The sequence below is a fragment of the Accipiter gentilis genome, chromosome 5 (assembly GCF_929443795.1).
Source record: "Accipiter gentilis chromosome 5, bAccGen1.1, whole genome shotgun sequence".
Taxonomy (NCBI): Eukaryota; Metazoa; Chordata; class Aves; order Accipitriformes; family Accipitridae; genus Astur; species Astur gentilis.
Window position 1 is genome coordinate 35,578,651 of NC_064884.1, and position 57,655 is coordinate 35,636,305.

At 40.6% G+C, this 57,655-nt stretch overlaps 1 protein-coding gene across 2 annotated transcripts; it reads left to right on the plus strand.

The window, feature by feature from the left end:
* The first annotated feature begins 22,181 nt into the window (after positions 1-22,181).
* Positions 22,182-39,985, plus strand: FBXO30 (F-box protein 30). 2 transcript variants are annotated; one of them, XM_049800547.1, is made up of 4 exons: positions 22,182-22,309; positions 26,973-27,077; positions 34,107-36,198; positions 37,052-39,985. In XM_049800547.1, exons 3-4 carry the CDS (start codon positions 34,123-34,125, stop codon positions 37,253-37,255), a joined length of 2,280 nt encoding a protein of 759 aa, XP_049656504.1. In that variant the 5' UTR covers positions 22,182-22,309; positions 26,973-27,077; positions 34,107-34,122; the 3' UTR covers positions 37,256-39,985. The 2 variants fall into 2 exon arrangements, with proteins under 2 accessions (XP_049656504.1, XP_049656505.1); XM_049800548.1 differs by lacking the exon at positions 22,182-22,309 and adding an exon at positions 25,463-25,602.
* The last annotated feature ends 17,670 nt before the right edge of the window (positions 39,986-57,655 follow it).

Sequence of the window (57,655 nt, forward strand, 5' to 3'; positions counted from 1 at the left end):
GCGAGCTGCCTTGCTGCCAGTTCACCTGTAAAACAGGGCAAGCTGTGCATAGGAAGAGGGTATTTCAGGGCTCTTGCGTACTGATGTGGAGTGGTGCCAAGCTATCATTTGGTGTCAGAGTAGATCCTTCTGGTTCCAGCAGCTTTATGGGGCCGTTCATCAAAATTTAGTGTTTCCTACTGAGTAGGAATGCCTGTTCAGTACTACAGCCTGTGATAAACAGTCGCACTCTTCCCTATCCCATCCAAAGATGTGGTTCTTACAAGCTTTCTGGGTCTCTTGGTATCTATGCACGTACCCAGGTCAGACTTTGCACTGAAAATGGCTGTGTAAGTGGTGTGCGCTACCTTCAGCACCAAGAGGGTCATTACAAGGAAGAACCTGAGAAACGAGCTACGCTTTCCCTGATACAAACTCCACATCAGGATTTGTTCCTTGCACCGTTTGCTAAGATCTGAGAAGAAGGGTCCTGCATCTGACAGGAAAGACAAAGGATGTTCCTCTCCATTCCTGTCCCCTTTCCAGGGACACTGTATCCCTGTGCTAGGCACGGATGTGAGGGAAGACGTACTCCAACTCTTGCGCACAAGACATAAACATTCTGGGTCTCCACAAGCCTATTTCCCCAGAATCTATATTCAGCAGCACTAACGAAACTGAAAATGAACACCTTGGGTTACATTTAAGGGATGATAATTTTTTTTCTTTATCCTTTAACCGTTTCTCAGGTTGCTGCACTTGTTCCCTCATTTGAATTCCAGGGCCACATGACAGCTGAACCATTCCTTGGTCGGCTGCTTGTCTCAACCTTAACTTAATTCTGGGCTGTGGCTGTGAGGCCCCTTGGTAAGCTCAAAGAGAAGAACCTGTGGCATTACCAATACTGGAGCATAGGGCAGGCTTGGTTTCTTGCTCAGTCTTCGCTCCGACTGTTGTTCTTCTCAAGAAGTGATTGGCATCAGAGAGGTTTGCATTGTTGCTATTTAACATGGTATCATTTATTAAGGAACTTGCTGGTGGATGGCTTGGGTAAAGAAAAAGAAGACATCAGGCCCTAGAAGTTGCTTAAATTATTTCTCAAAGAAAGTTTTTCAAACTTGCAGTGTATTTCACAACTTAAAAACTGACCTATGTTAAAGAAAAAAGATAAATTGTTTTAACAATGGAAGTCATTTGGCAGCACATATAAAAGGTTTATTGTATCTCTGTTGCTACTAGTGGAGAAGGTACTGGGCTGGTTCTGAATTTTGGTGATCATTAACCGCCCTGGCGTGATAAGGTGTGAGGCAGTCATTACTGTTTTTCTGGCACATCATTTCAGTGATCTCTGAGTTGGGAACTCGCTAAATTAGGTTAGAGCATGATAAGATTTCATGAAGACGGTCTGAGTCACCCACTCAAGCAACCAGGGATGAAAGCTTCCAAACTCAGCTTTGTCCCCCCCCACCCCGAGACGTCCATCCCCACTGAGTTCCCTTGAATGACAAGGACTGCCAAGAGGCTGGCAAAACAGACCCAAGGAAACATCACTATGAACTGCTGACGGCTGTCCTCGAGGGGTGCGTGTTAACGTTACACTAGCGCTGAGGGCCAGGCATGTACAGATTTTAAATACCTTTTACCTATACAGAACAATACAAAACACTTCATGAAAGTCCACACCTGGGGTAAGAGATTGATCCAAACGTTATCTAAAGAGAAGAAATCTTCTAAAAATAAAACCTGTATGTAAGCTGGACTTGTTCTGTACTATATACAGCATCACACATAATTAGGGGCTCATAAGGCATACCCAGTGAGTTGAGAGCAGAGTTGCTACTCTACTCCTGTTTCTATAGCAGATCTGGGATTTCTAGGCAAAATATACTTTAAATACAATATCCAGTTTCTGTAAAATTTTTTCTCAAGTCATTTTCCTTTGAGAGTGCTAATCTAAATGCCTCATATATCCCACAGGCCAAGTTCTTTACTTCACAGTACGTCACGGGATTTATGGGAAAGCTGCAGTGAGTGGCAGGAGGTATATCACAGGGAAGAAAATACAGCTTACAGAATAGAATGGAAGCATGAAGGGTCTGAAGGAAAATGTTCCTGAGGCACTCTGGCCACTTACTTGAGTAAAATTCTATGTCAAACTGGCTTGAAATTAAAAAAAAATAAATTCATTCTTAAATGTCAAAATACTTTTTTTTTTTTACATATTTGAATCAGCATTGAATCAGAATTACAAAAAAAAATGTATTCTGACTCTTTTTTTCCTTAGTTGTACTTACTTCATTGTACTTTTTGTGACAGAGCCTCAGACTAGTTGTCTTTCCACATAAATTTCAATCCAGCAATCATCTGTTGATCTTTAGGTAGAAGGGTTTTTTGTTAAATCTGAACTAGGATTTAATATGATGAAGAATCAAACTGCACTAGGCTGTATAAACTCAAATGCTTAATTTTAATGTTTACACAGAAATCAATGAAACCCTTATCTGTACCAAGGATCTGACTGAGGTGGAGATTCCAAGTACCTTTTTTTCTGAAAAAGAATCCTCCAATTCTAGTAAGTACTCATCCACATTAAACAAATAAGGTATTTTTATGCCTTCAACTGTGGGTTTTTTCCTTGTAATCAGCATAATTTCATTTGATCTCAGTGACAGTTACATATTCCTGTAGTCAGGCTCACTGTAATAGTGTAAAACTTACTGAATTTGGACAGACAGATAATGCTAGACTGTGGATGTCATGGGGGAGCTGCCCCTGCAGTACAGTGGGCTTTCTAGAATTTAATCTGAATTCAGAAGTCTCACTGGACATCTTCATGTCAAAGGAAAGAGCATAAAAGATAAACCATTTTCTCTTTAATTCTTTCTAATTTTCCCCCCTTTTCAGTAGTAAAGAAAATAGAAATTGGTGGTGGTAGCGCAAAGAGACAACTCCAGGCTATCAACGTGGTGACAGACCAGAACATGTTAGAACAAAAATGACAAAACAGCATCCATCTCTCCACTTTCCTGAGTTCAGCTGCAAACCTCTTCAGCTTAATGTTGTTTGATCGTCTCAAGGACTTTACATATATTTGATGGACAGCATGTTAAAAAACCCAACCACAAGTCTGTAAATACAATAGAGCCTGCAATGAAACCTTGGACCCATCGGAGTTCTATTAATATTTCTAAAAGAGTAAAATTTGCATTGCAATTTCTGCACTTGAATATTTCATCTGTCTCTTTTCTCTTACTTTCACAGAAACAGATAGAATCTTTACATCCTATATCACAAGTGATACAAAATTATATACAGCTCAGTTTATCATGTGAAAATCTTTTTTTTGTCCTGTCTACTTGAGACAAATGAAAATGTGATAGTGCATGAAAGGCTTCTATTTTCCCACTTTACTACGTAATTTGCTGAATTGTGAGAGACTTGCATTCCTATTTGTTGTCTGCCTACAGTCAACAGTGTACAGTGACTTGCATTTCAGGATGCAAGAAGATCTAATGTGGAAAAGAACATGAATGTGGCAAAATCTGACTGTTCTTTGCATGCATTTTGCTGGAGCTGGATAGTAAACACCTGTATGGTGTTTACTGTCTCTACATCGTGTTTACTATTGTACTTTGACCTCTTACCTAGTGCTGGGCAATTTATTATTATTCTCTCAGCCCATTAACCAAACGTAGTTGGAAAATGAAATTTTGTGTGGTAAGAAGAGGGGAAGAAATACACAACTTTAGGTGGAATTTTGCAATGTGCTCCAGCCAAAACCAATGAAAACAGAATGATGGAAATACCAAAATATTTTGCTTTGACATTTTAATGATTTGTTTTGTGTCAGAAAAGTAGAAAAATTATTCCAATGTCTTCAGAAAGAGAGACATTATTTGGCTTTAAAATCACATTTCTCATTTTGCGATTAACCTAAGGGAAAAAGTGAACATTTGAGTTTATTCAAAATGTTCTTGTTTGTTGGTCTCCTTGTTTTTTCAGAGATAAAAATCCATTTAATTTCTATGCAGATAATTTTTTTTAGTTGTTTTCATTCTTAAGTTTGGCAATTAATTCAAAAAAGTCTTTATTCATCCAAACACACTGACAACATTTAAGTTATCGGAAACGTCATCTGCTATGTAAGAAAACTGTGTTTTGCAGCATAAATCAAACAGTAAAAGAGGAGCAAGGTTTATACTGGAGCTCCCTAAATCAAGCTCAGAAGACTTTATTCTGCCTGCCTTCCAGCTCAGATGATCCAGGCAAATGATTAGACATGAGAGATTCACCTCTCACAATTCGACAGCAAAACTCTGCAAGAAAACAATCTCTGCTTCTGCCTGCATTACTCCAGAGCTATGTACAGACCCTAAATGGGAGTTCTACTCAGCTATCAAAGAAATTCTGGTTAAATGGGGCTATCAATCTCCTGCTACTTAGCATTCTCTATCAATGCAGCTCCTAGCCATCAACTGTGCATCCTGTGGGTCTGCAAGCCAGCGTTCTCCATGCCGTGGTTGAGAGTTTGATTCTAAGAGGAGACCCAAGTCCACAGTTTGAGATTTTGGACCTATGTTCTTTCTGCTGTAGTACACAGCTAAAATTAATAGCTCCTTGTTTCTTTTATTCTTTAGAAATGAAATGTTCTGTTTCAGAGCCTGGAATATAGCTAGAGCACCTAGATATAAAATGAGCTGATGCTAACACATAACAAGCTGCTAAAAATGATCATTTCATTCCAGATCTCTGATTCACACCTGAACAGCCCTGAATGCCATGGTACTGAAAAAGGAAACGTTTATGTGTTCAGCATTAAAACCAATTTGACAGGCTCCAGAAGTACAGCAGTAATACGTGCAATGGCCTGCTGCTGAAAAGGAACCTTTTTTCCCTAAATGCCATGCTTATTTCTTCTGGTGCTACAACTGGGGCAGCTTAAACTACAGAACAGGGTGCGTGTTTGACGATGAAGCACGTGGTTCTGTATTTTCTGTCTTCTATTGCTGCTGCTGCCCTGTACTAGTTTCTCATTACTCACTCAAACATCCATGAAGACTGCTGATGTTTCCAGAAAATTTTATGACCATGAAAAGTCTGCATAAACTTAATGCAGCATTTGAATAACTAATATCATTAATAAGATATTAGAAGCATTAGGCAATGAAAGCAAGTATGGCTATTCTGCAAAACTGTAAATTTTCTTTAAAAGACTGACAGACACTAAAAAAAAAGCTGACGTTGCTCAAACTATATGGGAATAGATCTTTGTATAGACAACAACAAAAACTTGCTATATGTGCAGTTTCAGAATATACATTAAAGAAAGAAGCTCGCAGCTACCAAAAGGCCAAATTCAGAAGATTTACCATAGGTGTAACTTAAAAGAAAAAAATCAAACCAGGCACAGCAGCTTTCTCCTCTTACATTCCTTGGATTAACAGCCATAATTATAATTTGCAGTGTGAATTAATGAAATACGCAAAAACCTGGGATAAACAGATGTGTGTGTTGGAGAAAAGAGGACAAAAACACTTTCCCAGAAGTCAGGGCATTCTGCATGTGGAAGGACGGGGCATGTGAGACCGGCTGAGTTTTAGGTTTTAAACACCTATCACCAAAAAGTTGGTGTGTACTTTTGGCTCCAATACCTTACAGAGTGTGAGTTTAATCATGTCTGCCACCAACTATTACTTTGTAATTGCTCTAATGAGCGTTCATTCTCTCCTCTTAAACTGCTTCGCTTTGAGAGCTAGCAAAGCCTGGCTCCTTACGGATCTGCGTGTCGCCTCCTGCCTCCACTCCGCTGCCGTAGCACCAGCCTCTGTCAGTGCCTCCACCACAAAGTTTTCTTTCCTTTCAGGTTTTCTGGAGTGTCTACCTTCTGCCAAGCGTTCGGAGAATCTGCCCCAGAGCCCCCGGGCTGGAAGGGACCCTGGAGCCCACCTGGGCCCAGCTTCTGTCGAAAGCTGGTGCTTATCCAGGAACTCCCCGGTGACACTTCCCGTGACACTTCCCATGACTCCCCCGTTCCGTTCCCTCCCCGTGACACTTCTACAGTGCTGACACTCCTCGCTCTCCCTTACGTCCCTTTTGGTCCTTCACCAGCCCCTCCGAGCACTCACCACCCACCCCGCCGCGGTCTGGGGCCGGGTGGGAGGCAGCCTGGGGCCGGTGAACCACGCGTTTGTTGGGCCAACGTGCCGACGGGGCTGCCAGCAGTCTGCTTCCAGGGAGGAAAAGGGAAGGGAGAGATGCGGCCCTTCTCCCTCTCAGCACCCGCAAGGCTTCCCTTCTCCATCTGGGTGGTGTTTGACGCATGACGTGTGTGAAACCCTGCCGTCCCTGGGAGCTACACCTCTGTCAAAGGCGGCTGGGCCCGTGCCGGCAGACAGATGGTGTGGCGTTCTACGCTCTAACTCTCTTCGGCTCCTGTCTGTGCCTCTGGGTGCCCCCTCAGATGTAAGCCTGGAGCCCGTGCCTGAGGCCCCCCTCACACGACCCCATTCCCGAAGCCGGTCTCTGTCGGCAGAGCCGCGGCTAGGCCGCGCGGTAGGGCTGGCAGCCCTCCGGAGCCGCGCAGGCCAGCGGCAGTGCCTGCTCCGGGGAGGAGAGGTCTCTCTTCTCCTCTCAGCGCTAACAAAATAAACACGGTTGTTATTAACCATGATTGCTTTTAATAGAGCTGTGCGGTGCACAATGATAGAAATGTTCCCGTTATGAAGGGTTGTACAAACAGCAACTGCTGGCAAGTGTCCTTGTCTCCTAACATTTGTTAACTCTCAGACTTCTGATGATGCATGTATTGTCTTCAGAAACACAATACGGAGTAAATTCTCCAATATAGTTGCAAGAACCTTTATCAATATTATGTTTTCTTACCAAGACCCTATTAGTTATGTGGCACAACAGCCTGATGGGGACAATAAAATCGGTGTTGACGTAAGGTAATTTTATTTTTCCTCCTAACTGAAGCTAATAAACAGTTCTGTTTAAAGATCTGCGAAGAGAACCAGCAAAATGAAGTTTAGGGATGTTCCTTGCCTTAAAAGAGTGCCTTTCCACTTGACCCCTGTAATAAAGAATGAGGCTAGCGGAATTTGCTTTGGTCTGCTTCAAACTGTAAGATTTTATGATTGATTTACATACGTATGATGCTTACTGCAGTGGGGCTTTTAGCTTCAGCTGTGACCTCTTTCCGGGCCATGCAGCCCTACAAATTCTCAGTGTATTTACTGGGATCCTGTAGATCAAAGCCTCACAGCCAGAAAGCTTTTGAGCTAATGCCGTAGTTTCCTGCAGGGATTGTGACAAACACCTACAAGCAGCTGGTCAGACGTGTCCCCCCGGGGAAAGGACAGGCAAGCCCCACAGCCAAAAGCCTCCCTCACATCCTCAGCGTGGCTTCTGTTGAATGCACACACCCGCTGCCCGCTGCGGAGCCACAGATGCTAGTTGGCCTGCGTTAGGCATTTCAGCCATGAACACTGACTCAAGGACTCACAGGACCAGCCGCTCCTCCTTTTTGTGGTAACCCAGTGCCCTGTGGTTTTGAGCGGGGAATTTTTAGGTCAAGCGGGGAATTTCTGGGTCACGTGCTGGACAAACAGCCACTGAATGGGCACGAAGCTGGCAGGACTTGTGACCTCGAGGGGGACCCACGCTGGAGCAGTGTGCTCCTGAAGGACTGCACACCGTGGAAGGGACCCATGCCGGAGCAGTTGGTGGAGGACTGTCTCCCATGGGAGGGACCCCATGCAGGAGCAGGCGATGAGTGAGGAGTCCTCCCCCAGAGGAGGAAGGAGCAAGCAGAGACAACATGTGAGGAACCTACCCCAACCCCCATTCCCCATCCCCCTGTGCTGCTGGGGGGGAAGAGGTAGAGAAAAGTGGGAGTAAAGTTAAGCCTGGGAAGAAGGGAGGGGTGGGGGGGAAGGTGTTTGTAAGATTCAGGTTTATTTCTCATTACCTTACTCTGGTTGATTGGCAATAAATTAATTTAATTTCCCCCAAGTTGAGTCTGTTTTGCCTGTGATGGTAACTGGTGAGTGCTCTCTCCCTGTTCTTATCTCAACCCACGAGCTCTTTGTTATATTTTTTTCTCCCCTGTCCAGCTGAGGGGGTGAGTGATAGAGCGGCTTTGGGCACCTAGTGTCCAGCCAGGGTTGACCCACCACAGTGATTAATTTTTTTTTCAAATCCTTCTGAGGTGAAGTCTGGAAGATAGGCACTGATGCCAAACAGCTATCCCCAGCATTGTGCTTCACAATTATAGAGTCATAGAATAATTTATGTTGGAAAAGACCTCTAGGATCATCAAGTCAAACCATGAACATAAAAGAGCTCTCACTGATATTTAGTGAACATCAACATTTAATCAAAGGAAGAGAATTAATGATGTAACAAAGGAATAATTTCAGTTGTTAGGCACAGTATTATTATTATTATTTTTCATAAAAATGCTCATTAGGAGGGAATTAAAGAAAAAACTTTGGGAGGACAATGGCAACCATGTGTCCTGTGAGGCCAGAGTGCTGAGATGGCAACAATCCGGCAGAGAAGATTACGACTGACAAAGCTATGTCACGGGGTCCTGTGCTCTTTCTGTTTCAGTGATGACCACCACTATGATAACCCTGAGCTGTCAGTCCCAGGTCCTTCTCTTGACTCCTGTTCATGTTTCCCTCTTTATGCATTGTTCTGGTTCCTATGGTTTTCTCTTTTCATAGCAAGGAAACATTACGAAGTTAGACCACACCTTAGATGAGCATAATGAGTGATGGAGCGATGTGGCTTGCATCAGATTTGGACCCTATGACTTTCCTAGCCTGATGGACCATGTGCCTCCATGGGTAGGTCAGTGGAAGGCACCCTTTGTTGTGTCTCCGTAATGATGGAGGTAGTCAGCTGGAGATCAAGATGAGGAGTAAACTACTCACAAGAGAAATACATTTAAGAGGTATTACACATAAAGGATACTGCCAGAGAGCTTATATCCTGACCTAGCTGGTAAATAATGCATGGCTTTCGGTAAAGGGAGGAGATCATAGAGAATGGGTAGCTTGAGAAACACAAGAGCCGCATTTGACAAACCTGCCATGGCTGACCAATGGAGCAGGCATCCTCGCTCAATGAGTCAGTAGTGGACTGAGGTCAAATGGCGTCTTCACTTTTATGGTCCATTTTCTCCTGGGTTATCTTTTCTCTTGCCTCTGGAGCTCTCTGTCTGGCTCTCCTGCTTGCTGAGCGAGAGATGTTCCTGCACAGAAGACCTCAGTTTTGCTCTCCTGTGTCCATACCTGGTACTTTCCCACTGTGTATTTTCTCGGGCCTACTCCTCTACCCTCCCTGGACATGCACTGCCAACATTGCCCCTGTGCTCCCACTGCTTCTCTGTCCCCAGCAGCCTGTTTCCAGCCACAGCCCCTGTGGCATCTGACTTTCAAAGGCTGATCCATTTCAGTGGTGGATTTCTTATTCTTAAAGTGAGATGAAGCCATTGGGAAAAAAACCCAAAAAATTGTTTTAAATGAAAACATTTTAGTTAGCTTCAGGTTATTAAACAATTTCAAATTTTCAGTGAAATATAGATTTTAAAAAAAAAGTATTATTTTAAATGTGAGGGTTGGCACATTTCATTTTAAAACTGTCGGAAAAATTGTTGGAAAAAAAGATTTCAGCAAAGTCCCTTCTCTCTTTTTGTCAAAACTAGTTGCTTAACTGAACTGAGTTAGGTTCAGCCTCCTTCCAAACTGAATTTGAAGGGGATTTATTATAAAGAACTGTCATATTTAAAAATGTATAAACTCAAGTGAAAGTCTGAATCAGTTAATACTACAAGAATTTTTACCTAACAATACCTATGTTCTCTTCTTTTGAGTTTGTCATAAGCACCAATTAGGTGAAGGCACAAACAATATGCCTTTAGCTTTGGAACGAAAGATTTATAATAATCACAAAATTATATCTGTCCCCTTGCAGGTTTCAGGACATTTAAAATTCGAGTTGAAAACTGCTGGTCTACACCAACAAAAGACCCTTCCCATACTGTCCAGTACTGCTTTATAGAAGAAAAGTTTGTATTCCTATATCATACATTAAACGTTATTCTGAAACTAGGGTTGACTGAAATTTTTCTGAACAGCATATTTTTTGTTAGAGAAAATATGCCATGAAATTGAGTATTTTTCCACAGGAATATATCAACTTTTAGAAAACAATAATGGAAAGAATTATTGCTTTGATGAAATTCACTGTGCTTCATTTGGACTTAATAGGTTATGAATAATATTCCACTATTCCAAACAAAGGTCCTTACTTTATGAGATTATATAGCTTCAAAAAGAGCTGTTTGAAACTTTCAAATCATATTTTCTTGAATTCTTACTTCGTGGGAAACGTTGAAAATTTAACTTTTCCTTTCAGTTCATGACAAAAGGAAAAGTCCAAGAAGAAATGTTCCATAGAAGAGAAATTCTATATATTGACCAACTCTATTATAAGATCATTAGCTGAACTATATGTACACAGTCTGACCATGCAGCCATACATGTTTTCATACTACTACAAGTTCCTGTGTAATTTTATTCCAGAATTCAGGAATGCATGAAAATAGTCACTAGCTAATGCAGGTGGGAAAGAAAACTTTTTAAAATGTTAAGTAAATGTAAGACTTGCATTGTGATACCTCTAAACCTGCACAAAACACATACTTCTGCAAGGAGCTTGCAGTTCATATCTATGAATTAGTAAAATGAAGATTGATAATAATTTAAATATATTACCTTTTCCCTGATGATAATTTGAGCAGAAATGCCAAGCTAATGTGTTTATCTGCTGGTAACGAATGGCATGACAGGCCAGGGATGAGCAATAGCTGGTGCTGCAGACTGTGGGGACGGGGACGTGGGCTGCCATCTGACAAACTATCAGCTGCTCTTGATCCAGGTTAAGATATTGCTGAATTGCTATCTCCCAGCTGCTCATCACGTCTTCCTCTCCAAATCCTCATTTCTGCTGGTTTACCAGCTCAGCTGAGAGCTCTGGGTTACAAAGGGAAACCAGTATTTTACATAGCAGTGGGTCTTAATTTGGACCACTGTGCAGAAGCAGGTTACTGACTGATGAGCCAAATAAGCAAGGTAGCAGAAGTCATCCCCCCCAACAGGTTTCTTTACAATGTAAGCCTTTTCCCTTAGGGCTTGCAGCTGGATGCATGTAACCCTTCAGGAAATTTTTGGTGGGAGCACTCAAATACTTTCTGGAATGAATCCAGAAACATGCATGCCAGTAATTTTAGGGTGGCCTGTCTTGCAATTTTATTGTTAAATCTTTCAATAAAATGATCATCACAGCTTTCACTTTAAGGGACAATTTTAAATTTTACAGTGTGCAGAAAAGCTAGCACCTGTACAGGTTTGAAACAAACAAATAAAAAGAAATAAGAGAAATTGAACATTTCAGCTAGTGAAACACTTGTTCCCTGAGGCAAATTTATTTACAATAGGCAGAGTCACTCTTCCCTGCCCCTCTCCAACTATACTACCTGTTTCCTTATTTCATTAGAAATGTGAAAACACAAAACCTCAAATCCAAAACATTTTGATTCAGGATGGATCCATGTTCCCTGGAGTTACAGTGTTCTTATTTTGTGATACAGTTCTCCTCTATAGACAAGATTTTCTGGCTAAGCTGCATTTTTTTTGAATACAGAAGGCATCATTAAATCTGCAATGTGGCCAGAGAATCCAGAATATAGGGTACTGGATCTACATCTCCCATTAAGAATCAGTACTGTCAGTAGTCCAGCTTCTGATAGTACGCCAAATAACAAAATGTAAAAAATATTTTGGCAATATTTTTCCATGAAATAGTTTTTTTTCCTTTTGTGACCATCAAATTGCCCCAACAATAAAACTCCCCCTTTTTTCATTGATACTGAGAGCTTACAATATTGGATTCTCCTCTGAAGTACAATAAATGTATGCAACGATGTCAAACATGCCTTACCGTAAAGTCAAATATTTGCAACATCACGCACAAAGACTGATTGCAGATTAAATGAACTCAGCATTTCACTTGAACGCTTTTTTTTAACAAGCATTAAACCACTTCTGATGCCTTTGTTCACTCCTAGAGTTAAATCCCATCAATCTCAGCAGTGCAGCCTCAGGAATGACACCAGAGAGAGGACCTGCTCCAGCCCCTGCTGCAGCCCCCTTGGCCGCCGAGCCCCAGAGTGAGGGCTGGGTGCCTGGGAAGGATCTCTGAGCACCAGGCAAACAACAGGCAAGGGGAGGGAAGGCAAGAAATCTTGTAATAACACACCTGAGACAAGTTATTGTATGACATCCAACGGCCAGCACTGTTAGAAGGATGTTGTACCACAGAGGCTACCTCCCCTAACCATCTTTTATCTAGCTATCCCCCCATCTCAAAGTCTGACACCCCACTACTTAATTTACCTTAGGCTAGCCTTTTTGCAGGCAGGCGCTAGAACTTGATTCCTTTTGCATTTTTCACCTGAAAGGTCAGACTTAAAAGGTACATCTGCCTCCATCTGAGGCTGAGCTGGCGTATATTTAGAAGCCCCCCTGTTCTTAAAACAAGATTTTGTGCCCCTGCCCTGGGAATTTTCTGGTTTTGTTTTTTCCATTTTATTCTAATGCTCGTAGAAGAAAGAGCAGACAAAAGAATGAGAAAAAAGTTTTTCCCTGCAGTCCTTTGCTTTTTCTATCCTCTGGCAAGTCTGGAAAAATTAAAAATGTTTAAAAAGGGATGTGAAAATTTAAAATTATTATTTTAAAATGAAGTGGAAATTGGGACTTTTCATAGTGAAATGGTGTTAGTATCTTTTTCTAAATAGTCTTCTGAATAAGAAACCACTTTATTACTAAAATTTAGCAAATTCCCACTCACCTCTGCTCTTCTCAATCTGATTTTGATTCCTTTAGTTATAATTTTGATTATTTTGTGGGATGCATGAATATAAACTCTAGCCACTGGGTCCTGCTGTTTAGTTAAATCTCTTCAACATCTGATACAATCGGTTCCACAGTCTAAAAGTTTCGTGATCTTTGTATCTAACTGCAACATATCTTTTATTTTATACAGGTGGCCACAAGTTGCCAAGGATGAAACCCTGTCTATACTGATGAATGGAGAAGGAGCAGAAGCAATGTTTAAGACCCAGATGTTCAGATTTGTTGGTGTCTCCTACGATTACATTTTCCTGCACTGCAAAATTCTGATTTGTGACAACACTGCAGCTGTTTGCAAGCCCATAAGTTCTGTGTGTGTGATGCGAGGATAAAGATGAAGTTATGTTACTGCTGGGCCAACCTAAAACGTTGAGAGCCGGTTCCTTACATGGGAGTTTCTGAATCCCAACTGCTGTCATTTAGCTGGTGCTTAGCCCTGAGAAAACCATTCAAGCATGGGGCTTTAGCATCCCCATTTACAAGAACAGTAATTCTTACTGCAAGCCTGTGCAATGACTCAGCAGAAATAAAACCGAGGAGCAACCAGCAAAGGTTTTTATTTTAGCCTTACACTTACAGCTAGATAGCAAACTATTTAACCATGATTAAAGAGGCAAAAGTCCCATCAAAATCAATCTGAGTTTTGCCTACAGTATTTGGGCTGATACGTTATATTACTTCTAGAGCAGCCTGTCCAGTGCTGTGCATAGACAAAAAGATCTGTACTGATGGTAGTTTACAGCTTAAATTACACACTTGTAGTCCCAAAGGAAAACAAGCAGCAAAGAATTTGTCTCTCTCTGATCAGACAATGTAATGTGGTACCAGAAAGCATGCGATATTATTTGTTCCTAGAGGAGTTATAACTAGGTGACATTTACAGGCATTCAGCTAATGAATTATGGGCTCTTGAAATAGAAGAGGAGTTTTCTAATGGTAGCACTGTAATGCTGTGCAATCCTACAGCATTATGATAACAGCGAGAAGATTTATTATTCAAAGCCCAAAGAGGAAATAATTTTGTAGATCAAAAGAGAAAATATTCTATCATATTCTCAGTGCTTATGAGATACTATGACACAAAATACAGTATCTACTTGATAGTTTTCAGGTGGTAGAGGTTTAGACATCAATGGCAGCTGCCGTGTGACAAGGTTTTATGAACCAGTTTGTTTCTTTAAAGATATATCTCAAATGCCACCACTCTGATATTAAACACGGGAAGATATCAAAACAGAAGGCAGTATGACATTTTGGAAATGGACTCAAACCCAGATGCTAGATCTGAAAGTCACAAGACTGTAAATGTACTCAACGAACGGAGTCTGACAAAAACAATACTAGGGTTTGCTGCTTCTTCTGGATATAAATGTAATTTATTGCTTCAGACCTTGTTATGTAAGTTGTCCACACAACAGCATGGACTTCCTTTAAAAAGACAAAACCCAAAAACTTTAGCAACATGTGATCCTATTAAATCACTGCTTAGTTTATCTTGTGATTCAAAGCCACGGCAGTCCAATGTCATCATATTAATAAAATACTTCTGAAGGGCATAAATAAGTCATTTAATTCCTGATTTATTTTATTTTTCCTAATAGGACCTAACCTAGCCTCATCTAGTGCTGGGAAAAAGGAGGAGATTATGACACCATAAGGAGCAGAGCATATTCCATACTGACCATTGCTAATGTGAGAAACAAAGACACCTCAGGATACACCTGCAGAGTTGGCCTTGATTTGATCTTAGGGGGTTAGCCACTAATGGATTTGAATCTCCTTTTGTGTGTATTAGTATAAATGATAGCTGTGTTGCATTTACTTATCCATATGAATAAAACCGATGGGGAAGGGTAAGAAAGCCTTAAAAATGCATGGCCGACCTTAGGTCTTCTTCAAAATGTGCAGCCTAATATTGTCAGCATCTATTCGCTGTAGTTGAGTCCATTTTCTCTTTGTGGAGTAAGGTAGATTTTTGCCATGCAGATTTTTTAGGTTTTGGAACAAAGCGACATTGAGTTCTTAGTCTAACATATGGGCAGAGGCCTTCCTCAGCCTTATGCAGCTGGTAGTGCTTAAGATCTCTAAGGTCCATAGACTTGAGAGGATTCAGCCCCCTGCTTCCAGGCAAGAAATTGGCCTGCCATAAGAAAATCTTACGGCTACAAATGAACTCCTGCCTATTGACTCCTTCTGCAGACTTCTTTCTTTAGTATTGCACAATATCTTTAACTGAGACATTCCCAAACCTCCAGCACACGTGTTTATAAAGGAGAAGAGATAGCTACAGCCCTAGTAACTTCCCTACACAGCTGTGACTGGAGGGAATTATGGGCTGAGAGCCCAATCAGTGAAGCAAGGTTTTATTTTTGTCTCTGCAGCTGACCTGGATGTTCAGTTCTGGGTATGTCGCAAGGGTGTGAAAGGGGTAGAATTTCTGAATCCTGATCTGCTTTATTATGGATGGTGAAAGTTCTTCCTTAATCCTCAGTCTTGTTTTTGAAATTCACTCTTTTTGGAGAATTGGATGAGGACAACGCCATGCGTATCAAGATCTTTCCCCGTATGACTGAGCACTTCGGGAATTCCCTTCACCGTTCCAACCAAGATGCTGAGAGATTCACTAGCATTGCTCAGTGGAGTTCACCAGCATCATTCGCAAGAACTTGATCACTATATATAGGGCTTGGAGAGAGGGAAGGCTTTGTCCTTGGGAAAAGGGAGTGTGCAGGATGCCAGGTTTGACCTGTAATTGCAGGCAGAAGCATTTAATATGAAGGAGTGGAGTCCTGGTTGAATCAGCCTGCTTGGAAAGAAAGAAAGAACAGAAACAGGGAAATCACTATAAAGGGCCAATTTTACAAATAGCTTAAAAATACACTGTTACTGTACATCATTTTGCCCGTATACTTCTAAATCTGAGCATTCACTGTAATACTGCTCTCCTGGTTACACTCTCTTTCTACTAGGATTTTTCTCTTCAGTATCACATTGACAGCCCTGTGCCTTTCATAGCCTTTCAAAACTGCCTCTGATTTACCGGCTTATGGTACATGTGTCAATCAAAATTGAAGAGCCAACATTGTACTAGCCATTCTTTGCAACAGCCACAGTAGTTGTCCTTGCATCTGCCAGTCACCAAAACTTAATCCATAACTCAGAATTTCAGGGAAGCAACTCCAAGTAAGTGCTTCATAAAGTGGTTCATTAGAAAACAAAAAAGTTTTACATAGCCTGGTATGTTTTTAAAGTAAAAAATGTTTTTTAAAGTAAAAATTGTGACACTGCTTTGAAGTTGGATTCTTATCACTGTTTGAGGAGATTAAAACTGAAATCTACTGTAATCCAAAAAACTTAAATGTCCTCATGCACACATGTCATGAAGGGGCTTGATTTCCTTGCCAGTGTACTCTTTTGGTTTAGTACATATGTGCACAACTCAACCAGATGTTCCTGTATGACTAATGAATACACTGCCTCCTGATCAGTCCTAATGACTGGGAGCTACCATGCCTTCCTGTCAGTAAGCTGTGATAAAAACTAAAGCTAGGAGTTTTAAGGCACATGTGGCTGACAGTTTACTGGGGGACCAACCAGCTCTAATTGCATTCCAGTTAGTCCCAACTCTCCTTCTCCCCTATCACGATGCTGCCAAAGCCAGAAATAAGTTACGGGTTGCACAGCAGGCAGTAGTGTGTACATGATATTTTGACCCTTGCTTCCCCTTGCAGCCCTCCATGGCACTCCCAAGTTCAATCATCTGATGTAGTTCTATCACTTGAGCTTCAGCTCCTTCCCCCCTCAGATAAAACACTGAAGTGGCATTTATCACACTACCAATTCCGTTTTGTAAGGGAAAAATGAAATGAAAAGCACCAGTGGCTGACTGAATCTCGCTAAGTCTTCTGAATCAATCGCCCGAGTCGATGCCAGCTAACGTTTTACTTGAAAAATACAATAGCTCTCAAATAGCATCTTTAATTCTAAAACAAATGATGTAGTTAGGAATCACTAAAACCAGAAAGGTCACACAGTATGGCAAGGCTATCTAGTAAGAATATCCCCAAACACATGGAATAAATAAAAATAATAATAGATAAAAATTGCTGAAGTGCACCTACAAGAAGAAATTGTTAGTGCAAAAGAGAATGAAATCCAATAAAGTTGTTACATCATTGTTATTTTTATTTGTTTAATGTGGAACTCCATCTCCACTGAAAACCAGTTTTGTGCTACTAAGCCCAGGAAGTACAATGACCCTCCTGAGTGCTGCAGCTTCCAAGCCAAACCTGCTGTGAGCTCAGAGAGGTCTCCTTGATGCTGCCATGTAAAACTCAGCCATTCACGCGGCTCCTCGCACACGTGGAGTCAGAGGGCCCAGCTCTTCCCTCTTCCACTACTCCAAATCAGACACAGCTCCATCAGGTTCCCTGTGATTACACTGTTACAAAACTTAAGCAACTTGAAGAATTCAGTCCTAAAGGGCTGTCTAGCCCAGCTGCTGCTCATAATGGAAGATGCAACACCCCACGGTGGAGACTCTTCCCTTCCGACTGGAGACTGATTCATCCTCTCAGCTGGATCATGGAGGATGAAGCCTCTGTCAAACAACGGGAGAGACCCACAGGGCTGAAACCAGCCTCCTTCCCACAAAGGCAACCCCTGAGTTGAAGAGGCGGTATCATAGCCCAGACAATCATATCCTGCACGTGCATATGGCACAGAAGCGTTCTGGGTATCTTTTATTTAGAAGACCACCACTGTCCCTTGCTTAGCTCCTTTAACAATCCCACTCCATTCCTCCTGCATGAATGACAACTGGGAGTAAAAATGAAAAGTGAAGAGAACGCAGTAAGTCACAAAGAAATCATTTTTGCACCAATTCACGCTCCGTCCTAGATTATTAACTGCTTCCCTTCAGTTTCAGGTGCAGTACTCCTTCTCCAAGTTAAATAAACAGGTACACATTGTTTCTGTACTGCCATTTTGCTTCAGAAATGCTCTTTTATAAATGCTTTTGAATTGGGGAAACTGATCTATACTACACCAGTTTGATCTCATTGGAGGAGGCTCCTCTGTAAACAAACACTGCCTATTGTTTTCTCTCCAGATAAAAGCAAACTTCTGCCAGTTGAAAGCTTACTCTTTGGGGGAGCACTGATGGCAGTTTCAATCATAACTGGAATCTTTGGAGAACTTTTATTTCAACAAAGAAGCACAAACACTTCTATGCCAGCGCAGCTGGCTATGACGTATTTTTACAACTCGGAAATAGCCTCATGATCTCTCTGTAATTTCTTAGAGTCTTTGGTCTAAATTATCACAGGAGATCAGAGGGTGCCACCTCTAATTAACCATTAAGTTTATGGTTTTCATTTCAAGATAGTTGCACATGTCAGAGAACTGATATTTCAATATTTTATTTCCTTCCAGACCAGTGTAGATTACCAAACCCAGCTGAAATATAAACACTGTAATTGATTACAGGTATATTGTAGTGTGGGGGGTTTACCTATGAAAAAGTACTCCAAACATAATCATCATCTGAGAACTTTCACTTTTGTCTTAAAAAAAGGTGGGTTTGTGTGAAGTCAATGCTGAATGACTGCTGAAGTCCTGGGACAGTGATTCAAACCATTAATGGGATTATGTTTCAAGATTATAACGACATATTGAAGTATTCATTAATACCTCCACTCATGAGACTTATAGACAAGTTTCTGTGCAATAGCACATTCTTTTTTTCCACTCTGAGACAGCATTGATCCTTTCTGTCTTGCTATTACATAGGTCTATAACCAACCAAGGGAGTCCAATCTGGCAGGATTAAAGCTTTATTAGACTTGAAGGTATTTATATCCCAGTACCTGGGTCGGAGCACCAAGAATTCCCACAAAACATGCATGGCAGGCACCCACCCACCACAGCTTTCAATGGTTGTAACCAGGGAGGTGGGCAATTATGCTGACATTGAGACATCTGATCTGATGTTAAGGTAGATTTTCCTACCAAAAAACCCTTCTCACGTTAAAGATGGAATATGACAAAACAACACCAAACCCCAAATTTCCATGAGCTTCTCTGGAGGCTTCTTTTATAATCAGTGTTCCAGATGTCCTAAAAGATCAAATGTTACTACTATCAAAAAGATTCACAAAAGAGAATTTGATTACGATGCTATTTCAGGTCTCTAGGCTGTTTACAGGCTTTTTTAATGACAGAAGAGGTACCTTGTTAGAGAAGAGAGGCTTTGCTTGGAAAGGTATAAAGGCATTATAGTAAGTATCAGATCTCCTGATGGGCCTAGGTTGAAAACACAAACCCAGGAGGTGCAAAAAACTTCTTCTGAGGTCTCTGTTGTTTGGAAACATCCGGCTCTCAAAGCGGTGCAGCGCAAATTGCATATGCGGCTTTGTGGGCAGATCTCAGCTGTTTATTTTTACACACTGCTAAATACGAACGCTCACGCATTAGTAAGTCTACTTGCAAATGCATTTCGGAAACATTTGTAATTTTTTTCCCTCTATATCTCCATGTAGAAAGAATTTCCGGACACAAATACCTGTCAGTGAAAAACAACTGTGATTGGTAGAATTTGAAACTAGAAAGTGCTTAAATAATTCACATTTATTAGAAAGTGACAGAAAACAAAATGCACCTTCTACAACCTTAGGAACAAATGTGTTTTATTTCACATAGCTACCAGCTTACAGGACATTGTCTGCACACCTCAGCAACTGCCTTGGCATTTGATACAGGCTTTGCCTCAGACGAGGGGAAAGACCTGAATTACACTGCCTCAAGCATCAATTTACACTTCACTCTTCCATTGACTTCGGTGACAGTGTCAAGTACAGAACAATACTGGACCAGACACGGATACTCATTTTCTGTTTATGAGTAAGCAGAATGAAGTTTCATTCACTTTGGATTTAAGCCAGTAGAAAATAGCCTCTCCAGTTGTTCACCCACTGAATCCTCAAAGACCTTCTGGCTTGTAGGTCAATGGTACTAAGCCAAATTGTATGATTACAACTTGCCTGATTACCTTAAATAGCAGTTCATGAGAATGATGATGATTGTCAGGTGGGGTAGAGGGGGATAGTTCTGGGACTGTGAGCAAGTATATGCACTAAAGCATTAGAGAAGCAGCAGATTTTTCCCTGAATAACCAGAGGAGTCTCAGCTGAGGTATGAGAAAAGAAGTCTAAGCCACAGAAATTCATTTTTCTCAGTCAAAAGTAACAATTAAAAGAAAAAGCCCCACTTCTGTCATGGATGCCCAGTCCCAGCAAACAGTCAGTCAGAGACAAAAGCACTGCAACACCCCATGTAATTAATAGCTTGGCAGCAGGTTGATCTCAGTCAGCCACAGAGTATACTCCACTGTGGTGAGAATAAGCAGCACAGCAAACTTCACCTCTCCCACAGAAGACATTTGCAGTAAGAGGCAGTTGCGAAAACCAGTGACTGTCTACAGGGATTCTGCCCAGCAATTTGTATAATTGCCTGCTGAGCAGATGAAACGATTTTGCTTCTCTGAGTCACGGAGCCAATCCCCACCATCTTCTGGACCTCAGTTGGCTAGATGATTATGTCCTGATCCTATAATCAAACCCAGGAAGGAAAAAAGGGCCTGTCCTCAGGATCAGGGCAGATCAAGGCTGTAGCATAAGGGTGGGGCAAACCTGAGAGTGCTTGTTATAGGAAGAGCTGGCAACGATGCCTCATATTAAGGTCATCTTATGCTTTGTCTTACATACCTAACATGAAAATGATGGCTTACGTCTTTATTTCATGCTCTCTTAGAGTAAGAAAAGGTAAGAATCTTCTAAGACACTAAATGTCCAAACTTGCAACAGTCACATCTTTTACTTACTCCCCACCAAACTTTGGTTAAGTGCTAAGAGATTTGGAGAATCTATTTGGCTTTCTCTTAAACATCTACAACATCTCTCAAACAGACATCTACGCAGGTGGCAGGGAAAGACGGTCTTCGGAAACTGGGTGCAGACAAGGTTTTCAGCTGGAAGTTTAAAGAAAGAATACTATTTCTAGTGAATTAACTAACTAATCTTCCCAGTCTGTATCTTCTGCAGCCACAAAATATGTTTACATTAGTATGTTCCTTCTGAAAGAAGGGTATGGTCAAAATGAAATTGCTTTTCTCTCAGGACGACAAGACACACTGTATCCCCTCGAAACACGACACATGCGTGAGGAATAAGGACCCCTACCGCTGTAACACCGTAATTCCTACCTAGCTACAGCTCCCTGAACAGTTGGCTTCCACAGCCTGACACACAGACCCTGCAAAGGCAGGCTCAGCTCTCTGCACCTCTGGGAGCAAGTTCAAGTTTCTGGGAAAAACCCAACACATTTTGCCCAGCGTTCTAGAAGCCTGCGGGGTGACCCTAAGCCGAACACGGAGCAAGAAAGGTGTTAGATAGGTTATTGCCAGTAACACCAAGAGGTGTATTTTGAGGTGGCTGGCAGGAAACGGTTCGCTCAGGTGATGGCTTTAGCAAGGCCCAGCGCCACCGGGGCGAGCCGAGGGGGGCGTTCGGACACGAAGCAGCAGCTGTTCTCGCGGAGCCCTCCGCCCAGGCCTTGCCCTGCAGACGCCACCGCCCGCAGCGGCGGCCCGTTCGGCCTCGGGAAAGCTTCACAAGCGGTCACCCCGCTGTCAGGCGACGCTGGCCCCCAGGCGAGGGCAGCTCCCCCCCTCAGGCCGGGGCCGGGCAGCGGTCCGCTCCCTCCCGCCCCGCCCCACAGCACTGGCCCGGCCCAACGGCCGACAGGCCACGCGCACCAGGCGCTCGACCGCCCGCCCGCAGTCACGCGGGCCCGCAGCCCCCTCCGTGGCCAGACCCCGGCCGCACGCGCCCCCCACCGCGCACGCGCGCGGGCGAGAACGGGAAAGCGGCGCACACACACACAGACATACAGAGAGAGGCAAGCCCGCGACATCCGGGCATTCCGCCCGTGACCCCGCCCCTCCCGCCCAGGCGGACCCATAGCGGCCCCCAGGGAAGAAAGGCCGTGCCGGCGCCGCGCGCCCACTCAACCCGTTGCCCCGCCCCTTCGGCAGCGCCAGGGGGGAGTGGGGGGGGGAAGTGAGAGAGCGCTCCGCCCCGCCCCGCCCCACGCACTCGCTTGCCCTGGTGCGCGCGGCCGTTGGGGGCGCGGCCGGTAGCGGGACCGCGCGGACGGTGAGGCGAGGCCGGGCCGGGCCGGGCCGGGCCGCGAGAGGCGAAGCCAGCGCCGCGGCGGCGAGAGCCCGGCGGGGTGAAAGGGTGAGGCGCAGCGCAGCCTCCCGCGCCTTCCTGCCTGCCGAGCGACGGGGACGGGTGAGCCGCAGCTGTCCGCGACCGGCGGGGGGAGCCGGGGCCTTGCGTCCCCGCCGGGGCTGCGTCCCGGTCCCGGTCCCGGCTGGCGGCGGCTGCCTGGCAGCCGGCTGGTAAACTAATGGCGGCCCGGCGGGGGCGAGCGCCCGCGGTCGCGGCGGGGCGGCCGGGGCCCAGCGCCGGCTCGGCCGCGGGTCCCTGCTGTCCCTGACAGGTCCCGGCCGGGAAGCGGGGGAGGCCGCGGGGGCTTCGGTGTGCGTGCTTCGCCCGCGTCCCCTCCTCCCTGCCCGCCCGCCCCCCCCCCCCCCCGGCTCCCGCAGGGCCCGAAGTGCTGAGCGTGTGTGCCGGTGGTACCGTGCCAGGTAGGGTGGCCGCCGGCCGCCCGGCCCCAGCGCCTGGCCCCTCTGCGGGGCCGCGGCCGCCGGGAGCGGGTGGCGGCGGAGCGAGCCCTGCCGCTGCCGCTTCCTCTTACCCGCGGGGCTGCCTGCGCTATCTCGGCTGTCGCGATAGCACGTGGGAAGGGGTAGGGCCGGGGTCTGCCCGGTGCTGTCGGGACTGCAGTCGGAGAGTCTCCTTTCTGCATGGCAGGAGAGGGGAGGAGAGCAAGTCATCCAGAGGTATCGCTGAAATCCTTCTCTGGTCCCCCGTGTTGGTGTATTTCGAGTAGCTGTGCTGAGAGCATACAAGAGGTGGTGTTTTGCCTCTTCTCTCCGTTCCTTTTTTGACGGCTATTACTGACGTGCATTGGAACCTTTATTTTCCTTCTTTATGAAGGTGAAGAAGGTTATGTAGCTGTACTGTAACCCTACGGGTCGGCAATCAGAAGTGTATAGGGGAATGACGACAGCTTGTTGAAACAGTCGTGTGGCCTCCTCGCTTCCAAAAGTTCAAGTGCCGCTGTTGTTTGCAGCAGGTCGTCTGAATTCTCCAGGGAAAAAACCCGTGGGCTGGAGAGACGGCTTTCTTTTGTTCTGTAAAGTTCTACTCGGATTTGGCTGAGGAGCTTTTCATAATCCTTGTTTCCCTTCTGCTGATTATGTTGTTAATATGCCAAAATAAGTGTGTGTAAGCATACTAATCCAAAACTGGGCCTGTGCTGCTGTAGCAACAGCATCACCTTGCTTGTGCTAGCACTTGGGCAAGAGATCTCCCTCTGCTTTCTCTAGAATCGGTGTGTAGCACTTGATGGTTAAGTCCTTTCCCTGGGCGGCTGCAGCCTTCTGCTGCATGTTAATGTCACACACCTTAACCTGTGCTGTGATCTGGAGAGTTAAGGTTCATGCAGGGAATGACGAGGATCTTACGCTTATTTATGATCTTCCCCTCTCCACTCCTCTCCCAAAAGCACAAAAACATTACTAAAAGAACTTTGGTTGGTAAGCAAGTTAAATACCTGGAAGACTGAAAAATGCACTGGCAACTTTAGTCCATCTTCCACTCTATATGCATGTAAATGTCTGTGCATAATTTCTCCATAGTGGTCAAGTTTCATCCAGAGAAGGAATAGATTCAAAGGGTGAATTGGGATTGTATTGCAAGCTGAGACTTTTTGTGGTGTTTCTGTCTCATTCTTTTCCAAAGTTAGAAGGTGTTAGAGAACAGGAGAGTCCCAGCAGAACGGGCAAAGGCTATGTAAAAGCAGTGTTTTTACTTTGCTTCTTGAATGTTTTTTCTTTTGCATTAAATTCTTCTTTTACTCAATTAACTTCTTAAATTTGGATTATATTTCCCTTGCCTCCTACTTTGATGTTGGAAGCCTAATGGGCAAAATAACTGCTGAGTTTAACTAGCGATATCTGGTTGGAAACTTTGTGGGCAAGATTTCTGCATGTTTTTGGACAACCAAGTTTTTGACTTAGGTCCTAAAGAGTGTCTTGTAGTACCTTTGTGAAGAAGAAAGCATATGGCTATTAGTCTTAAAGTCAGCTCCTCTAGCTACTGTGGATTTCAGCTTTGTAACAAACCTGTGCTGTGTATTTAGTCCGATTGAACTAAAAATAACAACATTTCCTTTATATTGATAGACATATTTCTGTGGTGAGCTCTGTCTCAAATGAGACAAATGCTGTTTGCCTCTGGCAATGAGGTCCAGTGGTATAGATGGGAGTAGGGAATAATTTATGTAGTGATCATTGTACTGGTGACAATTCTCTTTCAGTTTCCTTATCTGCAAAATAAGAATAAAGATAACTCGAGTATTTGTTGGTGGGATGGTTAGATTGTATAAGGAGTAAGTTCCTGAACAGACCACAAATAAACAAGGAGTTACGTTATTGAGGGTTACAGAGAAATGGTATGTAAGCTGTCCTAATTGTCTGGGCACTATCTAGTCTCAATACTGAATGAAGGAAAAAGACTGAAAAATCTTGTAATATAAGCTGGTCTAAAACAGGCCAAAAGAGTTAAAATTGCAGGGGAGCTCTAGATTCTGACTTACTTTGCAAGCTACTGTTTTTAATAGTTGCTGAGGTGACACCTGATGTCTTGTTTTAATTTTATTGTAATCTGTTATTACTACTTGAATCTACAATACCCTGCAAACCCTTACAGTCTGTAGAACATCTCATTGAGTAGAGTGTGCTGCTGTTTGTTTACCAAATGCCAAACATTGATCTAAGCTCTTAATGTGAAATCATGATGAAAACCTGATAGGTTTAAACTTAAGGCATGAGAATGAGAGGCACAGTGAGGCAAAATGCTGATTGGGATAGTTACAGCTCTTCATATAAAACTTAAGGTAATGGTTCAGGCTGATGGTTGAATAGTGATATCTGGTTCAGGCTTGATTACATAGGTGCCGGAAGGTGGGTGGTGTTTCATTTGTTTGTTGAAGTTTAAGCTTTGTATTTGTCTATTTAGAAGCATCTCTAGTAGGAACTGTAGTTTTCTGAAAGTCCTGTGTGAGAGAGAAATTTGTTGGAGTGACAGATTCATTGCAAATAGAATCTTTTTTGGAGTGTGCTTTATTGACATAGCTGGAATGCTCTTATAAAACCTTGTTTTAGCTGAGTCACTATTGTCATTGGTTTCAGAATGTGTTTGGATAGGAATGTTCATCTGCAGTCTTTGGGGAAAAAGTAATAGCATCAAGCCTATTGACATTTGGAAGAGGCAGTCTAAATGATACTAGAGCTCAGAAACTGATGACTCATTGTACGTCCTAAAACCCTGCACAAACTCGTAGTGCAGATCTTTGTGTTTTCCAGTTCTTCGTGCAAGTTAAAAACATACTGAAAGAGCTGGTATAACATGCTTATTATGAGATATATTCCCATTACTGTTATCAACTATTTGAGGTAGGTGAGGTTTTGTTTAGAAAATAGTTTTTTTAAAACTGAATATTTGTTACTATTTCCATTGGTTTTAAAACCAAGCAGCTTGGAAGGGGAAAAAGCCTAATAGATGCTGCAAAAAATATCTTTCATATGATAAGAAAGACATACCTGAAAATAGAATAGATTAAAATCGTTAATGCTGTCTCTGTTCTTATTCTCCTATTCTTTTTGTTCTGCTTTTAATTTTTCAAAATATTTTAGGACAAACTCCATCTTTTCTACTTTAGTATTATCTGGTGCAGTATGTGGGGGGTGTCTGTTAAATTTTTTGTGTGTACTATCTACTTTTGCTGTACAGTGGTCAGGCCATTGTCTGCTAACAAGGATGTATTTTTAATAGAAGAAATAACCTTATATGTACAGAGTACCTGACATCCACATTTCAGTCTGGGATCTTGGAGAGAAGTTGTGTTCACGTTCCATTTACTTTAAAGTTGTTTTTTATTTTGCTGTGGGAACTGGTTAAACTTGTGTAGTAAGACCTGAAACAGTATATTAACAAGTTTTTTGGCCTGATCTCTGTAAATATACAGAGGTCAGGAATTCTGCGGCAACATGTATGAATTAAAATTTTATGTAAGAAGAAGGATTTATTTTTTGTTTCTTTTGGGTGGCTGAAATTACCTACTGTAATATAGAATGCATTATTTTTTCCAGTAGTTCTGTTTCTGATTTCTGAGAAATAGCTTATTTTCTTTTCTGTTTTTCTGAAGGATTTGTGAGATGATATCTGGGGATAAGGATATAATTTTTCCTTTGGGTATATCACCTCGGTTCCATCTCTGTTACGTTTTAGTGATAATCCATGAGTATGAATACATTGAAGAAGCAGCTTGTTACACTAAAAAGCTTTTAAATGTTAAGCAACTGCTTAATAAGTTCTAGTGTCTGAAGACTGAAGCTGGACAAATGTTAACTAGACTAAAATGCAGTTTGTGAAAGAATCAAACTTATTTTTTTTTAGTTCTTCAGCTGTTGCAATCTTTAATTCAAGTTTGGGGTTTTTTTTCTTAAGTGGTTCCTGGTGGGCCAAACCGAAAAGTGAAGTAGGTCAGAGTAATAACTTTCAATAATCTCTTCTAGCCTTAAATATAAATAGGTAACCATCTAGTGTGACTAAGTGCTAGCAATAAGCTAAAATGACAGAATTTAGGTTGCTCTTGCAAAGTCTATTAAAAACTTGTTTATTTTTTCTGTAAAATCTGCAAAATATTTCAACGTTTGTAGCTCCGGATAGCATGAGCACATGACCTTGTCAGAGGGGATTATACATATGGAAAGCAATCTGTACACCTGGAATGAAACCTTACTTCTGATCTCATTTCTTGCAGAGTCTGCAGCAATCAAGGAGTCGCACTGAGTTCAAGTTCAGAAGTGCTTTACACATGAAATCTACTGGCTCTGTAGCTGATTCTGCCCTGTCACCATCTCAACAGGTAGAGTGCTTTTGTGCCTGAGCCATGCAGCAAGTGTAGCTGTTCCTGGTGTGGTTGTCCTGTGTCAGTGTGTGGCCAAAGGCACATTGAGGCCTTTGGGTTTCTTCTTTGGGGAATGTGTCAAGGAGACAAGAATGCATGGCAGATCTGTCACAAAAGTACTCTAAGGAAAAGCTTAATAGTTTTGGTTTTCATTTTTAACACTCATGGAGTTTAACAGTGATAGAAGAAAGTGTTCTGTCATTCCATCAGAGCTTCTATTCTAAAATGGAACAAAGCCAGACACAGGGGGCATCAGTGGAAGGTACACTTCAGTCAAAGCAGTGTTTTGCTTTGGGTTATTTTCCCCTTGAATTCTATTTTTTTTTTGGCTGCAGTGATTTGGGAGGAAATACCTTACTGAATTCTCTGAATGGGAGGAAGATGGTTTGTCACTAGGGAGAAGGGAACTCCTAAAGTGTTACTCAAAAGAATGCAAAATACAGGTCAGCTCTTGTAATAGGGTGTTTGGGGCAGGAGTAGACATGGAAAAGCTTTTCTTTATAAGGTTGACATAAAAAAGTTGCACATCCTTATAATTCTACTGCTCAATTTTCTGTAGTTAGAAGTTTCTTTCTGTTTTGGTCTGGTTTGTTTTTGAGGCAGATGGATAACTTTAATTTATGCTTCAAAAAGCAGTTAGTACATATTCCTTCGATGCTAGATCACTGATAAAACTAGAATCTTTCCAGAACTATGCATCCCCCTAAGGTTTGTTTTGGGTTGGGTTTTTTTTTTTTTTGGTTTTTGTTTTTTGGTTTTTTTTTTCAGTAAGAAGCCATGGTCTGAGCCTGACCTTTTTCTGCCTCTTTTGTGTAATAATACAAATTGCTGTGGACTATGATGATAATGGTGGAAGTAGGATACTACTTGTATAGTAGTTTGGACTTTAGTAATTGAAGCTCCTTCTCACATGTTCAGTGATTAACAAAAAAAAATAATGTAGGCTCATTCTAGTATGTCCAATATGTGCAGTCAGTACCAGTCAGGGAAGATGCACTCTTCATTGTTGTGGATGAATTTATGTTTGAGAATGCAGTGAAAACTCATCTATCCAAATGTTTTGAATATCGTTTTAACTTCTCTGATGTGCCTAGTTGTAACAGGATCCAGGGTTGTCCTGATGAACTCGGTGGGGCAGGGTGGTAATTTATATCCCGTAGGGTTGAGATTTTAAGTGTGGCATCTGAAAGGATTCTACTTCCTAAAGTATGTCTGATGTAAACTAGTTTGAAGAAATAAAAGGCTTCACAAAGTTCCTGTCAGAAACTTCTCTTTCAAATCAGAAAAACAGTATAAAAAAGAACAGTTGCCTAGTATATAAGATATTAAAATATGGCCACATGTACTAGTCTATTACCAGTGCAACTGAAGCACATCCCTTTAAATTTGTCACCTCTTAGTCATGTTGTTTCATGTTAATAACTAGCAGTTTGTAATGTTGTTTGTTGTTCTTTTGAATTTACCACTTTAAAAAGTAGTTGGAAATTAGTGTAGCATTAGATTAACTTTGCTTTATATCCCCGTTTCCTGCCTTCCCAATGCTATGGAGACACATTTGAGCAGGAGTTGAGGCACCCAGCTCCCAAATATGAGGCCAGTGGCTGCGCTGACTTTAGAGAAGCCTCAGGATGGGGCTATTTAACCTTAGACTTTGTGGAGTCTTGAGGAGTAGAGTTAGAGCACCCTCAAGCAGGGATGGCAACTAGTGGTAGCACTTGCCATTCTCCAGTTGCAGTGGTGACAAAGACATCTTGCTCAACCTCCAGTTCCTGTTTTTCATCGGTTATTTGAAAACTGAATGAAAAAGGACCTCAAACCAACCCCCCAAACCCAGAAAGGGAGTATAACATACATAACATAGAAGGTTAATGCGGCCATGCTATTGTAGTAGTAGACTGAGGTGTTGGTTTTTAGATACAAAAATTGTTATACTTTTTGTGCAGGATAAGGATAAAAAGACAAGAAAAGCTTACCTTCTAGAAGACTGCAAAGCTTGTTTAAAGCATTTGATAGTTAGACCTGTTAGTCAAGGTGAATGATATTCTTCCATGCATGGTAGGATATAGAAAAACAAAATAGCTTGTTCAATAATTATCTATAGTGATGCCAATTCTATTTTGGCAGAATATTCTAAAGCTTTTTTTTAAAAAAATATTTTTTATTTTTATATTGCTCTCTACCTCTTCCCGCATTTTTCCTTACCCCTTTTTCTTAACTGCCTGTAACTTAAATCTCTCTCACTTGGCCATTTTTTCTCTGAAAGTTTCTGCATCTTACCAGACTTGTTAGACACTCTTTTAGCTGGAGACTTGGGTAAAAGATGGAAGATTCAGAAATATGGCAGTCTCTTCTACAATCTCCAAAACAAAAGGGAATTTTTTTGAATGGTTTGCATATATTTGGCTGCTTGTGGGTGGATTTGGATGCTCCTGGGAGTTTAAACCTGTAGTACTGTTTGTGTCTCTCTATTCTTCTACTTCCTTGAATAAGTAATTTAAGAACCTGTTGGCCCATTTAGTCGAATTTGGTAGAGGGAAAAGTCTCAAAGATAGTTGAGCTGTATAGGTTTGCTGAATGAAAGGTGGCTGAGTAATGGAGGGTTCCAAGAGCAGTAATAGTTGCTGTGATTTCCTATCTTATCAGCACCAAAGTAGGGGAGAGTAAGGAAGCAGACTTCGAGTTTGATAATACTAAGTACTGCTCCTTATACTTTGTGGCGTAGAAAAAAGTGAGAGCTGAAGTATTGTGTGGTGACTGAAATCCTTATTATGCTATTTCAATGTTTGTGTTAAAACAGCAACTGAAAATCATGTGGCTGTAGCAGCTGGAATTTTAATCCTTTTAATTATGACAGATTTTCAAAGCATGTTCTGGCTGATTTGGTCAGCTGACTGTATAGTATGTACAATAACATCAAGTGATTGCACAAATTCTGAGAGCAGTGGTCACCTCGCTGGAACAGCATGTATTTTTAGGTTTCTCTACTAGTAACAGTCAAGTGTATGTACTTAAGCATCTCATATGAACTGAAGCTAGTTGCTGACACTACACTATCAGAAAAGGACAGCTGTTTGTTCTTGCTACAGTCATTGATCTGACACTCTATCTTCTCACCAAATTGTGGCAAGGAACACAATGGGGTATAAACACTGTAAATATTATTGGTACATATTTTAATGACGGGTATTTTTTCTTCAGGTCAGCAATGACACTCTTTGCTAGCTGTTTCAATTTTCTGTATGAGAGGAAATGAAAGCACTTTGTTACCTCCAGCAAGAATTTTCTTTCTCTCTCCTTTACCCAACAGTCTTTTCCTTTACAAGGCAATGTTTGGGAAGAGGGTGGTTCTTGCTCTCAGTGTAGTACTAGTGATATACTAGTTATGGTTCTTCAGAAGAAAATGATTCATATGTGGATGCTCTTAATCAATGAATCAAAGAAGTGTTAAGTTCTGTGGTTCACAAAGTTAGCTTACAAAATGGAATGAGTGGTGACCATTTGTTGATTAATGAATGTGCTAATTCTTGAGGTCTTACACATTTATTCTACCAGTTTGATAGGGGTCATTTGTTTTTTTGCCTTTGGACTCAATTTGTAGTTTGATAATTGAATTATATCAAAAGCCTTAACTAGTTCAAGCAGTCCAGGAACTCAGGACTGCCCAAAACAGCTGTTGAGTTTGAAGCCCAGGTATTAAAATTAAAAATGCAGAAAAGGACATTTAATATATATAAAAGGACTTTGTAGTAAGCTATAAATAAAATGTGACATTCTGACTAAATTGAAGTTCTGCAGCAGGTGCTGTGAAATTAAGGTTTGTAAGCAAGACACAGCATTTTAGTGAACATCCTGCTGACGTCCAAAGAGATTCTAAACGATATATTTAGCGAAGGAGCCAAGGGATTTGAATTTTAAGAGAAATGGCAACTGATATCAAACTTCTTGGTGACCAATAAAATTCTTATTTATGGAAACTGAGAGGTAACTTCAGCTGTTTAATTGATGGAATGCATAACTGCTTCTTTATAAAAGCAATTGCAAGCATCTGTTGTAGAACTAAATTAGCATCTACCTATTGGTAAAACATGATATTTTTGTGTTTGCTCTGGCTTTCATATACTGTCTGTTAGTGATACTTGTTTTCACCAGGTTTTGTCTGCTTCTTACACACATCAAGATTTCATTGGCTCGTATGAAATCATTAAGTTTTGATGAATATTAGCTGATGTGTGAAAAGGAGTCCACAAGCCTGAGAAAAGCCAGTATCATCGTGCAACTCGGGTTTCACAATCTGACTTGTAAAGTCCAAGATAGTGTGCTAGGGAGGAGGATGGTTTACTGTCTTAATAGAATGTTCTTCTGTATAAGCTCACATAGGCTATTTAAAGATAGTATTTAATGATGGTTGACTAATTTAGGGTATGTCTACATAAATGGCCCAGGCAAACACGAGCTCAGTTTGACTGTGTTCTGAGCTGTCTGCACGTGGGCCTGCTTTGGCCTAGAAGCAATAGAACAGTGCTAGCATAGCGGTGTGCGCTAGCTATCACACCTGCCTTCTGCTCTAGAAGTGGCTCACTTCTGGCTATCTTAAAGTGAGCAGGGTGCATAGCATTTTGCAAAGTAGGTAAACAATTTTTATTTTTTTTAATTCTTTATTTTAAAACATAATTGTGGGTAGCTGATTCAGTTAAGCCTTGCTGCTACCAGACTGCTTGTTTTATAGGAGCAGGACTGTGTTTAGACACATAAAGCAAGGGCTGGGCTCTATGAGTGCTCTTGCATTATAAACTAGCAATTGTCTTTTTCAGGGCTATTTCTGTTTTGTGTTAAGTGCTTTAAAATACACACATAACCTGAGAGCTTCCTTTTGATCTCTGCTCACCTGTTGCCTTGAGGAAAACAAGAGTTTGGCTTCAGTATTGATGCAAAACTCTGAAATTTTCTTTGGTCTAGCAACAGGTAGGCTGCTGTATTTGGCAGGAATTACTTAGAGAGGGCTTTGACAGAAGAACTAAAAATATGTTGGAGAAGTAAACTAATTTTCTCTTTTTTCATTCTTTACTGAACATGTTTCAGCTCTTTGCAGTATATGCTATCTGATGTAATACGCAGGTTGAAAGCAGGTTGTGTGCCAGAAAGGTTTGCTAAAATGTTCAGCGACTCAGTCACTGAGGTCAGTGACGGATGCACTTGACAATTTATTTGAAACTTACGTGTTACTCAGTATATAAATACTAAGGTATGGTGAGGAAAATTCAGCTGGTTTTTGCCTGCCAAGTGTAGCACATATGCTTCTTTGTTAGAAGTGTTCAGGAGAGTGGGTGGCTAAAATATTTGAGTTATCCGAATTACGACGGATGGGGGGATAAGGACTGATTGCTGCCTAAAGTTGGCATGAATTTCAAAGCATTAAAAGAATACAAGTGAGTGAAGTGTCACATAGATTTCTATTTAAATGCTTTAAATTATTAAAAGTGGAGTGTCTAAAAGGCAGTTTTCTTTCCTCTTACCTTCAGTTTGAACAAAAGGAATAATACTAAGTTCTATTTTTTCAGTTTAGGGTATTAATTTAAGGAGTTTTAAAGCATTAAAACTGAAGTGTTTAGTCTGAAGAAAATGCATGAGAGCACTTGTTACCTAGTAGAATAAGGTAAGGAACCGTTTCTATTAATCTTGAATGCTGTAGGCATTTTATTTTTCAAGAAAATTGCTGGAGGGTGGGGAGTGAGGAAAAGATGGAACTGAGCAATGTATTTTTGACACAGTATTTTGAGATTTGGCTCTGTGTAAGTAATTTTCTGATATTTCTGAACTATAATCCCTAGTTGTATCACTTCTGAGAGGAAGTTTGTTAGAGCATAGGGGAGAGCTTGGTCACTTGCATGGTCCTGCACTCCAGCTAGTGAGCTATTCCAGAACTTCTCAAAGTATGGTACAAAGATGCAAAGTTTACTCTCTCTCTTCCCCCCCCCCCCCCCCCCCCCCCTCCATACCACAATAATTGATTTTTTTTGTGTGTGTGTCAAGGTGTTATAATAGATTATGCAATTAATTTTATTTGGATTTTTCTGGCTGTTTGGCCTTGTTATATAAAGTTGTTGTGTTACCTTTACACTTCGAACTGCTGGTATTGTAATCAGGATGGCCATAGGATGCATTAAAAAAACTTACCTTTTGTGGCTTGAACTGGAGGTATAGATAGGACCATGTTGGGTAGTAAAGTTTTATATAAAAGTTTTCAATGAAATATTTATTGTGTAGTATAATTGCTACCTTTGTACAACAACTACTATAAAAATACGGGAGGAGCTATAGGCTATAGGTGAAGAAAAAAAGAGTGAAGAGCTGTTGTAAAGGACTACTGTCTGTCAGAAGGATGGAGGAGGAGAGAATGGGACACAACAAGGGACTGAGATACATGCAGAAGGCTGCAGATTGCCTTAAACAGAACTGCATGAAAAGGGTGTCAGAAGCTTAGGTGGTAGCAAGCAGCCCCCGGAATAGACTGCCTCTGTCTAATTTAGAGAACTGGAGGTGAGGATGAATCTGGCTTCCTTTATTTCGTCTCCCTACTCTGCAGAGTTGTATGGCTTATGATTTTGGGTAGTAGCCATAGTTGACAGTCATGCTTTTTCATTGAATCATTTGCAATGGGCAGGGGAAAAGAGCTATTCCAGAGGGAAGGATTATACAACATTTTTACCTAAGTTGCATATATTATACCTGGTGAATAAATCTGTAGACTATGTCTTGAACTCTGATACAAATGTGTACCATTAATTTTCAGGTGAACTTTTAAACACCATTTCTTTGAGATAAAATGCCACATACTTGTTCTCTTAAAACAGCTACTGATCAGTTCACGTTGTGTTAACATACATCTTTCTGTACAGGTAGAGGATGCAAAACTGCAAATAATAGTTAGTAAATATTAACAATATTGAGTTCATATTCTATGCTTTTGTCTCCTTTCTCTTCACTCAGAATTGGATTTACAGTCATGGAGGAACATCAACATTTACACTGTGTGAACTGTGTCAGCCGTCGTTGTATGACCAGACCAGAGCCTGGCATTTCCTGTGATTTGATTGGCTGCCCATTGGTTTGTGGAGCAGTTTTTCACTCATGTAAAGCTGAGGAACATCGCATGTTATGTCCACTTGAAAGAGTGCCTTGTTTGAATAGTGGCTTTGGATGTCCCTTCATAGTAGCCCGAAATAAAATTGCTGATCATCTAGAAGTTTGTCCTGCAAGTGTGGTATGTTGTACCATGGAGTGGAATAGATGGCCAGTCAGTTACGCAGACCGAAAATCTTATGAAAATCTGAGTAAAGATGTTGATGAAGTGGAGCAGCTAGATATGGCTTTAGCCCTTCAAGACCAGCGCATGTTATTAGAATCACTTAAAGTAGCAACTATGGTGTCAAAAGCAGGTGATCAAATACCAGAATCCAGAGAGCAAACCTCTGTCAAATCAAGTGCCCCAGATACAGTGCATTCAAATGGTTTGATGCCTGTAGATGAAGAGTCCTATGGTGCACTTTATCAAGCTACTGTAGAAACAACGAGGAGTTTAGCTGCTGCTCTGGATATCCTGAACACTGCTACAAGGGACATTAATATGTTAAGTTCAAGGCTCTGCACTTCACCACATGAAATGAAAGAAGATACTGAGATTAAAGAACAAGCTTCTAATGGCATTAGTCAGGATAAAAAGTCTGACCATGAATATCCAGATGAAGATAACATAGGAGCAGTTGGGGGAATTAACTTCGATAGCCTGAGTCAAAATTCACAAATGGAACAAAATGGTTCTAGTGATATTTGTTATGATGTAGTGCAAAAACATGACTTAAATCTAAACCTCAGTAACTCCTCGCTTTTGTGTAATGGCTTTCATGTAGAAAATGAATGTTCAAAGGTGTTGGACCAGAATGAAGATCTTGGTGTATCTAATTCAAAATCATCCAGTGTAGCAAATGGTGAATGTCCTGCATCTCATGATGGTGAAGCATTACAGTCTTGCAGCTCCTTCCCTGTAACAGCACAACTTAAAGAAGTAATATCAGCTGATCACTTAGTTAATGGCAATGTTAATCATGTACTACTTCCCCATAATGCTAACGAAGAAGAAATGTTAGAGAGACAAGTAGAGCAAGAAAGATTGAGAAACATAGATGCATTTTCACTTTTACGGCATCGATCATACAAATTCCTTGTTAACCACTATTGGTCTACACCAAAAGAAGACAAAGCTGTTGATACATCAGATTTGGAGATAACAGAAGATCCTATGGGTCTTCAGGGGATTGATCTAATCACTGCAGCTCTGTTGTTTTGCCTAGGAGACTCTCCCGGAGGTAGGGGGATATCAGAAAGTCGCACTGTCGATGTGTATCACGTTGACTTTGGGACCCAAACATTTTCTCTCCCATCTGCTATATTGGCCACAAATACAATGGTGGGGGAAATAGCTTCGGCTTCTGCATGTGATCATGCCAACCCGCAGCTCTCAAATCCAAGTCCATTCCAGACCCTTGGGCTGGATTTGGTATTGGAATATGTGGCTAGATACCAAACAAAACAGCGTTCAATGTTTACATTTGTTTGTGGACAGTTGTTTAGGAGGAATGAATTTTCATCGCATTTTAAGAACGTGCATGGTGACATTCATGCTGGCCTTAATGGCTGGATGGAGCAGAGGTGTCCTTTGGCATATTATGGGTGTACATATTCTCAACGAAGGTTTTGTCCTTCGACACAAGGGGCAAAAATTATTCATGACCGCCACTTACGGTCATTTGGAGTTCAGCCTTGTATATCCACAGTATTAGTAGAACCAGCAAAAAGCTGCTTAATTGGACTACACAATGACCATCTGAGTAGTCTACCTTTTGAGGTTCTGCAGCACATTGCTAGTTTTCTAGATGGCTTTAGTTTATGTCAGCTTTCAAGAGTGTCACGTTTAATGAGAGATGTGTGTGGAAGCTTGCTTCAAGCACGTGGAATGGTGATACTGCTTTGGGAGAAGAGAAAGTACCCAGATGGACGTTCTTCTTGGCAGATAAAAGAAAAGGTAGGTTATTTTTCATTTTGAAGGTGAAAGGGAAGGCATTAAATTGGTCATGTCTCTGCTTTTTCCCTTAATATTTTCCCTCATCACTATTGTTATTACTGTTTTTTGATGTAATATCCTTTCAAGAAACAGATTGTCATATAGAACAACAATTAGTGAAAATTGCTAGCAGGTTGGTTCAGTCCTCTCCATGTTTGAAGAAGTAGAAGTTGAAGTAGTGTCTGTCTAGTTTTACTTGATGTAAATAAATTAATCTCTGTTTTTCCCAAGATTTTAAAATATTAAGTGATTATGATTTTCTTTAATGTCAATATTCCATGAAAGTGGGAAAGTTGCCTACAAAGTTGCTGTCTTTATACTGTTTAGAGCGATTTTAACTTTTGCTAACCTCTTGAGATCCTATCCATTGCCATGATACTGAGTATGTAAACAATTCTTAAAACCTTTGGGTGACCTTTGTATAGTACGGTTTCCACCATTTCCCAGCCCCTCCCCCCAAACTGCAGAGTATCTGCAGCAATCATTTGGAATTGCGGAAGTCGATCATTTCAGAAACAGATCATTGTGACTGGTCCTGTGATACTTCATCATTTAACTTCTGATTGCATCTGCTTTGTAGACACAAAAAATACGGCCTTTCTTCCCAGTGTTCAGAGTTGACTTGGAATCTGAATCAGCCTGGGACTGACTATACAAAATTTAGCATTGTATGTTTTTGTCATGTTGATTTTCAGTATGATTTATAGTAAATGCAAAACACTGCCTGAAAGTATTCTAGCACAAACATTGAATTTCCTGCTCTAATTTGAGGTATCTGAAAACATTTTGAGCCTAAGTGCAACTTATTTTCTAGGTTTGGCGCTTCAGTACAGCCTTCTGTACTGTGAACGAGTGGAAGTTTGCTGACATCGTAAGCATGGCTGACCACTTGAAGAAATGTAGCTATAATGCTGTAGAGAGAAGAGAGGAGGCTGTTCCACTGCCATGTATGTGTGTAACACGAGAACTCACTAAAGAAGGACGTTCACTGCGCTCTGTTTTGAAACCAGTACTTTAAATATTGCAACCACTCCAATTGCACATACACTCAAGCACCTGATATAACCTCGGTAATATTACGTGACACTTTATTAATGTACTAAAGATACTTTCTAGCTAAATCTACTCTGTCACTGTGTATATAAGGTTTGAAGTGACATTTATTTTTTATAATACTGTTTAGCTGGAAAGTAATGAAAGTTGCCTTAACGTTTGAAAAATTCGGAACTTGCTGGACAGGGTAGTTTTATCTAACTTATATAATTTAAGAACAAAATCCTGAGGTGTGTTTTCTGATTCACTGGTGCCCATGTTGCTGTTGACTGATAACATTTCAAAAATGGCCTCTAAGTGGTATGCACATTTAGATAGGAAACACTGAACTGTAGTGAGACAAAATCCTGACCAAATGTACTTTCTGTATTTGGTCTATTTTTTTTAACAGATTATAATCCAAATATTTGAAAGACAAGGAAGAATTCAAAACTTTATAGTAGATTTCTCAAACACAGCTTTTAAGCACATCTTTTCTCATGAAAGCAGTGGTTTAGTGCTCTTCCTAGTTAACAGGTGATCTAGGATCAGCTTTTTTAAAAACTTTTTTTTTAGGAATGATCTAAGCTAACTCAGATTTGCAGCAGCTTAATTTTTATTACAACTTCCTTTTGACATGTCAACAATGATTATTTTTCTTCTGAACTATTAACAGTTATTTCACTTTTGGGAGCAAAACTTTTAGAGCTAAAAACATGGAATACTAGTTTTTACTCTCGCACCTACAATGACATCAATATAAAATGTTGAAAATGTTTTTTCCTTGTCCTGCAGTTGGCTGAGGGTTAAATTGCTTGAGCAGTCAGAAATTCAAAGTATGTGATGAACAGTTACGAATTTATAATGCAGCTAATGAAAGGGCTTTACTTGTTCTATGGTGTTGTGAGATATATTGTCTCCTTTTCTGTTAATTTGTCTATAAAAATGCTGCTTTTTTGAGGAGCATTTTAAATTACTGGTATGTATAGCAAATGTATCATCTTCATAAGATGAGACATGATTTGTTAATTGCATAAGGCATATCAGAAATGTATGTTCAACTACATCTGTTAAATGAACAACTCCAATTTGCTTCCAGTCTTCCATAATAAAAGATCTTACAAAGCATTTGTGAACAGAGAATACCTGTTACAAAAAATGGCCTGGTATAGCAAAACTGTAATAACTTGAACTGACTTTCCAACTTGTTTATATTAATGTTGGTGTCTCTAGCCTGTTGCACTTAGCAACTGTGCCACAAAGCTAAAACAGAAACAGACCAGAGCTTGGAACAAAGAAATACAGTACGTATTTCCATTATAGGAAAAAATAAGAGATTGGTAAGGAGGACATGTTTACAAAAATGGCTAAATTTATTACTCGTAATTTCTGTACTGGACACTTTTTTATGGCTAGTCTGGCTGCAGTTCACAACTTTGGTACCTGTGCATTTCCCATTCTGGGTCCAGTCCAGCTAAACACTCACTGCCTTTTTCAATCCAGAGTGCTACAGGTGCCCAGGAAAAAAATAAATCTAGTTCTTCAGTGCCATGAGTTGAAATTACAAGAGCTCAAACAGAAGTTCTGCCTGGATCTTCAAACTACATGTTCTCTTTCCACACTTTATCTTTTTTTGTTTGGAGAGAGGAAAGGAGTAAACCCTCTACAGAAGTTAGCAATATTTGCAGTAATTCTTAGCTGTTACCACAGTTATCTGGAAAAGAGAGTCTAGATTCATGTACAAATCTGACTATACCAACTGGGTTTTAGGTAGGGATTTTAAATGCGCACATACACATACCCCCCTGCCCCTGTTCTCTGAGTGCACTGAAGTGCTCAATACCCACAAATTCTTCAGTACAAGGCAGGAGACAGACTTTTATCAGTTCTTGTCTTTTAGCTCTAATGGCTCCTTGCTGCTGCTCTCCAGTGTTTAAAAGTAGTTGTGTGACTGGAAGGATCCTGAATGTTGAGGAGTTTATGCTTGCACTTATGGCTAAATCTCCTTTAAAACATCTGTCTTGGGTTACTGATATTTTTTTAGTCAGCAATGTGGTGGTTTTGGTACTCGGCATTCTTTGTAACTACCCAGAACACTGGTAAGTATGGTAGGCAGACATGTGTCTCAGTTGCTTAGGAGAAGAGGGAGTTCAGTTAGAGGAGCTGGTGTTGGTAGAATCTCACTTGTAGCACAGTGCAGATCTACATCTAAAGTATCAGTCATTGATTTATTAAAATGAACTTTTTAAGTACTCGGTGTTCTTAAGAAATAACACTATTTCTCAATACATGCACTTTTGTTTTCAAATGTAGATACAGGCTTTTTTGTTAAATTAGTCTATTTTTAATGAGAATCCAGAGCTATTAAAATATCAGTGTTGCGAACAAAATCTCTGCCTTGTAAACTGCTCCAAACGCAGGAATACAATATAGTTAGGATAAAAACTTTTTTTTTACACTGCTATGCAGTTTGTAAAACTTCTATGGTGTATAGTCAGTCTATCAAAATGTGGCTTGTTCACATCTGCCCTTGAATTTTAAAAATGTCGTATCCCTTTCCTGGTACATCTTCCTTACAGCATATATAGACAGCTGTTCCAGTCTTTCTTTTACTTGATACCACATTGCTACTTTGTTTAAATATTATGTTTTCAAGCATTATGCAATATTTTTTTTGCAATGTCTGTTGAAATCCTAATAAATCTTTTGGAGTTTCTCTTTTAGTATGATTGTACTTTTTTTAAAGCCTATCACCAGCCTTCCAGTGTTCAAACATGGTGCTCAATGTCTGCCTATAGGATTCCAGTAAGTACTAAAAAAATCAAATTACATAAAGGAATCTATTTACAAACATTTAAACATTGCATAATTTGGAAGTGATTAATATGTATTCACATTCACTTCAGTATGAAGATCAATCATTCCTTTTTAGACTATACACCCATTTCTATTGCTTTGGTCTATTATGCAGCATAGATTTCCTTTATAATTAAAGATTTAACTATGTAACACTGAAGACTCATATTGTACCTTGTAGGTTTGTTTTAATTGTTTTTTCTGAATAATAAATTGGAAAGATAATCTGATCAATATGATACACACGCTACTGGTTTGCGAAGACCATTTTCAGTGTATTGTCTCATTGGTAAAGCTTTCCATAGAAAGCTGTTGCTTAAAATGGTACAGAAGCAAAAATTTAAGGTGGTTTTTGGGTAATAGTTGTAGTTCAGACTGTTTGTGGAATGGCAAAACATAAAAGAAAACCTCATTAAAATAGAAGACTGCCCAGAAATTGACCTGTTGCTGTGCTATTTGCCAATATGAGTATTCTAATAGTCTTTACAAATAAAAATGTACCTATGCTACATAAATCTGATAAAAAAAAATAATCTAAACTCTGTTGAGTAACATGCTGTGACTCATGGTTTAATTTCAGCCATTACAAACTTGTGGCTATTTTACTTTTTAGACAGGCCACATTAGCCTTTTGTTTTTCTCTCTCCGTAAGTTCATTAGATATTCTGCTGTGTAAGGAAATATTTTTTGTCTGAGTTTAACTTTCTTGGTGCTTAAAGTATTCTAGAGGATTTGCCTGTATGTTTTAGCTTGTTTTTCTGAGAATAGTACTGCTAAAACTATCTTCGTAGTCTCTTACCTGCTGAAGGTACTTTCCTAAAATGAGAAAATCTAAGTTCAGTGGAGAATTTGATGCTTGCTGTAATATCAGAAAGCTGATTTAAATTCTTTCAGTCGGAATGTATGCTCAGGCATCCTTTATCATCTTCAGATGAGCAAAATCTAGTGGTTGTTTACAGCACTGAGGAAAAAAATAGCATTCAGATAGTGTTGATTAAAAAGTTATGGCATGTAAAGCAGAGACAGTTTAAAGAATGGGGTTCTTGTAGTGTGACTGTTCGGCATGTGGTAAATATTGTAGCAGTAATCCAAACTGGAGAGGAAAACTGAATGGAGAAGTAGGCTTAAAATAATGAAGGCATCCAGTCCCAGCATAGAGACTCTTCTGAGGGACTGTGTTTGTGAGATTGCTGGGAGTTTCTGACTTGTGCATGCTGCAACTGTGTTTTACTGATAATTTATTAGTCTTTCCGTGATAGTGGGAGTTACCCTGCTGCTACTTGAGCTCTAAAGTGCTTTAGTTGTAACTGTCTCCAAGCGCTGCCTGTATTCCTGAATCGAGTATTAAGTTGAATGCAGCCCTCTCTATTCAATAATGCAAGGTATGTATTTGGTGTAGGTTCTACATGCTGGTGGCGTCAGAGGCAGTATTTGTTAAGAGTAGTAGAAACATAAGGTCCTTTGGATACGGAGGATTCAACTGCTTGGTTTCCATCAGTATTTGCCAGAAGGAGGAAACAAAAATGTGTTAGGGAATGCAAGGAGCAAAATAAGAAGACCGATAGCATTCAGTATACCTTGCCAATGGCCTGGTAATTGAGAAAACGTTATTAATCATCACTAGATGCACTATGAAATATGACAGCAAAAATCCAAACCTCTGCCATTTTGACAAACCAAATTCTGCAACACATGCACTAGTAGGTATGCAGACTGGTTGTAGCCTCAGTAGTAGAAACATCTATACAAAATAAGCATGTATGATTTTTTTTTTTCTATATTTTGCAGTTAAAAAAAAGGTAGAATTTAATGAGAATTCACATAAGGCTAGATTTGTAGAATCGGTCAGAAAAACGTGATTTCTTCCTTGAGGATATTTCAGTGTTCTGGTGCTTAGTTTCATCCTAAGCTGTGCTGACATTTATTTATTTAAAGTCATAATATGAATGAGCTGCAGAAAAATAGTAGTAGGAAAAGTTCAGTTTGACAGTGTCATAATGTAATATTGAACTGAGAATTTTACAATATAAAAAAAGGAACAGAAGAAACAGATTGTAATATATGCTTTTAATTTAAGATTTGCTTTTTTCCCCGCCCCTAAGGTATGTTTTCAAGCATATAACAAAAGAGCTATCTTCAAGTTTATTGTGATATAAATGGAGAGAAGTCTGCTAGCAAGATGAAAGTTGGCTTGAGTTACTATTTTCGCATGAACATCCCAACAAAGGGGTAGGCTGCAGAACAAAACTAATCTGATTATGTGACTGGTTAGCAAATGAACAATCAATGACCTGGCACGAATATACATTGGACTTTGTTCAGAAGTGTTCATGTTTGATTGTTATATGTTGTGTAATGTTCTGAATATTGTGTACTCCTTAGTATTGTTGTCATATAGTTGTGTTCCAGATGTAATTCTGGAGGCCTTTGCAGCAAACAGGAAATAATGTGCCGCTTAATGAGCTTTGAACTTTGGTTAAGGTAAAATATGACTGTTATAAACAGTGGCAGCTGTTTATGAGCATCAGCTGTCTGGAGTTTCATGTCATTGTGTGTTTCAAGAGTAAGGGATGAGCGGATGCCTTGTTGTCTAAGCAAGTGGCTTTACTTCTAAGCAAGAAGAGTTTTATATAGTATTTCACTGTGCACATAGTTTTTGGTATGCATATGAGTAGGATGTTCTTGAATTAACAATGCAGTAAGACTAACTTCTCAGCAGATGAGATTCCACACAACGCAAAATTGCTTCTGTATGTTGTGATAAAACAGGTTCAGTCTAAGTGACCTGTGACTTGGACTTCAGTTAACTGGAGTTGCAACTTGTAATCAGATTTTTCAGCTGATGCCATTTTGGATAAACACAGAAGCATTTATGTTAAAGGTTAAAAACCAAAACAAACCAATGAACCAGAAAAAAACCTCACAAAAAATCCCCCACCCCAACAAATAGAAAAATTCTCAGTGATGGGTTTCTGTCCTGTTTCTGTATATAAACAGTGTTCATTAATGTTTGTTAGGAGAGCCTGGCACCTAAATAGAAAACTTATTTTCTGTATTTTGTTCAAATGAAATCTGCTGCATATAGTGGATGCTGCCTCATTCTAATGAAAAAAAACCACAAAACAAAACACATTTACAAAAGCTGTGTGATTGGCAGTGTCACCTTTTTACTGTCCTTTTGATCTTCAAGTGAAACTTAAGTGGTGCCAAATTTGCTAATTTTATCATCCAGATGGTTTTTGTTCTCTTTGACTAGTTCAAGTATGTAAATAGCTGAAAAAATTCTCAGGGCTTTTATAGGCGTTTAATGAGCTGAGACAGTTTCAAGTACAAGATTCTACCACTGATCTTTGTCATGATTGTAGGGGGTCTTTACTAAGATTCTGGTGGTTATTGTATACCTTGGATGCAATGAGATGGTCTTTTCAACCCTGTATTGAAGATGGGGAGAAGGGCAATTCTCATCTATAGCTGTGATCCTCCATACCATCTTGAAGCTCTTCAGTTTTCTAGGAGTCACGTTGAACCTACAAGTCTCACCTCATGTCAGTGCTTATCTGTGTAATGTCTTGCACTTTGTCTTTTGTATTTCAAGTACTGTCCAGGTTTCATAGGAAAAGCTGCTTTTATACTTAGCAGGGAAGTTGACACAAAAAAAACCCAGAACACTTAACTTTCTCTATGCTTGGGTGTTCACATTTCAAGTAATTGGGAACATGTGCCCGATGGGCATCACAAACTAATGTTAACCAATATTGAAAGCATTATCTTTTCTATCTGAGGTGGGGCAAGTCTCTGGATCATTAAATTTGTTTCTGATCATCTGATTAGGATATCTGAAGAATGTCTGTTTTCTCAAAGTGGTAGGGGCAAGAGGCAGACTGTAACCACAAAAATAGTTCTTATTCTGGCTGAGGCAACAAAAACCTGCCTTATTTTTAGAACTTCCTGGAGTCTTGCTCCTCGATTTAATCCATGAGACGTTCTGCGGGTACTCCTCCTTAAACCCCTCTCCTTTGGAAAACAAGTCATGGCAGGTGGACTCATGTTCAAAGAGTTAAGCCTGCCTGCTCTCCTCCAAAATAATTAAATGGAGGCAAAGGACTAGCAACTTGGTCTACTTTGGTTAAGTTGAAAATTTTTCTTCAGTGCTTAGGTATGACACAGTCCCTGTGATCCTTGGTTATTGCTTGTGGTCTGAGAAGGGGAGGCTCTCCAAAGTTTAGTAAAAGTGCATTTAGTAGCCCTTTACACAGCAGTAAGGGTCATTCTGTGCTTTTTGCAGTCATGTCACAGGAAAACTTGCTCAAGAACTTAGCATGCTGCTTCTGCTTGCAAACTCTGTTCATTATCACCAGGTTAATCTGATCTTGTCTCTTCACAAGGACATTTTTTGAGCATCTGACCATCTGCCTCCCTTCTGTTGAAGCCAACAGCCTTTTTGGTGGCTATGATTTCCACTGAATGATTTTAGAAAATTCAGCCGTTATGGCAGATTCCCCCCAAGTAAATGTTGCCCTGTGTGCATACGTAAGATTCTTCCCTGGGATATTGTCTTGCTGCCACTGAAATCAGGCGATGACTCTATCTGATTGACCCTAAGGTATGTGTATCCAAGTGTGGTGGGTTGACCCTGGCTGGACGCCAGGTGCCCACCAAAGCTGCTCTATCACTCCCCCTCCTCAGCTGGACTTGGGGGGGGGGGGGGGGGGGGGGGGGGAGAAAAGATAACAAAAGGCTCGTGGGTCAAGATAAGGACAGTTTAATAAAGTGATAGCAAAGGTCGTGCGCAAAAGCAAAGAAAAACAAGTGATGTTATTCTCTACTTCCCACCAGCAGGCAATGTCTGGCCACTTCCTGGGAAGCAGGGCTTCAGTACATGTAGTGGTTGCTCCAGAAGACAAAAATGCCCCCCTTCCCTCTCCCTTTACTTAACTTTTATATCTGAGCTGATGTCATATGCTATGGAATATCTGTTTGGTTAGTTTAGGTCAGCTGTCCTGGTTATGTCCCCTCCCAAGATCTTGCCCTGCCCCGGCCTGCCATTGAGGGGAGGGCAAAAATGTTGGAGAGCCAGCCTTGATGCTGTGCCAGCACTGCTCAGCAGTAGCCAAAACACTGGTGTGCTATCAACACCTTTCTAGCTACTGATGCAGAGCACAGTGCTATGGGGGCTGCTATGGGGAGAATTAACTCCATCTCAGCCAGACCCAGTACACCAAGATTGAGGCCTTCCTCCTTGAGAGTGAGGCATGCTTTGTCTTGAACAGGACTGTGCTGGGTTTATATGGCAAGGGTTTGGTAGTGGGGATAGGAGGGGGGAACCTTTGTGAGCAGAGACTAGGGGCTGCCCCATGCTGAACACAGTTGGTTGTAGATGATTCTGCATCGGACCCACCGCTGGCCAAAGCTAAGCCCATCAAGGAAGCTGGTGGTGCCTCTGTGAAAATGTATTTAAGAAAGGATAAAAAACTGTGCAGCAGCTGTGAGAGAAGAGTGACAAAAATGTGAGAGGAACCGCCCTGCAGACCCCAAGCTCAGTGCAGAAGGAGGGGGAGGAGATGCTCCAGGCGCTGGAGCAGAGATTCCCCTGCAGCCCCCGGGGAAGACCATGGTGAGGCAGGCTGTCCCCATGCAGCCCAGGGAGGTCCATGCTGGAGCAGGGGGGTGCCTGAAGGAGGCCGTGACCCCGTGGGAAGCCCACGTTGGAGCAGGCTCCTGGCAGGACCTGCAGACCCGTGGAGAGAGGAGCCCACGCCAGAGCAGGTTTTCTGGCAGGACTTGTGACCCCACGGGGGACCCACGCTGGAGCAGTGTGCTCCTGAAGGACTGCAGCCCATGGGAGGCACCCACGCTGGAGCAGGTCTTGAAGAACTGCAGCCCGTGGGAAGGACTCGTGTTGGAGCAGCTTGTGCAGGACTGTATCCCATGGGATGGAACCCATGCTGGAGCAGGCAAAGAGTGCAAGGAGGAATGAGCAGGAGTGAGGAGGTGTTATTGACTGACCACAACCCCCATTCTCCATCCCCCCGTGCTGTTTGTGGGGGGGAAGGAGATAGAAGAGTCAGGAGTGAAAGAGTGAAGTTGAGCCTGGGAAGAGGAGAGAGGGGTGGGGGGAACGGTGTCTTTAGTTTTGTCTTTGTTTCTCACCATCCTACTCTAACTGGCAATAAATTTAATTTTCCCCAAGTCAATTCTTTTTTGCCTGTGACAGTAATTGGTGAGTGATCTCCCTGTCCTTATCTCAACCCAGGAGCTTTTCCTTCTTACTTTCTCCCCATCCTGTTGGAGAGGGGGAGTGAAAGAATGGCTGGGTGGGTGTCTGGCAGCCAGCCAAGACCAAACCCAAGGCCAAAACCTATTGGAAAGCACTTCACCTCTTTTGTCTGGTGGCAATTTGTTTCTCAGGTGTGGTTGTCTCCATTCAAAAGGAGAAATCCTATGTGTGTAGAAAAAGGACTGTTCTGTAGTCCCTGGAAAGCTACTTGAGATGTATCCTCCATATGCCTGCTTATGCCATTTCCAGTGGGGCTTAGAAGCTGGAAGGAACACGGACGGGCTTGGGAGGCTGAGATCCAAGGCTTACTGTGTTGATTTGCACCATATATGAGATGATGAGGTCCTGTGACTCGGCAAGAGAGGCGAGCACCATCCCTGCTACATGAGAGGCAAGGGTGTGACCATGCCATGAAGGTCCTAGCTCAGACTAAAAAGCGCTTGGTTTTAAATTACTGAATGCATAGGTACTCATAGCATGCATTAGCAAGAATAGCACCACTCAAAAGATTTCGCTTCTTAATAGCCAACTTCCTCGTTTCCTCTTACTCAAGTGGTTGAACAGTTTGGACTTGGGGTTTTGATCCAGAGCAGGTGTTGAAGCCTTAATTAGATTTGTCATCAGGGTTGCAATGTTAATGACTGAGTAAAGTGGGCTCTGTGGTTTAATGTCACTCAGCAATACTCAACTGGAAAGCTGTAATTCTGTTTTGCAGAAAAAAATAATGAGGTTTTTATCTATATTTTCCTTCTGCTTTGCAATGAAACACAAACTTTTTGGTACGGTTTATGTCAAGAAAGCAAGTGAGATGTTCAGAGTAACAGCTGAATGGTTAGGGCATTTCAATGTGGAAGATCCAGTTTGTCTTGTCTCCAAATTAAGTAGAGAATGAACATTCAATAATAAGTCAGTTTCTCATGTTGTAATCACTGTGAGAGCTGTTTCTGAGTTCTCTGTTGCTTTCACCTTTCTCTCCTCATAGAATGAATGATGTTAAATTATTCCACTACCCTAAGCACTCCCAAAATAACACAGAGAAACCTGTATGAAATAGTTACCTCGTATCTAGGAGTGTTAAACAAGGTTGGACAGAACATCCATAGGTGAAATAAAATGTCAGTAAGAAATATTCAAAATAGGTGGAGAATATGGCATAATTTATGCTTTGATAATTAGTCAAGATAAATTGTAACTGGTCTTTAATTTTGCTCTGACCACAGGTATACTCTCAGGAAAAGTAGGTTTGAGAGAGTTAGGGCACAGCCTGCCTTTGGAATATTCTGTTTGAACTTTAAGCCACTCTTAACTGACAGAAGTTGGATGAACAACTTAGTGTTAATTCTGGTAGTTACTGAGAACAACACACAAAGTGGTTGGTGTTCCCTGGCAGTTGTGGTGACCAGACAGAGCTCAGGGAGAAGTTAACTACTGGCCAACTGAAGCGTGCTGTGCTACTTTGGATCTTGAGCAGGAACCCGGTGGTTACGTGAAGATTATATGAGAATGTTTTTCTTCAAAGTTTGATGCAGTTAGTGACTTGCATTCACAGAGGTAAAATTTGAGAGTTGTGCTCAAGCTGAAACTAAGCTGAGGAGACACTGGAGAAGGTATGGAGAACCCTGCCAGTTGCACATCATTAGCTGGGGACTCACCCATGAGAAGGGAGTTACCTGCTGCCAGACACATGTGACTGCATAGCTTATAATTGCCAGCTACTGCAACATAATGAGTTGCCCATTAATCAGCTGAGACATCGTGGTAGTGTTAGCAGATGTGTTATACTTTGCAGCTGGAACAGGTTGAGAGAATTTATCTGGTCATTTACTGTAACTCAGCTAATGACATATTACTTCACAAATCATTTGATTGAGGAATTGCCTCGGGATATGCTAGGAGCCAACATCTAGCCTGTACTGTCAGTGATCCCATCATTGCCAAATGCACTCTCCCAGCAGATTTACTGTCACTTATGTTGCCCTCTGTGACATTAAATGCTAGTCTATTGGGTTTTTACATCGGTGTAAGTGGGATTAACAATAGAAGTAATGATTTTTTTTCAAAACACTGTTTGATGCCGATATCGGAGACCTTTAAAGTTGCTGTTAAGCTTCAAGGGGACGTTCTGACAAACTCATCCGTAATGCAACTTGGGTGAGGAGAAAAAAAAATCACTATTGCTCCCTATGGATCGTCTAGATGTGATCACATTGAAATGAAGTGAGATGGTAAAGCTATGACTACAGTAATTCTGTGAAATTCATGCAGAGTTCATTTTGTGTTTAGTTGGATCGATGTATCAAACATGTTGGTTTCTATTTCTTTGAATTTATGCAGGTAGTAATGCTTGAACACAGATATGCCACTGCAAAACAAGTATTAATAAATACAGAATAATAAATGTAATACAAAGCCACTCATTCTGTAGTGGTATGGACAGAAACCTTAACAGAACATGTGTACTTAGGAAAGACTGCCAGCAGCTTGTTTATTTGACTCAGAAGCACTGGAGTGAAAAGTGATGCCAGCTGGGTTTGTTATGTAAATACAACTTTTCACAGATTTTTGAGTATTTTTGTTCTCAGTAGAACAGTCTTAAGTTTGTTAGCTACAGGGATATACGTGTTGTACATATTCATGTTCTGGTGTATGATAACACTATTACTAAATTTACATAAAAGAGGTGTTTGTGGGGAAATGAGTGGATTCAAGTTGACTTCCATGCCATTTTCAGACTGTTCTAATCCAGGTCATACTGGTTGCTGCTTAAAATATGTCTCAATTCTAGAACAAAGTACTAGTTCTCCAAGTCTGAAATAAGCTCTTCTAGATGATAATGTGCAATTCATCCATCACTCTAGTCAGCTGTCAAGTAACAATTCAGTAGCTTTCCCTTCTATAGTTCTCTGGTTGAGGACATGTCCTTAAAGAAAAAGTTGTTATATTTGCAAGCATTTCTGAGAAGCAGAGAAGAATTGCAATGTTCAAAAAAATTTATATCCTGTCCAACTCAGGAGCTGAAGTTTAATTATCCCCTTTAAATTTTGAGCTGATTGTATGTGAACTTTAATGAAATTCATTGAGCTTTGCAAAAAGCATGGCTGAGAGTGGCAGCAGAAAAATTATTATCTGCTCTTGAAGTCTACGTAGTACAGACAGTGAACAGTTTCTTTGCACTATTGCCTTTTTTCTTAATTTCTGTTTATTTTCCTTGCATTGTTCTAAAAATAATATCCCACTGGCTGTCCCCAGTGAGACTCCTAATTTGCAGTCATACTAGCCTAAATTATATTAAAGAGCATTATTTAATAGCTTTAGAAACAGCAATTAGTTTTATTTTCATAAAGTCTTAAGCTGAAACTTGCATCAATGTTCAATACCCAAATATATGGCTTAAAAGCATAGAAAGTGGAAGGTGTGTCTCCAGAGTGACTTAATCCTTTCTATGCTGATAAAATCAATAGAGGGTACTGGTTTATCTGTTACCTCTAATAATTAAAGTCTTAGCCTTAGGCTTCCAAATCGGAATGCTTTTGCTGGAGTCATTATGAATCTTTCTACTAGTAAGTGAAGGCACTAACAGTCAGTGGTTTTTATTTTATTCTTTTTAAATATGAAGAAAGAAACACCTACCTTTTAAGGTTTAGTGTTTATAAATGTCAGAGAACCTCATTTGGTAAGACAGATTGGTTTAACTTTCCCTACAAAGACATGGAGACCAGAATGGTATGAATACTGATTTGTGCTCTCTCCTTAAAAATACTAAAAGGAAAAGCATGAGAAGATAACTCTAATTTAGTTGTTCCAACAGAATATGCCACCTTGGCTCAGTTACTTTGGCAGGCAACAATGGTGGGCTCAGCTTTTGCAGTATTATGTCTAAAAACATGTAAGTCTTGTGCTTGTTCAGTATAGGATCTTTCTGGAATAAAATAATACTGAAGTTGTTCTCCTTCAGATGGTGTTGTGTATGAATGTGGATAGGTCTGCGACTGCCATCTCACCTCCAGTGCTTAGCTTTGAGCATGCTGTAGCATGGATTATTCAACTGGTCACACGTGGCAACAGGCTTGATTTTTTTTTTTTTTTTTTTTTTTTTTTAAAAGGTATTGACGTTGATAACTTTGCCAGACTTCTAACTCCTGTCCCACAGTAGAATGGTAGATTAACAGACAAACAAGTACCTGTAGACAGTTACTAAGAAGAATATGCAAATCAACATGCAAATATTAAATATGCCTTTTGTCTGCATAATCACTTCTTAGAAATACAGTTGAAGAAAACCCTGTTAATTATTTTAGCTTGTTGGTTATTATATATTGCTCGAATCCATGTAATTTGAAAGAAATGGGTGTATAGCTGAAAATCTGGTAATTCAGAAAGCAAACGTAAAGTAAGTGGTCTGTTATTCGGAACACACAGTCAGTACCTCACTTAATATAGTGCTGTTCCTGGTGAGGAGGAACTGTGCAATAGCACCGGTCGTATTCACTAGGTCAGGATAGATACTCTCAGAAGTTCTGATTATGGAAGCAATAGACTGAGTTATCACACCTAGAACTTTTTGAAATGCTGAAGGATACAGTTTATTTTTTGTGCCATTTAATGCAGTCAAGGTAGTGAATAGTTACAGTAATCAGTATCATTGATCACTAAGGTAAAAAAAAGTTATTTTATTTGCATCTTCATACTTACAGTAGAACTGAAAATACAGAGCTTAATTGTTGCTTTTAGTTTGTCATTTGAAATGTGGATGCTTCAAAGGAAATCTAGTAGCTGCTCATCAAGTGCTTTACTGTGTTGCCCCTGTCTATCCAGACTGATCATCAGGCTGGTCTAATAGTTCTATTCCCTTCCCCTTTTCCTCCTGAAGAATATTGTAACCACTGGGATAGCTGTAATCAGTAATAAGTTAAAAATACTCATAAATGTATGCAGTGTAAAGAACTGGTTTTTAAACAAGATCACATTCTTGAGAACTTGGAACATGATATTGTACTACATTAAAGAACTACTGCACACTACAAAGAAAGGTTGGTTGGCTGGCAGGAACTCAAAGAGGGCTTGAAGTTTGTATGGAACTAGTTCGATGCAAACTAGTTCCAACAATTCATATATAAATATATTTTTTAAAACTCCATTTCATTGTTTTATGGGTAGGAACCTGAAAAGTGAGAGATCAGATCAGGATTTATTCTACAAGTTTCCCAGACAAGGAGTTTGCTATAAAGCAAAAACTAATTGATAATTTAAGAAAATAATTCCACTTACCTGGAATTTGAGGTCATGAGTGACATACTCAAGAACTATTCAATTCTGGCTAAATTAGTGCCTGTTACTAATCTGGGAATCTATGAACTTTTCTATTTAGGTTTATCTCAGAGTAGGAAAGGCTTTTGGCAACAATATTTTGTATAGCACTAAGCCTTCCATAATGATCTTAGCTTGAGAATATTGTGCCTATGTGAATGTGCAGATGACTTGACGTATAACAAGTAAACCAAGAAGGAATCTCTAAGTAGGACAATTAGATCTAGGTGCTGTTTTTTGGTAAACTTAACACCACTTTGGGGTTTCAGACAGCTTGTCTAATTCTATCTTCATGCAGTAAGGAACAAAAAGTCCTGAGAAAGACATTGTCATTTGAAAATGGAAGTGTGCTCACAGCTGCTCAAGATGATGTAAGATATATGTGTAATGCAAGTGTCACTCTACAAGGAGACTATCTGAAGTACATACTGTACTTCAAAGGCTATTGTAATATTGTTCATTAACACGACTGATCTATTTTTGGGCTGATCTCCGAAGTGTTATTCCTTCAAAACAGGTGAAGAAAAAACCAGGAAGTGGTCAGCTGGTGACTTAGGGGCCAGGTACAGCTTTTGAGTAGCCAGCTGTGGCTTCTGTGTTGGAGTTACCTTGAGGGACTGGCTGTGCTAATGGGAAGGCATTTGTGGGACAACTCAAGCTCAAGTGGAATCAGGTCACTATGGTACACAGCAACATACACACACCAAATTAAGTACTAGGAGTGCCCCATCTATGATCTAGTCTCCAAAGTATGTCATACACATCATCTGGCTCTTGGCTGCGAGCTGTTGCCATGACCTGTGGAAGGTTGCTAAGCTGCAGGCTGTTTACACTCTCATTCGAGACTTCAATTCCTATTTTCAAGGGTTTCTTCACGGCTGGATGAAAACAGTGCTTGTTCCTCAGCAAGGATTATTTGTGTGTCAGGTAAGTGAATTCAGGGAAGCTTGCCAAATAATCTGAAATAAAGTTCCTTTAAAAGAAAAACAAGAAATGTGCAGTTGAAAAATTGGTAAATGCATGAAACCAAGAAGATGAGGAAGCAGCAGCAAAGTATTGGATTGATACAGTGATACAGCAACATATTCATACAAAGAAGGAAGATAATGGAGTAGATACTCCGTATGCTATTACACACGAGCATTAAATGTACTTCTTTATTAGATTTGGCTGATGATACAACCTCTTCTTATTTTTTGTGTGTGGTGGGACTGTCAGGTAGGAAGCAGGGTAATTTCTGGATATATTTTTTTTTCTGCTGCCACTTTACCTAGACCTTAAAGATAATTTGTTTATCTAAAGACCACTTCTGGATATTTTTTTTTTTAATCCAGTTTCAGTCTAAGAAAAAGGCTTTAAGTTGTTACCATTTTTTAATATATCTGGAGAAAGAAATTCATTGGTAAGGTCAGTCACCAATAAGTTGGATTTCTTGTATTATGAGAGGCATATAGTAACCACTGAGAATTGTATACTCGAATAATTATCTCTACATTTCATCCTCTGTTTCCTTTCCTGTTATACAGGTCGTGACTTGCGGGGTAGCATCCCTCAGTTTGTGTTTGCTTACTTTTTTTAAAAAGAGTAAAGGGAACAAAGGTGTTTAATTACTATACAATTAAATGTTTCTATTTCTAACTTCCTTAAAATCTAGTCAGAAGACTTTTCTCCAAGACTTCTGGGTTTTAATGCTGTACTTCAAGTTCCAGTCAGCTTTGGAGCTAGAAATGTATTGCTGAAGAGCATATTGAGAAGAAACTTTTCTTCACTTTCTTTCCCATGTTTGCTTTGCAAACTAACAAGTGCATTTTCTCACCTTTTACACAACAGCAACTGGATTTTTATTGTTCCTGAATTCAAGATCAGTAATTTAGTAATTTATATTCTGAAGATAGCAAACTAGGCATAGCTTCTAATACTTAAGTGATGCTATGATCTTAAAGACTGTGCCAAATGTTTTGCCCTCTAACGCTGTGTATGACTTTCTGAAATATTCTTGGCCATACCTAAAACACTTGCAAGAAAAATGTCTGCATAATGAAAACTAAACAGTATTTTTTTCTTAAAATGCTCACAGGTGTATAATGTACAGGAATCTTCTATCAAGCAGTAATTTGATGGGGGTCCTAAGCACACTGAAACCATACTCCAGTTACAGATGGTGCATTAGACTGGACCACAGTTACTAGGGTCTGTGTGCATCTGCTTTTGAAAGTGGAAGGATTATGTAAGTGTCCACAAAAAAGGCACATTCTTCTACTTAAAAATTCATCTGTCATATTGCACATCAATTTTGGGTCAGATTGTACTATCCTAATTAATGGAATAAAGTTTTAGTATTCCATACAGTCAAGAGTTTTCTTTTTACACTGTGCCTTGTTTCAAAAGGGCTGAAACACTTTCCCCCCCCACCCCCTGCAGAGGTAGGTATTTTAACAAGAAACTTGATATACCATTGGCAGTAAGAGGCTGATTTCAAACAATGTACCTTATAATGAGTTGGCATTGTAATGATTTACTGTTACATACTGGTTTTCACTTAAGAAGCTCAAGTGACTTTGCAGTCATCAAATCTTTACTCTCCTATAGGAGTTTACACAAGCCCTCCCGAGTATATCCTTGGCCTCTCTCCTGTCCCCCTGCCAGGCAGAAGAGTCACATTGCTGTTAGGGCTGCCAGAACCCTGGGTTTGCCTGGGGACATATTACCCTGGTGCAGACGCTCCACAGATATGCAAGGGTGGCCTGGAGCGTCCCTCCAAGAGTTGTGTGGGTCACTTAGAAGCAGGAAGGCAGCTGTGCGCTGGGTTTGTCTGCCGTATTTGTTGATATCTGGGCATCGATGAGGCTGATACGGCATGCTGAAAGGGCCCTCTGCTGAAATACATTGGGACTTTCTCCAGCTCTCAAAACATTTGCAGCTGGGGACGATGCAGAGATGGCTTTATATTTTTATTGGATTTTGAAAAAACAAACCTACCAGAACAGTTATTCCTGGATGTGTTGCCGTAATGTTTACTGTGATGTTACTGCGTATTTATGCTGCCTAGTTACTTCTAAAAATAACAAACTTTTTTTTTAAGGAAATATGCTATACAAAACCCAGTGCAAAAGTGAAAATAATCTCCTGTAGTATCCTACCTATTATTACAATATAATTTTCCAACACAACTCCTAAAATGGTCTGTCATGCCAGAACTTGTGTAGCTTAGTCTGCATAAAAGGCTGCTCCTAGCACTCGGCAGCTAAAACAGCTCATGCAGTTATCACTGCTCTGACACAGCACCTAAAACTAAAAAATAAGAATAGCAGTGCTTATCTGGTAACAGGTTCTTAAATTGCTTAGTCTTCTTTCAGCCTTCAGACTAGAAAGGTAAAATCTCAGTTTTTCTTTTCTTAGCTGCTGTCCTGTGAAATCAGAATAAACAGTGAAAGTGTTAGTTCAAACTTCTATCAGAATTATCATGAGAAGGACAGTTAGACTTCAGTTAGAAGGTTTTGGATCCACAGATCACTGATTAGATTATTAATCAACATAATAAATTTTCTCTTAAAACAGTTGTCTTAACTAGTCTAATGCAAATAATTTCTATTTAGTTCAGTCTCTTTGAAGAAACATAGGCTGTCTAAATTGTTCAGCAACGAACATTTTACCCAAATCACCAATACTTCTAAATCAGCTTACCACATAATATAAATGTTTTCCCTTTTACAAGCAAGACTGTACAGGGTGCTGCCTTTCTCTTTTCTATAATTAGCACAAACATTTGGAAATTGCAGTAACACTTTCTCTGTATCTTTACAAGAAAGAAAATGACCTAAAAAGGGAAGAAAGGCTAGTCTAGGAAGGAACAGAGCTAATCTAAACATCACCCACAACTCGCAATCAGAGACACCCCCCACTCCCCTCCCTTCTCCAGCCAGATACTTTCAATATTTGTGTTTTGGTTTTGTTTTTCAAACTCCGACTTCACTACAGATTTCCCTACTTGGAAGTATTATCATTTGAGATCACTGTACAGCAACAACAGATAAAGCTGTGCCAAGCAGCAAACTGGCCCCTGGTGTAAAAGTTTGTAATCAGTAAAGAACATGTACACTACAGACACAGGCTACCCCTGCATGGAAGTATTAGGTTCATCTGTCATTTTAGTAGTGTTCAGGTTGTTCAGATAACTGCATGCTGTTTCTATACCTAGTAGACACTTTTCAAATAAAAAAAATTGTGAAGAAAAATATGACTTTCCAGTTGGAAAGTTGAATTTTGGTCTGCTGTATACTGTCAAACCTCTTAATTAGTTTCTTTATTATAATTTCAGCCAGTAATACTTTGTCCAAGTTTCCTGAATGTTAACAAATGGTTCAAAACTCTGAGTTCACAAAAATACCAGAAGAATTTTATGCCAGGAAGAGACAGTGTGAGAAATGAGAGGGACTTCTGTTGCATAAGAAAACCATAAACATACCTCTCCTGCCTGGTTCATCATCCACAGCAGTGGGATTTGTATGAACACAGAATTTCAGCATTAGTATTTCAGTAGGGCCCTATGTAGAAAGTTAGATTTGTGACTCTGCAGAAGTTTAGTGCACAGCAACAGAAAATGCCTTTAAACGTGTTTTACCTGTATGTAAATGTAATCACAGCTCCAATTTCTGGACATTCACACTTCCCCTTAGAACCCTTTTAGCTACAGCAACTAGGCAGAAACTGAAGACGCAATTGTTGATGTTAAGTTGGTACAGAGCCTCGGTGATTCCTCCTGTGAAATCTCCACCACCTCCACAAATTTTGGATAATAAACCAGACATAAAGGCTAATGAGCTGGAAATTACGTAAGGCTATCAGTACAATTTAGGAGAAATCCCACAAAGCAATTGATTCTTGCAGAGATTGTGATCTCTAGAGCCCCTTCTTGGATACTAATGCTGTGGAAAAATAATCTGTCTTTTTCATACAATTCTTCCCATTTAGTCAGTTAGAAACACGGTCAGCACTGACAAACACCTGGGATGGTACCAGTGACAATAAATCGAAGGTTTTAAAATAAGTTTGGCACTAAGCATCACTGTGTTGCTAGTTTACTGTTAGAGTTGAGTAAATCGAGGTTTCCACTCAGTAGATGCTGTAGGTTAAGTATATTGCTAGATCCTAAACAGCTGTTAAGGACACAATGGCATAACATTATTACAATTCAGACAGACCACTAAGATGGTAGTTTGTTCCCACGGGAATGAACAGTTAACAATAGTTTCTGGGACAATTAAAAGCAACTTGATTATTAGGGTTTTGGCCCCTTTATGCCAAAGCTTTTTGATGGGACCCGTAAGGCTTGCCAAGTTGGAATGAGGACTTAATGAGGAAAAATGTAGGGAAATTGATGTAGGAAAAAAGAAGAAATTTTGTGGCAGTAAAAGATGACTGGATTATAAGGAAGACTTTTAAGGCAATTCTAGGATAAGGAATCATTTTGGCAAAGGAAACTAGTTTATTGTTAATTCCTTAGGAGGCTTAGGATGACACTTAAAACTAAATTTAGGGTTATGGCAATGGCCCAACAGTGGAAGTACTTCATGAACTGCAAGCCCAAACAGTAACAGTAAATCTAACGCCACCACCCCACCCCCTGCTTTAGCTAAAATTCCAGTTTAGGAGATGACAAATCCATGGACCATGCGAATCTAGCAATGGAAAAACCACACATTTGCCTTTGCTTCTGAGCTTAAACCCAAACCTTATGGTACCTATAGCTCACCAGTCTCAGATGTAACTAGAATCCATTTTATCCTGAGCCCTCGCTCAGTCCATAATTTCATCAATAAAAATTGCTCTCCTATTCCCACTAACCCAAGCTATGGGACTTCCAATCTCCAGTTCTAGTTGTTATTTCAGTCTTGCAGGATCCAGCAATAAATCCAGTTTTTCAGCCTTTCTCGTTTGACCTCTCTG

Excerpts from the sequence above, each read along its gene's own strand:
- FBXO30 (XM_049800547.1), top strand. The coding sequence starts at position 34,123 with ATGGAGGAACATCAACATTTACACTGTGTGAACTGTGTCAGCCGTCGT. Across the intron at positions 36,199-37,051 it reads CTTGGCAGATAAAAGAAAAG|GTTTGGCGCTTCAGTACAGC; the intron begins GTAGGTTATTTT and ends CTTATTTTCTAG.